The sequence below is a fragment of the Trachemys scripta genome, chromosome 20 (assembly GCF_013100865.1).
Source record: "Trachemys scripta elegans isolate TJP31775 chromosome 20, CAS_Tse_1.0, whole genome shotgun sequence".
Classification (NCBI taxonomy): Eukaryota; Metazoa; Chordata; order Testudines; family Emydidae; genus Trachemys; species Trachemys scripta.
In genome coordinates, this window is record NC_048317.1 from 11284804 (window position 1) to 11354987 (window position 70184).

At 51.2% G+C, this 70184-nt stretch overlaps 2 protein-coding genes across 5 annotated transcripts in view; both read left to right on the plus strand.

The window, feature by feature from the left end:
• FAM76A (family with sequence similarity 76 member A) overlaps positions 1 to 8420 on the plus strand; it is a 19405-nt gene extending 10985 nt beyond the window's left edge. For 2 of the 4 annotated variants that reach the window (XM_034754038.1, XM_034754040.1), the window contains 3 exons: positions 2686 to 2884; positions 3945 to 4046; positions 6698 to 8420. In XM_034754038.1, the coding sequence (XP_034609929.1) occupies positions 2686 to 2884; positions 3945 to 4046; positions 6698 to 6784 (388 nt within the window). In that variant the 3' untranslated portion in view covers positions 6785 to 8420. The remainder of the gene's footprint in view (positions 1 to 2685; positions 2885 to 3944; positions 4047 to 6697) is intronic. The other 2 variants (XM_034754039.1, XM_034754041.1) reach the window with 1 other exon arrangement.
• Positions 8421 to 26459: 18039 nt separating this feature from the next.
• SESN2 (sestrin 2) lies at positions 26460 to 51100 on the plus strand. Its single transcript, XM_034754049.1, has 10 exons — positions 26460 to 26898; positions 39139 to 39204; positions 42047 to 42244; positions 43172 to 43354; positions 43833 to 44045; positions 45224 to 45374; positions 45868 to 45986; positions 46347 to 46537; positions 46987 to 47131; positions 47973 to 51100. The coding sequence occupies exons 1-10, from the start codon at positions 26806 to 26808 to the stop codon at positions 48057 to 48059; spliced, it is 1446 nt and encodes a 481-aa protein (XP_034609940.1). The 5' UTR covers positions 26460 to 26805; the 3' UTR covers positions 48060 to 51100.
• The last annotated feature ends 19084 nt before the right edge of the window (positions 51101 to 70184 follow it).

Here is a 70184-nt window from a genome sequence, read left to right on the forward strand (position 1 = left end):
GCCACACTTTAGGAAAGATGGGGACAAACTGGAGAGAGTCCAGAGGAGAGAAACAAAAATGATAAGAGGTTTGGAAAACCTGATCTGTGAGAAAAGGTTAAAAATATTGGGCATGTTTAGTCTTGAGAAAAGAAGACTAAAGGGGGATCTGATAACAATCTTCAAATATGTTAAGGGCTGTTATAAAAATTGTTCTCCAGGTCCACTGAAGGTAGGACAAAAAGTAATGGGCTTAATCCCCAGCAAGGGAGATTAAAGTGAGATATTAGGAAAAACTTTGTAATTATAAGGATAGTTAAGCACTGGACTAGGCTTCTAAAGGAGGTTGTGGAATCCCTGTCATTGGAAGTTTTAGAGACCAGGTTGGATCTTTCGGGATGGTTTGTTTCCTTGCTCCTGCCTCAGAACAGGGGGCTGCACTTGATGACCTCTCAAGGTCCCTTCCAGTCCTGCTTTTCTATGATTCCATGAGCCCCTCGTGGCCAAGGAATGGAATAGGATAGGCAAGGACTTACTTGTAAACAGACAATTCAGGAAAGAAACTTGGCTCTCCCTCCACAGAGAGTATCTTAGTTTTTGCTCTCTCTCTCCCCCAGCACGTCTATGTGGTGTGTGGAAGCCTGAAGCTCTTGTTCAGAGAGTGGAGATGCTCAGAGTGACATTCCTGCATTGTGTATAAAGGTGCTGGAGGCTGCTTTGCTTCCCTCACTCCAATCTGGTCCCTGCATGTCGCATTGCAGAGAAGTAGCCCGTTACAATGTTATGGGGTGCAGGCTCTCGTTGGGGGTGGCTGCCTACGATGGTCGATAGGCGAGCCGTTTTAAGAACAGGTAGTCTCCTCTACTGCATGTGCAAGAGCCGTGTCTACGCTCAGAAATTACGTTGTGCTGGAACACGTATTAACTAACACAATGTTAAAGGCTCAGTATAGACAAAGACTGGCTATGTATAACATTAGGGGTTCCACCACAGGGTTAACCCCAGCCAGCTGACATGCAGTTAAATACATCTCCTTGTCTATACCAAGCATTCAACATCATGTTAGTTAACATGTTCTATGACAATAAGACTCTCTAATGCAGATAAACCCCCACAGACCTGCAGTATTCAGCTTCCCTTTCCTCCCTGGCCAGGACTTCTTTCCCATCCCAGCAAGGCTGTCCTGTTACTCTTATGACCTGCACAACTCCATTCATTGAATTTCTCCCCTTGGATTCCCAATAGGGATCCTTCTTCACCACACCACATAAGGGAGGAAAAGCCTTGCTCCATCACATCCCAGAGACCCTGTCCCATCATTCAAACTATGTCCAATTAGATTCTGTCTTTTCATAGTACTGCAGAAACTCCCTGGGGAGGCAGGCAGCAGATATTCTTATTCCCATTTTACAGATGGGGAAACCGAGGCACAGGTGGCGTAACTTGTCTCAGGCCACAGACTGAGTCAGTAACAGTTACATTTATAGTCTAGTGATCCTTGGCCTTCAGTGTACCAGGCCACTCTGCATTTGCCTTAGACTCTGTCAATACTTGGGCCGAATGCACAGTCCAAATATATAGTCCAGGTGAGACACTTGCATTATTTATTATTAATTTTCAAATAATGTATACAGTAACAATAGCCTGTAATATTGGGAAACACTATTCCTTAGCACCAAAGGGTAACTATTAGACATATTGTAAAGACAGACTAAACAGTACAGAAGGTGGTGGCTAGGTAGATACTTGTGGCAGGAACCATCTCTTTGTTCTGTGTTTGTACAGCGCCTAGCACAATGGGGGGTCTGGTCCACGACTGGGGCTCCCAGGCATTATTGCAATACACACAATAATAAACTTAGCTGCACAGAACATTGGTAGTTCATAGAGAGACTTCCTGCTTTATCAGAGATGGGGAGTGTGTGCCTCTCACCCAAACAAGCTGTCAGTCAGCCAGCTAGATTCATAATGTCTGAGGGTGTGTGAGTGGTATCCCAGAAGGATGTGTATATCTTCCCTTCACTCCTTCTCTCTTCCTGAATAGTCCTTTGATGTGGTAATGAAGCTTTTCCCCAAATCATTGTGCCATGGCTGGAATCAAAATACAAAAAGCCCAGTGCATCTCTTCCTGTTTCCCCCTGAGATAACTTTGGCTGTAACCTCTCTGTGCCCTTTCTATTGTTTGTTTACGTTAGGGGGTTAATTTGTTTTTTTTCTTGTTCCATTGTTTACCAGGGCCCTGATTTGCATTTAGTGAAAGGTTTTCTCCCACTGCCGTGGATTCCCTGTGACCTAAAGAAGGGTTCCTAGGTGATTGCAGCATAAAGTTTCATTAACTCATTGATTGCTTTTCCACACCTCTTGGTTTGAAAATGGATCATTTCCATGCAAGTAAAGGTAGTCTCAGACAGTGGCTAGTGGTTGAAAACATCCCTAACAGTCCCCCGTCCTTTCTTACTGAATACTTAATATTAAACTTGTCAAGATACAAATTGTATTGCATATCAGGACATCAGCCATCATGCCATGCGACTATCTCTGAATTCCCATGGTGTCTGGTTACAAGGTCGTAGGTACCTTATGCATCCTTCGAATGGATGAGGTTATTCAGATGTCACTATCTGCGATGTCATCTGTGAAAGGGCTTCCATGTACTGGTGAGTAGAAGGGTGTGTGATGAGATTCTTTCCCTTCTCTCTCTTGCAGCTTTTCTCCAGACCTTGCCCTGGACTCCCCTGGCACGGACCATTTCGTTATTATCGCCCAGCTGAAGGAAGAAGTGGCCACTCTGAAAAAGATGCTGCACCAGAAAGATCAGATGATCTTGGAGAAAGAGAAGAAGGTACAGCCCTGGACCGCTTCCACACAAAAACTGCAGAGGGAATTATGGACAACTTACTTAAAGGTCTTTACCTTGCACATGTGTACAGTGTCTGTCTTGTTAGCCTTGTGAAAACCAGCTAACTCTTAAGTGGGTGTTGTCTGCAAGCTGGTTTATTTCCAGGGTTAAAGAGCCAGGCACTGTGGCAGGAAGGAAGGTGGCTTTCTGGCTGTTTGGAGTTGGGTGGGCCAGGATTGCAGCGAGTATCAAATTCTGACCATCCACTGCCACGTAATGAACATTACCCCTTTTTCCTTTGCCTTGTGCTCCCAGTGTGCCCAGCCTTATGTGCTGCCAGAGCCTGACCACTGCTGCAGTCCAAGAAATGGCAGTAGGCAGGTAGGTTGCATGTGGGGTTGAGTCCAAGAAAGCCCATAGCTGCTCTGTTTGCATAGGGAGAGCAGGCAAGGCTCAGACAAGCCTTACTCCCCACTTGTGGTACCCTCTGCGTTGGCAGTCCTGAGTCCTAGGCAGCTCTCCTGATGCACCTCAGCTCTGGCTGCTTTCACAGCATGGTGTGAGAATCATCTTTCTGACTCAAAGTATTCCTAATAACAGTCATACCTTACTTAGCACGCGACACATGGTAATTAATCCACTCCCACAAACCCCGTGCTCAGGTGGGTAAGTAGCATTATCTCCATTTGACAGAGAGAGAAACTGAGGCACAGAATGGTTAGTGGCCTGTTGGTGCTCAGCAGGGCAAAAATGAATAAGAGCTATCAGAGGGGTCAGCCCCTCTGAAAACCAGGCCGCAGATTAATTGCCCAGAGTCACAGATTGCACTGGGGTTACTAAGGATGCACCCATGCTGGGACCCTGCCTGGGTCCCACCTTTGGTGTCAGCCTCAGCTCTTGGTGCAAATCCTCTGGCCTGTAGTTGGGCAGTAAATGTTCTGAACCCTCCTTGGCCTACAGGAGCTCAGTGTTAACCCACATGGTGTCTCTCTGAACATGTTCCTTTCTCCAAGGTGGCTTCTACAGAGACATTTTCCAGGGCAGGGCATCTGTTCAGGTTGAAGGAATCTGGAGACGTCCCTTTTCTCCTCACTCATCCAAAAGCTGTTTGCTTGTTTCTCCTTAGATCACAGAGCTAAAGGCCGACCTGCAGTACCAGGAATCCCAGATGAGGGCAAAAATGAACCAAATGGAGAAGACACACAAGGAAGTCATGGAGCAGTTACAGGTGATGACATTTCTATACTAATTTGCTGAGTTGTGATCTTTGCTGGAGCGACTGAGAACACTACCTAGATCAGACACTTCTCAGCCTTCCACCCACACAACTCTGCTAATGCCTTTCAATCCTGACCTGAAATACTGCCTGTTAGAATAGGACTCCCCCCCTCCCCCCAGTGCTCTGCAGAGCACCTGAATCCTTAAAGTCCCCCTTGCTATTCTCGTCCTGGGCTCAGTTTTTTTGTATTGTATAGTTGTATCCTCTGCAAACTGGATGGGAACCATGAAACCCATTTTACTGATTACCAAAGTCAAGCTTGAATCTAGGTGTCAAGACTGTAAGGCCTATTTGTCCACCCATTGCACCACCGAGCTCCTGATTTGATTTATTAGCTCAGTAGCCAAGGAGAACAAAGCCTAACAAACAAAGAGTAGTGCTTTTTGTTGGACTAAATAGATATCATTGTAAAGAAGTCCGTGAGCTTATAGGAAATGTCCATTTTTTTTTTATAATTTTTTTTTTGGTCAGGCCATGAAAACAGTGTATATCAGCGGGGTAGATTCTAGTCTGCAGTAGATCAACAGGGAATTGGTTAAAAGAAAGAAATCGTATATGGGGTGCAAAGTTCATCTCCTTAATTACTGTGTCTGGAGTTTACAATCAGCTAAAGCTCTAGCAATGAAGGAAAAAAAAACAAAGGTGCGGATAAGACACAGCAGAAAATGTTCTTTCCCCATCACCACACACCCAAGTTAATTATTAGGGTAGGACAGGTTTTTGTAGATTACAGTTGCTGTCAGAAATCTATCCGTGCTTGTGAGTTCCTGTCCACTATGCAACTTCTTAATTTGTCTAAGACTATCCCAGGCTTTGAGCAGTCATGTTATGGATAGGTTGAGACACCTTCTTTTAGAACTGAAAAATTAGGAGACTGGATGGCTTGTGGGGCTGGTAATGGGAGTTAGAGCCCGCGACCTCTTACGTTGTCTGCTTGAATCTTCCGAAGTGACCCAAATTGTTCCCCTTTGCAGGCTGTTAGGTGGCCTGTGTAGAGTGAGTTGATATTCTCATTCCAGTTCCTTGTAGACAAATGTTCATGTTGGAAGTCTCAGCAGAGAAGCCAAGGACACCGAGCTTCCTTTTATCTCTTGAGACGGTCCCTCCAGATCAGGGCAGAAGCACATCTGTTGGGCACCGTGTGGGGAAACTGGCACTGCCTCAGCTTGTACTGTATGTGTTCTGTGTCTGAAGAGAGGACTTCAGTCTCCAAAGCTGTCAAAAGAATCCAATAACTGAACTGGCTTGTCCGCCTACACCTGTCATTCCTGGGTGGAGAGGTGTGTGTTATACTTAGCTCTAAATGAGACAGCCCAGAACTTTTGTCTTTCCAGTGTCTGAGTGTAAAACTTCAGCTAACATTGGCAGAGGTTTTGGAAACAATTTTTCTCCAATGATTCCAAAATAAACATTCAGATGGTGGCAGTGTATAGCAGGCATCTGGAAGCGTTCACTCTTTTAAGATTTTTTTTATATGTTTTAACGTCTTGTTTTTTGTGGGGGAGCTCAGGTTTGTGTGGGTCCCACTGTTCTTAAAAGCTGAAGGAGGCAGAGGAAATTCCTTTCCACTCTAGCCCTGCATACCTGTAGCCTCCATTCTCTTGTTTGTGATGCATCTGCCCAGGGCAGCTGGAGACTTGGCTCTCACAAGTTCTCAACTGTAGGCAAGGGTCATTCTAGCACCCTGCATGCCCACTCAATGCAGTTTGCAAACTGAACCAGAACAGCCATATCTGGCTTTGCATGCAGAAACCTATCATTAGCTTGTGCTGTATCAACAAGATAAGCAGAAGGCCAGAGAGTTTGGAGAGCGGTGGGTCAGAGGCGGCGTAGTAATACAATGGAGCCTTTCCCTTCTAGTTGCCTGGTTTGAATCCAGTCTAAGTTAGTCGTGACTGAAAGTTGTTACCCACTGGCTGTTTGGTGATTGATGAGAAATCATCTGTCTCGTCTCTTGTTCACTGAGACCTGGATTCGTGTCACAGAAATCACCAATGCAGTAATGCTTCCTGGTAACATTGGCAGCCTTGCTAAAAAGGCCGAGAACGAAACCAGCCAGGAATACCAATCGAGCCACTCACCCCTAGAGTTGGTCAGAGTTGAAGAGGATTGGGGGTTGAGTGTGGGGGGAACTTGCACTGCCACTACCCATCCTGCACCTTGTTCTGTGGACTTTGGTCTCCAGTGCTGTTAATTCAGCACTTCTCACAAATAAAAAATGAAAGGGGATGGGGGAAGGAAAGGGAAGTTTCTCAGGCAACTTCCCGTGGAATTGAAAGGTCCCTCTCTATCTTGTCTAATGAAAAATCACCGTAATCTGTTGTGCTTTGTGATGGAAGCTGATTGCCTGCAGCACTCGGGAAGGAATTCCCCCCTCCTCCCGTTTCGTTTGGTCAGGTACATTGGCATTTGCCTGCCTCTGCAGCGTCAGGGGTTGCCAGCTGGTGGAAACGGAATCCTGGACTTGCTGGTTTGATCCAGTACAGCAACTTCTACATCCCTTTTGGTCTGCATCCAGGAAGCCAGCTGTGCCTGTCCAGGTAGTTCTTGGGTAACAATGATCCATGCCATTAAAATACCCATTTTCACTGTGTTTCCAGGCCAAGAACAGAGAACTCCTGAAGCAAGCAGCTGCCCTATCCAAGGGCAAAAAGCCTGAGAAGTCAGGAGCAATAACCTCCCCTTAAAACAAACTGGGAGCTTCCCCAGCATTAACCCAGGAGGCCTGTCTGTTCGGCTGGAATCCAAACCTCAGTCTTGTTACTTTCCTATCGCTATGGACTCGATGGAACGCCTGGTGTCTGTTGCCTTTCGACAGCATGTTTGAGTGTGTCTGGTTTCAATATCTGTTGAATACTGTTATATAGCACAGTGATCCACGGGGAGCGGTGTACCCGCACATCTTGCTGTCCCCCAGGCCCTGGAACTAATGGTCTCCAGAAGACACCTGTTTGGAAAACAGGTATTACCACTGCCACGTCATACTTTAGAAAACAGGGATCCTGTTACGTTGGAGACCCGTCTCTGCAGTTTAAAATCTGCTGCGCTGAGGCACAATCCGTTGTTGGCTGTTTTTCAGGCTTGCCAAGAGCTTTGGGGGCACGGTGAGAGCTTTATTTTCAAGTGTTTTGTTCCTCCTTTCAAGGGAAGCTCTGAAATTGCCTTCCCCAGAGAGCGAGCAGGGGGCAGCACGCTGATCTGCCTGGAGCAGTTAAGCTATCTTTCAAAAACTGTTCCAAAATCCGGGCTAGAGATTTTTTTGAAATATTGGCTTGGCAAACCTAACTGCCTGTTTTGATCACTTTTGGTTTGAGAGTCTTACCGAATAATTGCGCCTAACCGTATGGTGGCCCTGTGGGGCTCTGGTTAGTGGCTTGGGCTAATCGAACTTCTCTGGCACTGTAGTAAAGGCAGAAGGAGAGCTTGAGGCTGTCTTAGACATGCTCTCCCCTCCCCAGTCCCGGATCCAGTTGATCCTTTTACATCGTCTCCTCTCCACCCCACTTCACTGACGTCACATGCAGGATGAGGCTGATTTCAAGAAGTGAGTTTAGTCAGGTCAGTAATGACACAAAGGAGGAAGTGCTTCTTGGGTGCTGGGCAGAGAAGCCCCCAACCTCCATTCCCAACAAAAGCCGGCAGGATAAAGAGCTGAGAAGGTTCTCTGCTTTTCTGAAACAGTCTGACTTCAGAAGCAAAGAGACCATGAACGGCTCCAGAAAGGTCAGCTGGAATGTGTACTCCCAACCCACCCTCATTAGAGGAGAGCTGAGCTCTGCAGCTGTCTGAGCCCTTCCCTCAGGGCATCTCTTAGAGGGGGATAAAAAGCACTCTGCCATTAGGGGGAAATGTGCAGATGGGCTCTCAAGTCCGCAGGTTCCAGGCCAGGTTACTCCATGGAATCCCGGTGGCCAGCCCTGTTCACACAAGGTGGAGAGAGCACTCAGGGGTTGGAGACCCTACCTCAGGGGAGTAGGGGAAGGAAACGACCTTAATGTAGACAGGCACCAAATGGAAAGAGATGAGACACTGACCCTTTGAGACAGGGCTAGCTGCTCCAACTGGGTTTTTATGAATCTTTTTAAGTAGAGAGTTGCAATTTTTTTTTATTAAGATGAATTTATTCAATGGCACTTTTCAGACGTTGTTAGCTTTGAGCGTGGAAGAGCACATTGAAGCATCAGATACTGTCGCGTGGTTTTGGGTTTGGTTTTTAAAAAGACTTCAGGATGCTAAGAAATCATTGCACTCTGCCAGAGTGTGACAGCCGGAAAAAAAAAAAAAAAACCATCTAATTTTATACTTCACATATTTTTAGAAAAAGTCTGAAATGTATCAATAGGATTTTTTTTTTTAAATGAGGGCTTTGCTTCTTAGCTTCCCTCAGGACACAGAAATAATAATAGAAGGAGAAGGGCCTTGTGTATATACAATGTTGGGTTTTTTTAATTGTGACACATTGATCATGCAACTGAGTAGCTGATGTTTTGTAGTAATAACGTCGTTTCTTTGTATGTTTGTAATAATGGAGATTTTAAAGGGATGCTTTGATTTGTACAAAACTCCGACAAACGTTAAAAGTGTTTTAAACAAAATCCTCTTGATCTGTGTGATATTTTCTGTTTGCCTTTTTTGGGCTGAATCCCTAAAAGGCATCTGACCGGGCACTGATTTGTCTGCTGAATCCTGGCTGTGCACTTGAAGCACAATGGTCTGGTGGTGCTAGTCGTGGGTGTGGTGTGTGTGGAGAATTGAGCAGCATTTTCTTTATTTCGGCTTTCTTGTATTTTTGCTTCTATCTTTTAAGTTCTCATAGTCAAGACTGTTGCAAGAATCCTTGTCACTTAACCAGTTACATCCACACGCTTCAAATTTACCCCGGATGTGCCAGACAAGAAGATCCTCGTTCATTTTGCTTCTCCAACCAGAATTGCTTCATGAACCAAAACTAAACAGAGAACAGCACTCGATAGGAAAAAAAGACTAAAGGGTAGATTTTTCAAGGCACAATGGCAGATGCTTAACGACCATTTGTGCCTCTCCCCTAGACCATCTGTTAGTAGGGCTGGTCGAAAAAATAGGTTTTTAGTCAGGGGAAATTCCAATTCCACAACATTTAATCTGACAACTGAACATTTTCAATTTGGAAATGCTGTCATAGTGCATCATGGGAGTTGTTGTGTGGGCGTCCCATGCGTGTATTCTCCTCTATAGACTGGACATCCATGATGGGTGATAGCCTACTCTTAGAGAGGGAAGGCAGTGCACATGGGAGGTGTAGTCCGGCCACAGAGTCTAGCCTGTGGAGAATGGGGACATGAAGCAATCAAACTACTGTTTGCCTTAAGCCATCCCGACAACATTTCCAAATCAAATATTTTAGGGTTTGGATTTTGTTTTTTCAAAGAAAAATCCTTTTTTTCTCTCTCTCTCTCTCTGCAGAAAGCAGGAATGTTCAGTGTAATGTTTCATTGAAGCTAAAATCCAATTTTCTGTCAAAACAGTTTTAATGAAAACTTTTGACCAGCCCTGGCTTTTAGGAGGTAAGTGCAAAAGAGTCTGATGAAAAAAGAGATATTGACCATATGAATTTAAATATATTTAAAAATAAATTGGAGGTGGCTTGGTCCAAAGCACCACAGCCTGGTCTAGTGTTGTTGTTCAGAAGCAGTTGCCATCACAGCTTCTGAACCCCAGAATGGGCAACAATGATTACATCCTAAAGCCCTTGGCCGTGGTCCACCAACCTTAGTGAAAGGAAAACGTGTGTGTTTTCTGTATGGCAGCTGTCCGGTCTCAAAGCCCTTTTCAAACATTAGTGTGACTTGCTGGTGGGGGAGGGGGAGAAACTGGACACATGCTCTGTTTTCCCCTCTTATATGTTTATAGAAGCCCTGAAGGGGTTGGGTTTCTTCTTTAAACTTTGTGTGTTTTTCAACTGAAAAAATATCAAGATTGTTGTATCTTGTTTTGCTGGCGCTCCAGTGCTCTAAACTGGCTGAAGCTCCCTTTAAATCTGGAGAGAGATGGTAGTTTATGCTCAGGGACTAATTGTTGGGTGGTTCCCTATTAAGGATGACACAAGCAAAAGAAAACCACAATACAGCAATAACACTTACCATTTATATGGTGCTTTCTGAGTTCTGTGTAAACATTATTTTATCCCTGTCTGCACCCAAGTTATCCCCACTTTACAGCAGCTAGGAAAATCGGTAGGTGAATTCATTTGCTCAAAGCTACATGGAAAGTCAGTGGCAGAGTTGGAAATAGAAGGCAGGACTCCTGAGTTCCGATCCATTGCTCTGATCCCTAGACAAGCAGTACTCCCTTTCAAAATGGCCATCCTGCCTTTCAGCCTATAAAGACATAGGGCTTGTAAACACTAGTACTTACGTTGGTTTAACTTATGTTGCTCAGGGGTGTAAAAAAGCCACCCCACTGAGCGACGTAAGTCACACCGACCTACACGCTGGTGTGTACAGCACTATTGCAGAGGTGGATTTAATATGCTGACAGGAGAACTCTCTTCTGTTGGCATAGAGCATCAGCACTAGCAACGCTGCAGCGGCATCTGGGCCGCTGCTCCCTGTAGTGACTTTGGTGTCGACTATCCCACAGAGTGGGAATTTCTTGGGACTTATCCGCCAAAGTCTTTGGCGCTTCTGAAATTTCCACCCACAGATTGAATAAGAATTTAATAGCTCCTGGCTACTAGCCCATACTTCCGTCTCCAAAACTATGTAATCACTAGTCAAACAGATTTAGGGTTCATAATTACACCTTATAGCACGAGTTGGTTTTATTTCAAAGTTTTATGAAAAGATTCTTTAATTTTTTTTTTTGGTAGAAAATTACAAGCATTTGCAAACAATTGTCCCTTCCTCCCCTAAAAACAAAATTAAAAAACTCACAACCAGAGTTACCCTCTCCAGAAACAAATAAGGAAAGAGAGAAGAGCGGATTCTGTAATAACCGAGCAAGAGAGAGGGCGCTGCTATCACCATTAATGGGTGTATTGCATTGCTCTGTATATGATGCAAAGTCCTTCAATCAAAAGTCCCACTGCAATTGTATATAGATGTGTAAGGGAGGTAGTCAAGTATCAGAGGGGTAGCCGTGTTAGCCTGGATCTGTAAAAAGCGACAGAGAGTCCTGTGGCACCTTACAGACTAACAGACGTATTGGAGCATAAGCTTTCGTGGGTGAATACCCACTTCATCAGATGCAAGGGAGGTAGTATAGCTTAGTGGATAGAGCACTGGACTAGGACTCTGGAGACATTGGTTCTACTCCTGGCTCCGCTATTACCCTTCTGCATGACAAGTCACTCTGCCTACCCACCAGTGCCTCAGTTTTCCCATCTGTAAGACAGGGATAATGATATTTTCCTCTTTTGTATAGCACTTTGAGATCATCTGGTGAACTATGCTAGATTATTATTTATTTACATTTAAATACAAAATGTCCTGGCCATAGCTCCGGGCAACCTGGCAATTAGGTGGAACCGCAGCCTGCGCACGTGAATAACCACCTAGCAGCATAACAGCCTTTGCTCACAGTAAAAGTAAATTAGCTCCATCAGCTGGTAATTTCAAGCAGAAAACAAAACCCCTCCCATTCCTGGAGCACTGCCTAAAAGCCCAAGCAAACAGATGGATTTTGCAACTTGCCCTGAAGGTCAATGGGTTTGGGCTACTTTGCCTTTTTAACCTAGGATCTCAGAATATTTTACAAGCTTCAGTTAATTACGCTTTATAACTCATCCAGGAGGTAGGTAAGCATTATCTTCATTTTGCAGGTTGGGAAAGGGAAGGACAGAGAGGTGAAGAGATTTGCCTAAGGCTCGCAGAATGAAACTTTAGAGTCCTGGTTCCCAATCCCATCTACTCACCAGATGTCTTGATGTCCATTCCTGCCTTTTGAGCTGTAAGTCACTTTCTAATAGTATGCCATCAGTCAATAATGAGACCTACCGCTATGTGGGTGTCTTACCCTTCCAGTGACATGAAGGAACCTTCCTTGCTGACCCCCAGCTATTTCTTAGCCAAGACGCCTTTTCTCAAAGGAAATCTCTTCAGAAGGTCCATGCAAAAGGTGCACGGTCTGCAGCATCAGGAATACCTTCCATTGTGTTTGCCAACATAAGGACCAGCAGTTACACCTCAAGAGCACACGGTCAGCCTTTCTCTAGCTGCTGCTTAAAGCTCCAACACAAGCCTTATCTTAGGGATTTTTCATCAGTGTAAACCCCCTCTTACATCTGTAGACTGTCTGCACTAGGGGTTCCTGCTAGTGCAGCTACATTAGTGTAGTTACACCCGTGTGAAATCCCTAATATTGCTAAGCCCGAGGGTCTGATTTTCAAATGGGCCGAGCATCTGCAGCTCCATTGGACTCCAGTTTGAAATGTAAGCGCCTGGCATGTCTGAAAAACAGGGTAATTGGTATTAACTCGTGCCTAAGCGTGTTGTGCAGCCTCGGGTACATTTTGTGCTTCTGTAAATCTGCCTCGTTTCATGTGCCTCTTTTAAGGCTCCATCAACACTCCACATGTTCTCCAACCCTCAGATCATTTTTCTGGCTCTTCACTGCACCCGTGTCAATCCGTTTTAAACTGTGGTCACCAGAACTCTGTGCGGTATTCCAGTACGAGTCGCACCAGTGCCATAGACGGTAAAATCCCAATGCTGGACTGACTCACTAGTCCCCTGTTTATACAGCCAAGGGTTGCATTAGCCCTGTTTGCTTTGAGGCATGACTGATTGCTGAGGAAGAGGGGAGACATCACCCTGAGAGCGAGTGTCTCCCCACCACGGCATCTGTTGATGTTGAGGATGCTGGAACGTCTTCTTCCCCACTCTATGAATGTGCTGGACAAAGAGAACTACAAGTCCCAGAAGGCACCTGCACTGTAACTCCAGGGACTCCTTTTACCTGTGCAGCTGCAGTTTTGGCTCCGATCAGCTTACCAGATGGACAGGGGGAGCGATAAGATTGCATCAGCCGGAGATGCTGTCGCAGCCTGCCCAGGCACAGCTTGACTCGGGTCTGTCTGTCTGTTTGCTTTGCAGAGCGCACGACACACCTCTTGCAGAGCTGAGGAAGGACTGTGTCTCCTTGGCCGTGGCCTCCTCACCCGCTGGCTGATGTGCTGAGCAAAGGGCGGCCGGACAGGCTTGGTCTGTTATAAGGAAGTGGGACCGAGAGCTGCAGATTTGGAAACTCCTTGCGGGGGTGGAGGAAAGGCCACTGGAGAACTAGCACGGGCTGACTCTAGGGGTGTCAAGCACCCAAGTGGCAGAGGAGCTACTTTGTATCTTCCCCGTGCCTTGGTCTCTTTAAGATCCCGTTTGCTTCCCCGTGGTGATGGTCGTGTGCCACCATGGCAGACGCTGATGTGCTGCCTGCTAGAGATGCTGTGGAAGGTGCCGCCGCTGAGCCCAATGCCCCCCCTTAGGAAAGCAGGAAGTGGTGGCACCAAAGGATTTGTGGATATTGGAAGATGGGTGGGGCTGTGCAGCAGAGGAGAGGGGACCAGACAAGAAGCAGTGGATGCCCCGGGGGGGGGAGGCGCTGCTGAACTGCATTCAAAGTACCTGCCCTCTCCAGAATGGGCCAGTGAAGGGGGAGCTGGAAGCACCATCGGGTCTCCACCAGGTGTTGGTGCTGCTCCTTCAGGCTCTCTAAGAGCTGCGTGTTTAGCGAGGTCACCGAGAAAGGCTCCCAGATGCTGCAGACTGCCCAAGTAAGGGGCCAGGCAGGCAGGGTCCAGTGGAGCTGCAGTACTGGATTGGAGACCATCTTCTACGCCATGGGAAAGAATGCCAAACCGGCAGCCAAGTCAGGGTTATACACACCACCCACAAAGGGGACCAGGGTTAAGCGGCCCATGTGCAAAGATTCCCATTCCTAGTGGACATGCCCATGTCCCACTGCCAAGCCCACCCCCATGGTTGGCCCCGTCCTGTCAGCCTCAGCAAGGAGGCCAGCGACTGTGTCGATATGGAGAATAAACCACCCTGCCACCCCTCATCCAGAGGAAGCCAGCGTCTTGGGATTGCCCTTGTTGTCATTGTTCGTCCCTTTCTGTGAGTGCCCGTCTGGTGCTGTGCAGCAGAGGGCAAAGCAGACGGGCAGCCAGGTGAAAGGCAGGGGGGCGGCACACAGCATGCATGTAAAGGGCTCAGGGCAGTAGCAGGACAGGGACTCGTGAGATCTTGCATCTTAATCCCAGCTCGAGCAGCGACTTGCAGCCGTTTGCCTTAGTGTCTCCCTCTGTAGCATGGGGTAATGATGCCAGAGAGAGGGGGTTGGGTGGGGATGAATGAGTCAATGCTTTAGTGATCGAAGGGGCCCAGTATTGCTGCCCTGTGGGTCTCCATCCTGAGCACCAGAACGTGCAGCCCACATATTAGAGGCTGTGGGTCTCTGTTACTGGCTGGCAAGGGAGGTTGGCTCGGGCCTTTGCCAAGCTTGTCAGCATTGCTGTAAAGCAAAGAGCAAACGGAGTGAGTCAGGCAAAGCTGCTGACAGCCCAAAGCAGCTGGTAAATGGGAGGAAGCAACACAAACAGCCCGGGAAAAGTGCTGAGATTGCAGGTGACTGATTTTATGCCTCTAATTGGCTGTGGATGGATCACCAGAGGCTAAGGAGCGGTGGGGGTGTCTGGTGCCACTCCTTACTGCTGAGTTTATTGCTCACATGTGCTACAGACCGGCCTTGCTCAATCTGTCCTGCCTCTCTGCTAATCGGGAGGAGGGGCGGTTTGTGTTTTGGCTCTTGTGTAATAAGCTCTTCTCTGTAGGCAATTGCATGCATGCAGCCTGTCTTTTCAGGACTATTGTAGGCTCTGAGCAGCTGCCTCAAACAAGGCCGGGTGTAGATATTTTTGTCTCAAATATCTTGTGTTGTCTGCAAGCGTCTCTGCTGAATTAAATCACCAGTGTTGACCTTTGCTTCCTGTCCTAAACAGTTGCATAATGTTTTTGTACGCTGTTAAACAGCTGGTGTGTTCTGCCCCGGAGGTGGTTGCACTTCACTGCTGGGTGAAGTGAATTCTGGAACTCTAGAATGTTTTCAGTATTCATCAGGATAAAAGAGGCTTTGTAAATGGGATATGTTATTAAGTGATGGGTCCATTGAACTAGGGAATCAGGCACAAAGACACTTGGCTTATTTTCCTGGGCTGACCACTGACCTATTCTGTCTTTATGGGCAAGTCACATCCCCTTTCTGTGCCTCAGTTTCCCTTCCCATCCTTTTCCTGTCTTGTCTAATTAGATTGTAAGCTCTTCAGGGGAGAGACTTGGTATAGCACAGAGGAGGCCAGATCTTGGCAGATGCTTGCACTATTCTAACAATGAATGACAGTTTCACTTCCGTGGGGTTGAGTTTTGTAAACGCTTATGTATCAAGCAAACAAATCAGTTTCACGCTGGAATGGGGATGCATTTTCTGGATTTCAGGGCGCATGGGAATGGGCTGTGTGCTGCCACATGTCAATGCGTATTATTTCCAGGGCTGTCAATTAATCGCAGTTAACTCACGCGATTAACTCAAAAAAATTAATCGCGATTAATCTCACTTACAACAATAGAATACCAGTTGAAATGTATTAAATCTTTTTGGATGTTTTTCTACATTTTCAATATTGATTTCAATTATAACACAGAATACAAAGTGCACAGTGCTCACTCTTTATTATTTTTTATTACAAATATATGCACTGTAAAAATTATAAACAAAAGAAATAGTATTTTTCAGTTCACCTCATAAAAGTACTGAAGTGCAATCTCCATCGTGAAAGTGCAACTTACAAATGTAGATTTTTATTTTTTTTTTGGTCAGGTAACTGCACTCAAAAACAAAATAGTGTAAAACAGGGAGTCGGCAACCTTTCAGAAGTGGTGTGCCGAGTCTTCATTTATTCACTCTAATTTAAGGTTTCACGTGCCAGTAATACATTTTAATGTTTTTAGAAGGTCTCTTTCTACAAGTCTATAATATATAACTATACTATTGTTGTATGTAAAGTAAATAAGGTTTTTAAAATGTTTAAGAAGCTTCATTTAAAATTAGATAAAAACGCAGAGCCCCCCAGACCGGTGCCCAGGACCCGGGCAGTGTGAGTGCCACCGAAAATCAGCTCGCGTGCCGCCTTTGGCACACGTGCCATAGATTGCCTACCCCTGGTGTAAAACTTTAGAGTCTACAAGTCCACTCAGTCCTACATCTTATTCCGCCAATCACTAAGACAAACAAGTTTGTTTACATTGACGGGAGATACTGCCACCTGCTGCTTATTTACAATGTCACCTGAAAGTGAGAACAGGCGTTCACATGGCGCTTTTGTAGCCAGCGTTGCAAGGTATTTACATGCCAGATATGCTAAACATTCGTATGCCCCTTCATGCTTCAGCCAGCATTTCAGAGGACATGCTTCCATGCTGATGATGCTCATTTAAAAAAAAATGCATCAATTACATTTGTGACTATACTCCTTGGGGGGGAGAACTGTATGTCTCCTGCTCTTTTTTTACCCACATTCTGCATATATTTCATGTTATAGCAGTCTCGGATGATGACCCAACACATGTCCATTTTCAGAACACTTTCACAGCAGATTTGACAAAATGCAAAGAAGGTACTGATGTGAGATTTCTAAAATTAGCTACAGCACTCGATCCAAGGTTTAAGAATCTCAAGTGCCTTCCAAAATCTGAGAGGGACGAGATGTGGAGCCTGCTTTCAGAAGTTTTAAAAGAGCAACACTCTGATGCAGAAACTACAGAATCCAAACCACCAAAAAAGAAAATCAACCTTCTGCTGGTGGCATCTGACTCAGATAATGAAAATGAACATGCGTTGGTCTGCACTGCTTTGGATCATTATCAGGCAAAACCCGTCATCAGCATGGACGCATGTCCTCTGGAATGGTGGTTGAAGCATGAAGGGACATCTGAATCTTTAGCGCATCTGGCATGTAAATATCTTGCAACGCCAGCTACAACAGTGCCATGCGAACGCCTGTTCTCACTTTCAAGTGACATTCTAAACAAGAAGCAGGCAGCATTATCTCCTGCAAATTGTAACCAACCTTGTTTGTCTGATTGGCTGACCAAGAAGTAGGACTGAGTGGACTTGTAGGCTCTAAAGTTTGACATTGTTTTATTTTTGAATGCAGTTTTTTTGTACATAATTCTACATTTGTAAGTTCAACTTTCATGATAAAGAGATCGCACTACAGTACTTGTATGAAGTGAATTGAAAAACAATTTTTTTTTGTTTTTTTACAGTGCAACTATTTGTAACCAAAAATATAAAGTGAGCACTGTACACTTCGTATTCTGTGTTGTAACTGAAATTAATATAGTTGCAAATGTAGTAAACATCCAAAAATATTTAAAATAAACGATATTCAATTGTTTTTTAACGGTGCGATTAATTTTTTTAATCGCTTGACAGCCCTAATTATTTCACACTGTCACTCAGTAAGGCATAGCCTGAGCCAGTAACTGAGCCAATCCCCTGAAATCAACCACTAGGCCCCTGTGTCCCCAGGCACATCGGAGCTGCAGCACAGACCATCCTCCCCATGTGATATTTGCCTGCCTGGGCGCTGCACCCGCAGTGAGAACACTTATGTCCTCCCCTCGCCACCTTGACGAGAGAGCTGGGCCCACTCTGTCCCTCTGCAGCCAAGAAATCCCTTCACCCACCATGGAAGTGCAGCCAGCTCTGGGGTGAAAAGCCACAGCCAGAGCACAGAAAAATGGCAGAGTAAAATTCTGGCCAAAACTCCCTGAGGAAACCTCCCTGTTCTGATCAGAAACCTCACAGGATCTATATTGTCCAGATGGGTGGGGGGTGGGACTAGGGTGACTAGACAGCAAGTGTTAAAAATTGGAGCAGGGGTGGGGGGTAAATGGCGCCTATGTAAGAAAAAGCCCCAAATCTCGGGACTGTCCCTATAAAATCGGGACATCTGGTCACCCTAGGTGGGACTTGGGTTTAAAGGCAGCACCTGGAAAATCCCACTCGCGCAGCGAACTCCGCATGACTCCACTTATCAGCCTTTACCAGATGAAAGGCTGAGTCGACCCCGGTGGCATTGTTTGAACCCGTGGTTCGAGCGAATCTAGATCGCCCATACCTGATGCTCAGGGAATAGCCGCCCTGCTGGCCTGTTAGCTGATGACCCCCGGGCTCCGTAAAGCAGTGCAAAACGTACCACCCATCAAAAATTCTCTTCCCCTGAAAGGGTGGCTTAGCAAACGGTCGTTAATTATTACTCCTATTGTATTACACTTCCCACATGTCTACGCTCCGTGCCTGGACTCCCTCAGCAACTGGGAGCACAGGAGAGCCAATGACAGAGCTGGCAAGAGTCTGTTGGATCCTTCAGTGTATCCATACAAACCTCTCTCTCTCTCTCTCTCTCTGTCAGACACCAAGCGATGGTCAATGTTGAGCTATGTAGTGAGACATGGTCTCAGGGTGGGATGGAACCGCACAGGGGTGCTCTGAAAGGCAGGTGCAAAGGCTGGTCCCAGGCTGTCTGCCAAGGAGAGCAGGACACAGCGCATCACTGAGTCCGGTTCTGAGTGCGAGGCACCACCACGCTTTGACCCACTGATAGGAGGTAAAACGGCTGTCTGCCACAATCAATCAACCAAAGCAGGGAGGTTGAGAGGCCTCTTGTAGGGATCTCAGGCTGCCTCTTCTGCCTCCTGGCTGGATTTTTGTGCCTGTCTCAACAGAAGCCCTAGTGGGGGAATGAAACAAGAACCTGTGTCATCATCTTCTGGAAAGCATTTGCAGGCAATCTTGCCTGGCCGCCTACAAACCAAGATCTGCTCTCCTGCATGCGCTGTGCGATTCCTCAGCCAAGCCTGCAGGCTGCAGCCCTGTATCAGGTGGTGGCTTGGGATGGAATGAACCTGCGGGATCTGCCCTGCTTCTCCTGCTGAATTTGCTACTGGCGTGGGGGCAGGGAGTCGGACTGATCAGGACCAGCTTGTCATTTCTCCATCTGCATGCCCCTTCCCAAGAGAAGGAGCTGGACAGCAATGCACCTCCCCAGTGGTCAGGAGGAGCCCATGCAGGAGGTGATGATGCTGAATTATAATTTGTATGGTGGTAGTACCTGGAGGTCCCAGCCCCAGTGCGCTAGGTGCTGTACGCACACATAACAAAAATGGTCCCTGCCCCCAAACTGCTTACAGTCTAACAGGTGGCTGCAATAAACAAGCAGGGACAGTAGAAGGTAACAGTGGGAGGGTTATGTTCAGCTGGAGGGCTGCAGCTAAGAGTGCACATGCAGATTGGAAGCAGCTTCTGGGACTTGCCTGTGTACTGGGTCCTAAAGCCAATAAGAGATGGATAAAGAAGGGGGTAGGAATAGACAAGGAGCCAGAGATCAATATTATAGGGGCCACAGAGATGCCTGAGCGATGGGAAGGAAAGAAACCTTTTCAAACAAGATGCAGTGTTCTAGGCAGCTGCAGTTGCAGAGGAGAAGGCTCTCGAACCCAGGTGATCAGCGTATGAAACGTTGGAGGTGTGTGAGAAACACGGGGAGGAGAGCAGGCAGGCTTCAGGCCCACAGAGGGAGCACAGAGTAAAGGGAGACCAAGATCCTGATTCGGATCCTTCCGTTCTGTTTACACTGGGCTAACTCCATTGATTTCAGTGGAGTTACCCCTGGTTTACACCGGCGTAAGTGAGAGCAGAGTTAGGCTCAAGGCCGACTGGTTAAATTAGAGCAAATCCATGGTTTGTGGCCTTGGATAACAGCAGCCCTTGCATTTGCAGGTAGGCATGGCAACATATCTCCTCTTGATCTTCAGGTGGCATGCAGGTCTGTGCGTTTCCAGGCACAGGTGAAAGCCAGCAGCAATTGGCCTATCTCCTTCCACCTCTGCACTTAGAGTACTGCGAGGGGTGGGGTGGCTTAGCAGCCTAAGCCTCAGGCTTGAAATACCCAGACTCCTTGGAGCCAGAGGTTCAAATCTCAAGTGGGTCAAATCAGCCTGATCATGCTTGTATGGCAGGTGTGGGTGGATGGGTATTTGCAGTGAATTGTCAAAATGCAATGTCTTGTCTGCTCTGTGAGGATGTTAATGATCCTGGCTCTCTTTCCATAGGAGGAGGGGGGTTTCCCACGTGCCAGAACATCCCCTCATGTTGCTGTTGGCTAGCATAGCTTTACTAGCATGTGATTTGTGTGCTTTGGGACCCTGTCTGAGGAAATAGCACATCATGACAACATGCTGCCCTCCTATAGCACCTTCCACCAGAGGCTCTGTGCTTTGCAAGCATTCATGAATGAGGCTTCACAGCCCACCCTGCTCTGTGCGGCAAAGGGTTACCACCCCCATTTCATAGATGGGGAAGCTGAGTCACAGAAAGGCAAGTGACTTGTGCAAGGCCATACAGCAAGTCAGTAGCAGAGTCAGGAATGGAACCCAAGCGTCCTGTCCTCTAGTCACTAGACCACACGTAGGATCATGGAAGAGTAGGGTTAGAAGAGACCTCAGGAGGTCATCTAGTCTAATCCCCTGCTCAAAGCAGGACCAACACCAACTAAATCATCCCAGCCAGGCCTTTGTCAAGCCGGGCCTTAAAAACCTGTAAGGATGGAGATTCCACCACCTCCCTAGGTAACCCATTCCAGCACTTCACCACCCTCCTAGTGAAATAGTGTTTCCAAATATCCAAGTTAGATCTCCCCCACTGCAACTTGAGACCCTTGCTTCTTGTTCTGTCATCTGCCACCACTGAGAACAGCCAAGCTCCATCCTTTTTGGAACCCCCCTTCAGGTAGTTGAAGGCTGTTATCAAATCCCCCCTCACTCTTCTCTTCTGCAGACTAAATAACCCCAATTCCCTCAGCCTCTCCCCGTAAGTCATGTGCCCCAGCCCCCTAATCATTTTCATTGCCCTCCGCTGGACTCTCTCCAATTTGTCCACATCCCTTCTGTAGTGGGGGGACCAAAACTGGACACAGTACTCCAGGTGTGGCCTCACCAGTGCCGAATAGAGGGGAATAATCACTTCCCTCGATCTGCTGGCAATGCTACTACTAATACAGCCCAATGTGCTGTTGACCTTCTTGGCAACAAGGGCACACTGTTGACTCATATCCAGCTTCTCGTCCACTGTAATCCCCAGGTCCTTTTCTGCAGAACTGCCACTTAGCCAGTCAGTCCCCAGCCTGTAGCAGTGCATGGGATTCTTCCTTCCTAAGTGCAGGACTCTGCACTTGTCCTTGTTGAACCTCATCAGATTTCTTTTGGCCCAATCCTCCAATTTGTCTAGGTCACTCTGGACCCTATCTCTACCCTCCAGCATATCTACCTCTCCCCCGAGTTTAGTGTCATCTGCGAACTTGCTGAGGGTGCAATCCATCCCATCACCCAGATCATTAATAAATATGTTGAACAAACCGATCCCTGAGGCACTCCGCTTGATACCAGCTGCCATCTAGACATCGAGCCGTTGATCACTACCAGTTGAGCCCAACCATCTAGCCAGCTTTCTATCCACCTTATAGTCCATTCATCCAATCTTAACTTGCTGCCAAAAATACTGTGGCAGACCGTATCCAAAGCTTTGCTAAAGTCAAGATATATCACATCCACTGCTTTCCCCATATCCACAGAGCCAGTTATCTCATCATAGAAGGCAATCAGGTTGGTCAGGCATGACTTGCCCTTGGTGAATCCATGTTGACTGTTCCTGATCACCTTCCTCTCCTCCAAGTGCTTCAAAATGGATTCCTTGAGGACCTGCTCCATGATTTTGCCGGGGACTGAAGTGAGGCTGACCGGTCCTGTAGATCCCCGGGTTCTCTTTCTTCCCTTTTTAAAATATGGGCACTATATTTGCCTTTTTCCAACATCCTCTCTCTTGGGCTTGTTGGTAGCTGGGCTGGGAAGTTACTGAGGGTGGGTATATTGGGAGGAGAGGGTTAGGGGGTGTGCTCTGTTTGCTAGGGGAGATGATGTGTCACAGGGACACGGTCGCAGACAAGCGTGTTAGTGGGCTGCTTGGGGGAGAGAGAGGGCTTTGAGAGCCAGCCAATCAAAGGGGAGACCAGCCCTTTTCCCCCCTTGGTAACAGCTTCTGGGGCCCAGGAGGGAGTGCTGGGATAATAATGGAGATGCATGCTCTCATTAACCAGGCTAAAAGGAGAAGCAGCTCGGGGAGCAGGCTGCATCCCGACCTGCTGCTGCTCGGGGCTTTGTCCAAGTCACCGGGTATACAAGAGTCCCTAGCGCTCAGTCCCGGTGCTAATTGCCTCAGCGTCCCCCAAAGCCCAGCTGCTGCTCAAGGCATCTGTCACTCCTGGGCTCCTGACAAACAGCCGAGCTGGTCACACAAGCCATGCAAGGCTCCTCCTCTCTGACCCCGCGCTGGGGTTAATGAACCTGGGAGAAGCGGCTCCATCCCTTTGCGTTTGCAGCACATACATACAGCCTTGTAGCGTGGTGGAGGGGGTGAATCGCTATGAGCCAGTGGTCAGGCTTCAAGGGGAAAGAACTGTTTTAGAGCTGGTGGTGCCCTCTCCTCTCACCCACCGATGCTGTCCAGGCTTAGCAGGGGCTGGTTAAGAAACAGTCCAGGAGAGCTGCCGGGGTACAGGATCTGTAGAGCATAGTGTGTTGAGATGGTTCTGATCTCCCTTGCGCCAACGTCACTCTGTTGACTCCTGACCTACCCTGGTATGAGGGAAGCTGATTTCCTGCCTTGCCACCTCATATTGCCATTCAGCCTGTGAAAAGTGAGTGTGCAACAGCACCATTGGTGTGAATGAGTGGTGAACTTTACACCCTCTCTGTCTAGGTGTAAATTACGAGGCAGGATGTGAAGCAGGGGAGAAACAGTTTCTGCATGTGTAATTTGCTCACGGATCGATACTTTGCCTCTGCTGGGTGCATTGCTGCCTGGAGAAATGGGGGCTGCACTGCGGAGTTTGCCTTTGAATTCCAGGCTCGAATCAAATTTTGCCAAGGACTGAGAGATAAGTCCAAGATGACAGATCTGAAGGCCTGGTTCTGGTTTGGAACCATTATAGGGACAGGCCCAGCCTTCCCCAGAGTTCAGGAGGATCTGGGTCTGGGTCTTGGACTTGTCTTCATCTCAAGTCACATGCAATTAAAAAGAGCAAGTTAAAAAGGCCCCACTGTTTGGCCTCTCCAGAGTTTTAAACCCTAGAGTAACATGGGAGGAGTTGGACCGGATGGATTTACAAGAGAGAGAAGAATCCGGCCTCCCTGACTCAAGTGGTCAAGGATGCTAAACCTTGCTACAATGATTTCAGCTGCAGCGTGCACAGGTCTGAAGGGAATGGAGGGCAAACTGGGGTCTCTTTGCACAAAAAGCTGGTTAAAAGGCACAGAACACTGTCAAGCCAGAGTTTTGCAGTAAAGCTGCAATTGCAAAACGCTGCTAAAAATAACACTAGTTGCGTGTGGGGCTTTATCAGCCAGAGGGAAAAAATCAGTTTGACTGTATAAGCTGCAACTGCAGGCTTCCTCTTTTCCCTTTGTTGTGCTCCTTGCAGGGACTGGCTGAGCGGCCTGCCGTCTCAGCCAACCACGCTCTGCCGTCCCTTCTTGAGCTGCCTATCCATTGGCTGTGCTTGGAAGTACCACTCAGCCAAGGTGCAAAGACATTTTCACCTAACTGGCATGCGTTCTGGATTGGAGCAGGAGGAGGCTGTTGCCAGGCAAATACAGACCTGTTTGTGCAGCTTCTTCTGTTTTCGGACTTTCCCATGTGTGGCTCTTGACGCCGAGGCAGATTGTTCTCGGCACTGTTGTCTGGGGCTCTTTCTTTTGCAGAAATTTGGTGATTGTTATTCAAATCAACGGGGGTGGAAATCAATAGGGGCTGCGCCAGAGTAGCGGAGAGCAGAATTTGGGACTGCGCTTTCCGATGGATTGTTCGATGAAATGATGGACCAAGTTCATCTCCGGCGTAGCTCCATTAATAACGCTGCCAGTTGTTTGGCCTTGTGTGTTGCTTATCAAAATCTGTGCCCTAATGTAGGGATGATAAGCCATGTCTAAGACAGATATAAAGGACCAGGAATGGGGTGATCTCCACCCAGTCTCTAGTGGATACATCAAAAAACCATACAACTCAATATGAATGGGACATAGGATAGCAGGGGAAGCTATAGAAAAGGGCTATGTGGCGACGGGAACCCAGGACTCTGACTTGCAACTCCCCTTTTTATTCCAATCCTGGTTCCCCTCCTCCTCTCTGCTACTACCCCATAATCCTTATTTGTTGTCCCCTCCACACTGTGCCATTACCTCCGTGAACAGCATCAATTGTGCTGACGAAGCAGCACTGTTCTGTCAGTGTAGCTGCTCCTACCCTGGGCATTTTGTCAGCACAAGTGTGTCGCTAGGAGGTGTGGGTTTTTTCACACCCCTGACTGACAAAGCTATGCCCTAGAAGTGTTAAGCGTAGATGAGGCCTTAGCCTACGCTGGTGTAAACTGATGTGAGAGGAGAATCAGGCCCGGTATGTGTGAATGTTAATCTCCTTGTGGGCCTTGAGTTCCTTTTCATATATAACGGGCCTGATTCGCCATTGCCCTACACCTGGTGTTGCCATATACACGTGTGCAAAAGTGAGTGGAAACGCAATGGTTCTAATTTTGTAGCATTTTACATCCACTTTGCAGCACAAGGGCAATGGCGAATGGGCGCAGGACATCTATGTGCTGATTTCTTCTCTGCACATTCAGAAATCCCTTAGGCCGGAGGAGTTTGTGATCCAGGGTCAGCCCTCTGAATCTGCAGGGAACAAATGTTCTTTAAAGAGAGCTAATCTTTGAACCCCCGTCATCACCTCTCTTTAGCCCTGTGTTGTTTTTCTCCGGATTGGTGGTTTTGCACCATCCAAGAAAAATGTACCATTGAAAAAAATTTGTTGATCAAGCTATTTTGTGTCCCCACCTAAAGGCCAGTCAGGCCTTCAGACTAGGAACCTGGCTTGTTTGTGACTTCCACAAAATTGCTGACCCTAAATGTGGCTGAATTACACCCGTGCATTGGAGAGAGGAGTTGGGCCCTTAATGTTTGTTTAAAGTTGTTTCCTTTATTTATTTAGAGTTTGTTTTGATTTTCGTCTCTGTGGTTGGCAGGTTTATTTGGCTAAGGCTCAGATTTCGTGTATTAGCCTTTAACATGTGGATTCAGATTGTGTTTTGCCAGAAACTGGGAATGGGCGACAGGGGCTGGATCACTTGATGATTCCCTGTTCTGTTCATTCCCTCTGGGGCACCTGCATGGGCGGCGGGTAGGGGAGACTGTGCCTCCCCAAACAGCCAGGCATGGCCCCGCCCACACTTCACCCCCAGGGCGCCACTTTGGTGGTGCCACTGGCCTTCCCGAGGCTAGGGGGCTGCAGCGCTCACCCTCCTGGCCCTCCAGGGCTGCAGGCACTAGCCAACCTGGGGCAGGGGCCGGTGGCTGCGGTAGAGGGGCTCTGGGTTCCAGGGGGTGTAGAAGGGGCGGGACCTTGGGTGGAAGAGGCAGGGCTGAGGGCTAGCTTCCCCCAGCCAGCAGTTCATGCGCCACCCATGGGCACCTGGCATTGGCCCCTGTTGGAGGACAGGATACTGGGCTAGATGAACCTCTGGTCTGACCCAGTAGGGCCGTTCGTATGTGTTATCTTTAGATAGCTCCATCAATCTTAGAGGGGGGATGGGGTGGATGCTCAAAACGCGGGGATGGTTACAAGGGGTCACAGATCAGGCCAAAAAAAATCTTTAAAAATCAATTCAGGTCACATCAAGCAATTTTACCAACACTGATGCTCCTCGGTTATGACACCCCTCCCACACACACTTTTTTTCAAACCACTTTAAGCTCTGTACATAGGCAGGTGGCTAGATTTTGATCTCAGAAACACAGATGCACCTTGTGAGAGGGACCTTTTATAAATACTTTCAGTGGTAAGGGCTTTTTCCCCTTCCTTGTTCCTCTCTAATCTCTCATCCACTCCCCCTTCCATCCCAGGAGGATCAAGATTTATCTCAGTATATTTCTCCAAAAGAAAACTAAGAAATCCCGTGATGAAGGCGGTACAATCCCACGCGTGTCTTTGTTGCATTCAAATGGCAGCGTTCAGCCCTCACTAACCGCAACACTTGCACCCACTTCTCAGCCACGGAGGTCTGCTCTGCCCCAAAGCAGTAAACAGCGGTTGAAACTAGCATTCCCAAAATCCCACGCGGCTCTGTCCTTTCCTATTGGAGGAGAAGTTTAGGGGGCTGAGTCATGGCTCCTCCTCCTGTAAAGCGATTGGGCCCGTGGGCCGCCGTTCCGCCCGCCTATAGCTTTATGAGAGAGCAGCTGGGGGGGGCGCGCCCGAGCCGCGGGTCAGTACTACGTGCGCTCCCGCGGGTTCTGCTGGGCTGGTCCGGTGGGTTGCTGAGCCCCGGGGCGCTCTAGAACGCTGATGCGCCCGGACGTTCCAGAATCCTGCAGCGTTCGGACGTTCGACCGTAGAACCCCGGGACACCGACCCGCTGCTGCTGCCGCCGCCGTGAAACTGACGCCTCCGCGGGCTGCCCGATCCGCTATGCACCTTCACCCTCCGGACAGATAACCAGAGCCGCGGAGCGAGCCCCGAGCGCAGCGCGTCTCCCCCCACCCCGCCGAGTGCCGCCAGCCCGGACAGCACCATGATTGTTGCAGGCTCCGATTGCTGCTGCGGCGGCACGGGCATCAAGGGCTATTTACCCTGCGAGCAATGTGGTGATTTGAGGACTAAAGAGGTAATGGAAGGGGGAATACCCCGTCTTTTCTTGCTTTTTTTTTTTTTTTTCCGGGAGCGGGGGAGGGCCTTCGCGATCACTTTCCAGTGTCCTTCTCTCTTCTGCTGCCCTGAGCTGTAACTTGGAGCTGTTTACTTTTCCAGTCTTCATGATTTGGGGAGGGGGGCGCTCCAGATCCAGCCTGGTTGCGTAAGGGATTCGGTAACGATTCTGACATGGTTTTACCCCAGTTGCATCAGCTAGTGGACTGGGGATGCAAGAGGGGCGTGAGGTTGCCATACCAGTGACGAATATGAGCGCGCTACCTGCCGTGATGAATCCTAGATCCGATGGGCAAACAGCTTTGCAGTGTCTTGCCTGTGTAGCGAGCTGAGGTCTGTCTCTCTCTCTCGACATCTCTCGTTCTTTGGAGGCAAATCAAAGTTTCCATTTGACTTGCTGTTTGGCGAAGAGGGCGCAAGTACAGACATGCCCCAAAGGGGCTAACCGAGAAGTCTCACGTTAGGAGGGTCGGGGAATGGGTGGTTAGCCAATGTGGCAACAGATCAGGGGGATTGAGACCACTTTTAAGAATCGCTCTTCCTGACTTCTGAGAGTAGAAGCAGAATTAAAAAGCAACTAACTATACCTTCCCTTCCCAAAGAAGTTTTCCTGACCCCAGTTCCATGTTTTATTATTTTATTTGTATTCTTTTGAATGTCCTGGCTTTAATACACCTGGGTCACTTTGAAAAGCCTGGCAGGGCTCATTAAGGTTTTCTTTAGCCTCCAGCCTTAACTCCAGTTTAAGAAAAGGATCTCCCTCCCTCCCTCCCTCCCCCATCATTTTCCCCTCCTTCAAAGATGTGAAGGAGATGAGTAATCTCCCCTGGGTTATAGAAACCTCCTTTGACTCTAAATGGTTAAATTCTAAATCGGGATTCTCAACCTCCTTGGGTTCCAAATGGCCCTTTCATAATATTTACCCCCTTGGCTCTTGGGCAGGGAATTTTATGATCTTAAGGCACAGCTGCCATCTTCAGTGCCCATGTTCAGTGGGCCCAAGTGCATGCAGGCAGAGCCCTTCACATGCACTTCGCTCCCTTTTGCTAAGGCGGTGGGGACCGCCTGTTTGGAAGTGCTCCCAAGAAGTTAAAATGTGGCTTGTGCCTTGCGAGGTGCTGAGGACCATACAGTAACTAAAAGCTTTCTTGAGGAGGGGGCAGGGTTGGGTTTGAGGGCCCTGAGAAACTTCGGGTGGATGAAAAGGGGGGGACCAGCTCTCTGTTGTCTGAGGAGAGAAGTACATTAAAATAATCTTTTGTTACATGGGGAAGAGGCAGGTGCAGATAAGAAGGGCAAACAGAATAGAACCGGTTGATGGGCCCTGTGCAGTTTCTCGACTTGGTTTCCATGCATTCTTATCTGTTTGTTTGGCCCCATCTGGGCACCTTGGGGGCTCAGTAGTTTGAGACCAGCTCTGCGTGCAGAGCCTAATAGCCTAAAAAGATGACTGAAGCTGGGAGGGGAAACTGAGGCATAGAAAGGGGTAGCAGTTTAACCAAAGCTGCCCAGCAGGTTGGTGCCAGAGTAGGGAATAGATGGCACAATATCCAAGTTTCCAAAGTGCCGTCCAGTGATTCTTGGCACATGGCTTTTATCATTCTTGTCTCACTAGTAAGGTCCAGTAGTTACACAGAGACCTTGGTTATTTTCAGGCACTGTGCTTGTTTTTGAAGAGGGCAGAACTGAATCCTCTTGTGAACAGAACTTCATTGTGCAGAAAACGTTTGTGTCTCATGTAGACCTGGATGGGGGTGGGCAAGAATACAAACTTTCTCTTCCCTGACCTCTGCTAGGGAGTATTCAAAATAGATTGGAGGCGCTTGGAATTTGGTGCTAGTCCACAAATGGGTTTGGGACTTGGGAGTGGCATAGAGGAGCAATCACTGTGTCAGAGCCTGAAGTGCTCTGTATTTGGTGCTTCTAAGATTTTATTATTAATCCTGTTAATTGTGCAGTGCCTAAGGATCAGCCATTGTGCTAGGCGCTGTACAAAGTTGCAGACAGTCCTTCTCCGGAAGCATTTCCAGTGTAAATATACTAGACAGACCCAGGGTGGGGGAAGAGGTAGACACACAAGCAGAGCGAACAATGTCATGGCAGCAAATTGTATGTTAATTCCATGAGTTTTGTTTTTTAAGCTAGGTTAGGTAGGAGGGGGATGAGCTAAGTGGGAAGAAAAGTGAAGAGAGAGGGGACATTAATGGAAAAGGGGATGGGGTCAGGGGTTGCAAAGGGCTTTAGAAACACCAGAGAGACAAGCGGCAAAGAGTCCTGTGGCACCCTATAGACTAACAGACGTATTGGAGCATGAGCTTTATGAGAGAGACAAGGTGGGTGAGATAATATCTTTTACTGGACCAACTTCTGTTGGTGAGAGAGACAAGCTTTCAAGCTTATACAGAGCTCTTCTTCAGGTCTGGTCAGTATCACAGCTAAATGCAAGATGGCACAGATTGTTTAGCAGAAGTAGTTTGCACATATTGTAAGGGACCATTCAATTTAGAGCGGTCCATTAACACCTCTGCAGTCATAGGAAAAAAGAGTGGGGTTAGAGGGTTACAGATTGTTGTAATAAGCCATAAATCCAGAGTTTACCATGAATGGTTCCTTGGAATGTGTGTTAACTACTTACACTAAACAATCTGTTCCATCTCGCATTTAGCTGTGACACTTGGAATACCTTTCCCAGACCTGAAGAAGAGCTGTATGGTTTGAAAGCTCTCGCCAACAGAAGTTGGTCCTATAAAAGAGATTCTCTCACCCAGCTGGTCTCGCTAATATCTTGGAACCCACAAGGCTACAACTACACTACAGAGGGGTTCTCAAACTGGGTGTCATGACCCCTCAGGGGGTCACAGAGGGTATTACGTGGGGGGTCGTGAGCTGTCATTCTCCACCCCCAAGCCCAACTTCACGTCCAGCATTTATAATGGTGTTCAATATAAAAAATTTGTTTTTTTAATTTATAAGGGGGGGGTCGCACTCATAGGCTTGCTGTGTGAAAGTGGTCACCAATATAGAGGTTTGAGAACCACTGATTCGTCTCACACACATCCCTGCAAGGTATTACCCTTTTCTGCGGATGAGGATGGTGGGGGGAATCAGAGGAACTGGGGCTATCCTGATTTCCCCCAAGACTGCAGAGCAAGCTGGTGACAGAGGCAGGAATGGAACCCAGGAGTCTGTATGTTCAGGCATGTGGTTTAATTACTAGAGGATGCTTCGTCTTAACAATACTAATGCAACTCTGAATCTGCCAGTCCCATGGGTGGCCCATCACATCCCTTCTCCTCTAGAGTCTAGCATCTTCCTTGCCTGAAGGCCAGTGCGCCAACACTAGAGCCGTTCAAAACTGTGGAAATTCCAAAGCTTCAGCAAAAACCTTGCCACGTTTTCTCAGTCTTTCAACCAAATACATGACATGACGGGCTGAAATCTTTCGAATTTCAGAATGTTGACCATTTAAATGGGGGGGAAAATATTATTTTATAAAAAATAAGGACACTTTCCTCTGGATATTTTTGCATTTCCCCCACCCCACCCCAATCAGCTCTACTCCAGACATAGAGGAATTGGGGCTCCCACTCAGAAGCTGTGGTGTTTTGTCCCCAAATTAATGCACTGTAGCTTTTAAGTAATAAGTAGAGTGTTTGATCCTAGAAAGGGAATGCAGCTGGAAACCACTGGGCAGCAATGAAGAACCTACATCAAAAAAATATCCCACATGATGTGAGGACGCAAGATAGGAAAAGCTGTCTAGGAATGTTTAAATAATGAATACGTAGCAAATGAATGAGACGCAGTGAAACTGTTAGTGTAACGCTGATCTCTGCAGGCGGGGATCAGAACTGCTTAGCTGTCTGTCTTAGGCCATGCACTGCTCACCCAAAAGAGATGCCCTTTCATCTCAACTGTTAAGCGTAGGAGGGGTTGAGTTCTGTGCTTCCTCAAATACGGTGAAGCCATCCTGAAATTCTTTAGTCCCAATACAATGATCTGCACTTTTAGAGAACCTTTCATTTTGAGAAGTGCATTGAGATTCATGGACAGGAACTAGGCTGACCAAACATGCTGGCGTAGTGGGTACAGGATCTGTAGGGTTTCACTTCACCCACCATGGAGATGCAGCCAGCTCTGGGTTGCACACTGATGTTGGGTAGTGGTTCAGGCCTACAACTGAAGAATACTGTAACCAGTTGAAATGGCAAGTGGGGCATTTTTAGGGAGGCGGAGTGCAATAACCAGAGCTGGGATACAGCAAGGACACTTCCTCACCCCTTCACAAAAAGGGTCAAGAGATTGTCTAATGTTCCATCCAATTCATCACTATGTCTGAGGCTAGGTCTATCACTGACCTCGGTATAACTTGCATTGCTCAGGGGTGTGAATAAGCTCCCCCCTGAGAGACATAAGTTACACCCACCTAAGCACCGGTTTGGATGGGAGAGCTCACCCACTAACATAGCTTGTGGAGGTGGATTTATTATGCCAACGGGGGAGCTCCTTCCTGTCAGCAGAGTGTCTTCACCACATGTGCTACAGCAGCTGCATGGATGTAGCATTTCTAGTGTAGATTAGCCCTGACTTTCCTATCGCTGCTCCCTCCTCTCCAGTTTCCATTCATTTGCCTGTATAGATGGTAGTTGGCTTTGAAACGTGTTGGGATCCTTTTTTGTATAAACAGACCATCGATAATAAACTGGTTTTCTGGTACAGGCAGTAATTCTGTTTGCTTAATCTTTTGGTGTCCTTCTCAGGCACGCTCCTTGCCAGGACCTCGCTAAGCTTTGGCAGGGCTGACACCCCACAGTTCACCAGGTGGCACCAGAGTTTCCATGCCCAGTCAGACCATTAGCGCTTGTTTGCTGGGTGTCCTGTCTGCCGGAGCAGCCGACGCCAGATCTTTCAGTGGAGGATGGAACTCATCTGTGCCCCCAAGTCGTTAAAGCACAGGCCTCTGGAAATCAGGAGACCTGGCATAAGCTGTTGTGGCCTCAGGCGAATCAGGAAGGTGGCACCATGCCTCAGCTTCCCTTTTTGTTGAACGGGGTAATGCATTAGAGGGTGGTGGAGCATTAACTGGCCAAAGGGAACCATAATGCACCAAATTAATAAACACAAGATCCACAGTGAAACGAACAAATCTCCATGCTCAGCATGTCTGAACAATGACTACAATGCAACATCACAGGTGACTAATAAAGGGGGGAGGGTAGAAGAGAATTGTGCTGACATCACTGGTGGAGAGTAGCTAAAATAAGTACAGCTGATTACCCATTGGTTCTTCAAGGTATTTTGTTTCATGCTATCAGAATGTTCTCCTTTTGAAGAGCCATCTGGCACCTCTGACTGGGTGTCAGCACCTCCTGGGGTGAAACATGCAGGGTGAATTGCATCACAGGAAACCTGCTCGTTTGTTTGTAACACACAGCAGCCAGGTGCAGAGGCAGCCTTGTAAATAGGGAAGGAAGAAGGGACAGGCAGCCCAGAGGGGAACTGCTGTTGAAGGGAGTATCAGGACTGAATTGGGGGTCTGCAAAGGGGGGTGTGGCGGAGGAGATGGCGAATTGGGTAGTCTGGCTGGCTGGGCCGCAGGAGGGAGTTGGGAATATAGTAAAGGTGATTTTGGAAGATGGGGTCTTAAGCAGCAAAGGAAACATTAGCTGCCTAGGACAGGTTGGTCATCAACGGGTGATGCCAAAGTGTATTTAGTGGGATGCTTCTTGGAGGTGGGGTCACTGGAGCAGATCTACTGTATATAAAGGCTTTTGACCTACAGCTGAGGAATACATCCAGAGTGGATTGCTTCTGGGCAGGGGAAAGGGGGTGCACAGAGCGTCTCTGCTGGGCTCTTGGGTGACTACAGTGGGGATTAATACTTCCTCAGGGTGTCCTTTGCTCTTTCCCCTTCTCTTTTTGCCTGAGTGAGTTGGTTTTGGGGATCGTGCTGGGAAGGGCAGGGGCTTGCTGTGTGTTTCTGTTTTTGCTGGGATTTTCCATGGGAACCTCAGGGATCAGGTGCCCAACTCCCCTGGAATTCAGTGGGATTTGGAGGCCTGACTAACTCCCTTTGGTTGCCTCTGACTAGCCCAGTTGTCCTTTGGACCATAGAGACACTGATCACCCCTCTTCCCCCATTGCCCTTCTTAACTTGTCTGTCTCCAGCTGCTGATGTGCAGCTAGTGGTGCTCCGGGCCTTCAGAAAACTGCCAACATTCCTTCCTGCGAGGAGAGTGAGACATGCCAGCCCGACCATGTAACTTCCTGTTTGTCAAGGAAGTGCTGTAATTTGATTGGCACTCTTGCTTTGCTGCAAACATGAGCTCCTGCCAGACTCCTCCTTGGGCATGTGGCAACCCATACCCTGGAATGGACTGGTGTAAAACTGGCCTCCTTGGATTCTTGAAGAACCAGGATTGGCAGAGATCACTAGGTGGCATCTGTTTCCCTTTTTGCCAGAAGCTGGGAATGGGCGACAGGGGATGGATCACTCGATGATTCCCTGATCTGTTCATTCTCCCTGGGGCACCTGGCATTGGCCACTGTCAGAAGGCAGGATACTGGTCTAGATGGATCTTTGATCTGACCCAGTAGGGCCGTTCTTATGTTCTAATCTCCCAGAACTATTCAGTCATACTGGCCACGTTGGATCAGAACTATGCTAACTACAACCACCTTGCACCTGCGTGTTGCTACCAGGCTTGGTTTCCATGACCAAAGTGGACAGGGGTTTTTTTTGCTCTTTAAAAGAGCTAGTCTGTCGGACACTTGTCCATGAGAAATATCTAATGCACCTGTCACTGCGGTACATAGCTATTGATCAACAAAAGATCAGAAGAGGTATTGAGGGGTTGTAGATAACTGAGAAATTGATATTATAGGTTCCTCCTGAGATCAGATGATTGGAGAGGAGATATGGGTAGAGTACTTCAGCCAGCTACAGTTTATAAGCATAATCTGTTTGAGGATGTGGGGCAGATCGGAACTAAGACCTTAGTTTCAGTGAAGCACTTGAGCGTGCATTTAACTTTAAATCCCGAAGCAGTCCATGGAAATCAACAGGTCTATAACCTGTTCAAAGTTCTGCATGGGATTATGTACTTTGCTGAATTCAGGCAAAGGGAAAGAAGGGATAACTTAAGGACTTGTTTGCACTGGGACTTTTGCACCGGTATAACTGCCCAGGTTGGGCTAGACTGGTGTGACTTATACTGGGGTGGCTTATGCTGTTACAGCGACACCAGTGCAGAAATTCCCAGTATCAGCCCCTCCCTTGGAGGAAATGATGTAAGAAAAGTAAAGGAGTTCTGAAAGGTCTGAAGAATGGTGAGTGAGCTTACAGGTGAGCTGGAGGAACGGAGTGTAATGAACTTCAGCAGAAATTGGGTGACTACATGGAAAGAAATGTAAATTGACAGGAATACATGGTTGAATGATAAACATGAAGGGCTGGATAATAATCACACACAGCTCTTCAGTAGTGCTTTGCATCAGTCAATCTTGAAGTGCTTTACAAAGGTCAGTGTCCTCATCCCCATTTTAAAGATGGGGAAACTGAGGCACAATAGTGAAGTGACTTGCCCGAGGGCACCCAGCAGGACTGTGGCAGAGCCCTCTTGGGACACGCAGTCTGCCTCCCAAACAGGCTCAAGCCCTTCATGAGAATCTGTGCTTCCTCTAGAAATAAACACAAAGCTGGCCAAGCAGTGCTTGGGAGCAACCCTTGCTCTTCGGTGGAGGGCAGGAGAGACTCTTGCTGATTGGCATTTGCAGTAGTGGGGTTTATTGCCCAGGGCGTGTTTACACCCTTGCTTCGTTCTGCTCGCTTTGTCTAAAGGTGCCTGACTGCGGTGGTGTGTGACTAATGGTTTTTTTCTGTGTGCAGTTTGCCGTAGAAATATCAGAGTTGGCCAGTGTTGCTGCAGAGGTGGGTGCGTGCATGTGTGTGTGTGTTAGCAGAGGAGTTTTGTGAACTGTCCCCTTTAGAAAACAGGCAGGGATGTTGAATCTTTACCAGATAGCCTTTTTCCCAAATGTTCCCTGGGCATTGGAGTTACCCAGTGGTGGGGGTTCCCACTTACCTATGCCCTCTCCTCGCATTTTAATCATTTCTGAATAAAATCTTATCTTCTGCTCCCACGGCACAAGGGACTGAAAGCTGGAGAACTCCATGAGTTCTCTGGTCCCATAGAACCTCGAGGGTAGACGAGAGGTGAATTTCCAATGTGAGGAAAAATTAGCAGGATTTATTTTTCTCTTGCAGTGTGTCCACTATAAAGGAAAAAAGCAAACAAGTCCAGTTCCCCTCTCTTCCACCTTCCCCTACACTTCCGCGGGGAGTCTTTTTAAAGCTGGCTCTAGCTATCCCAAGTGCCTGTGTGACGTGGCCCTTTACCCCTCCAGCCCATACCCTTGGCTAATGCAGGTTCTCCAGTCTTGGGTTTTAATCCTAGAGTCTGCTAGGCAAGATTGCCGCTCGCAGCAGATAACATCACCATGAACTTTAGGAACCCAGGTAGGCTGGGGTGACAGCCTGGTGTGATTGGCTGACTTGAACGTCTGGTGAAAACCAGCAACCTGGTTCAATTAGGGGTCACAATGTGGGCTAGTTCCCTCTTGACCCGGCCTGTCTGCTTCCTCCTCTAGATGCTCTATGCCTGCTCTTGTCATTGGACTTCGCTGAGAAACTGCCCTGAGTCCCTCTGAGCTGTTACTTGTGAGGGAGGGCAAAGGTTAGCCTGCAAAAGCACCTGGCATGTGTCTCTCGGCCAGGGCTTGGCTTGGGTCCATCCTGTGCAGTGTCCGCTAGCAGTCTGCCTATGTCTGGAGGTGGAAGCTCATGAACCCTTTGATTCTGTCGCATCCCCCTTCTAGCTAGGCCTGGTGTGTCACTCTCAAATGGTCTTAACAAGTAGGAAATGTCATGTGCGTGGCCCACGTGCATTTGAACTGTTTGGAGGGTGGGGGGGGCCATGTTCCGTGTGTTGATAGGACCTGATTGGGGGTTAGATTCGTGGCCCTTAGGGTCCCTTCTAATTCTATGATCCTTTGTGCCTGTTCTCCACTGAGCGCGTTGTCTGCCGATCACGCTCTGCTGTACGGATTGTTCAGTGCAGGAGCAGGTTACCTAGGGAGGTTGTGGAATCCCTGTCCTTCAGGACAGGTTGGACAAGCACCTGATCGATCCTTGGCCCTGCATCAGCGCGGAGGGGGGGGGGGGGGGGATAGACTCCTCTAGCCCAACATTTCTGATGTGTTTGTTTTTATGTCCTGGCCTTAAAGCAGTTTTACCTTTTGGAGGCTGAAGATAGAGATTTGAAGCTGTGGTTCCAAAGGCAACATGGAGCGGTAGGAATTTGGGGTGACTTTACCATGCAGTGGATCAGTTCCTTGCTAAGTGCTATGCCGACTCCTGGTACAAGGCGGTTCCCTCCTCAGGGAACTCAGTCAAAGTTTGGGTTTAAAGAAAAATATTTCTCTGTTGGTTAAGGCTCTGGGAATCCAGAGTTTGTGGACAGTCTCTTCACTGATCAGTTCCTCACCTGTAAAATATTCCCCATCTCATGCAGATAATAATACCCCCTTTCCTCCATCCTCTTAGACTGTGAGCACTTTGAGGTAGGGGCTACCCCTCACCTGGTCTGGAGCTCTGATTTCGGCTGGTACCTCCAGGCGCTATTGTGATCCAAGCAATGCGTTTCCCCCTAGGTTTTGAAAATTGGTACACGAATAAGATGCTCTTGTGTGAAAGCGAAATGAGCAAGTCTAGTGAACTGGGTGAAATACAAAAGAGAGAAGCATGGGAACAAAAGTACGGTAGCGCAGAGAGTTAGTCAGCATGTTACGAGCGAGGCAGCTTTAAATGAGCCCTTCTCCTCAACATCTCTAGGTCTTTGCTTCTCCCTCGCCCTTTCCCAGTGCCCTTGCTCTCCTCCAGCTTCAGAAAACTGCCTTTTACATTTTAAATCCCCTCCCAACCGCAGCTGGCCTGCTGTCACCGTGGGTTCAACCCAGGGGCACAAGTGGCTGCAACCCGGTGGAGCTTTACCCCAAATGGAGAAGTTTGTGGCTTAATTCTGGAGCGAGTGCACCAAGCCTTTGGAACGGCTCTGTGCAACAAGGTGGGGACAGTCCCCCTATGTGCCCGGGATGTGTTCCCCTTGGTAGAGCGCCTTGAGCCGCAGTTTCAGATCTCGGGGTCTTTGCCCTCCAAAAGAAACAATTGGGTACAGTGCAGTTGACTGTGTGAGGGAAGAGACCTGAACCTGAGTTTCTGTCCGCTTGAAATCGGGGCTTAAAGATCTTTGCAAAAGTTGAAGGGCTTTGCCCAAGAGTTTTTGCTCAAGGCTTGTTTGTTCTCCCTTTCTTCCCCGTGCTCTGTGTGGCATACTGTCCTCCACCCCAGAAGTGGCTGCATTTGAGAGGTGATGTCTGTGTACAGTTTGGGACCTTGTGGAGTGAGTGTCACTTCAGTAGCCACTAGGCGCTGAATGGCCCATCCTGATCCTGCTCTCAAACACCTACCCCTCCCACACACACCCCTGGAGGGCAAAGGCAGCAATCCCCGGAGCATTTACCTGGAGGGATCCCCTCCTGAAAAGCAGCTTTAGGGACTGAGGAGAAGCATTTGTTTGGAATATACCAGTGCCCTCTGCAGCTATGCATCCCACCCTCCCCCTTGCTCCTCCCCCTGCGAAAGCATTCACACCCGTGGTTCTTGAATACCTAAAGCATCCCCCAAAACAACAAGGAGTCTGGCGGCACCTTAAAGACTAACAGATTTATTTGGCCATAAGCACCATTCAAAGCTAGCTGCCTGGGGATTGTCTGTGAGGGCCCTATGGCCTCAGAGTATGGCTCCAGGGTGACCTTCAGGGCATTAGGGTGGGGAATTTGGGTTTCTGCATTGCCTGGCTTGCAGTTGTTTGCTGTCTCACTCTAACTGTTCTTCGGTTATGTTTGGGGGGATTCATTTTCTGGTGTGTTCCTTGTTACATCGAGGGCTTCTAGCACATTTGGATGGGGAATCTATATTCGTGTGCATTCGGTGCTCACACCCAAACCTTCCTCCAAACAACTTAAACCACCCTCACTCTCGCTGAGTGAGATATGCTTCCCTCAGCCCCAGCCCACATAATTCACAAGCAACAGACGTGTGTTCTCCCCGCTCGTCGGCAAAGATTGATGGCGGGATCTGGGCCTGGCGAGTTTCGCCATCAATGGCAGGTGCCAAACCTGAGTGATGTTGTGACCCCGCGTGCCAGGTGGCAGTGCCACCCGCTGCCAGCCCAGACATGAGCAGTTCTGTGGGTGCGTTTGAACCCATGTTAAAGCTGTCTATGCTATCATGTCTCAGTGCCTTGATTTCCCTCCCCCCACCCTCCGCAGGGTAACGTAAGACCCAACACCACATAAATAATTAAAACCACTGGACATCTCAAGTGAGCAAAGGGCATCTTGTAATGTCATTCTGCTCTTTTCATTTGCGTACTCATGGGTTCCATAACATGGCCCTAAACCTCCAGCCCCCAGTTGAACTGGCCCTTCCACCTTTACATTCCCTTTTGTGTATCCGAAAATTGGGGGAGGGGGGTTTAAACCCGGCTTAAAAAAACAACAACCCTCCAGTTCACTAGAAAGTGAAATGCAATATAAGCTGTCTTGATGTCAGACTAGCTGTGTGAAGCAAAGCTTTCTATGTAACAGAGCCATGCTATTTCATCAGGCAGCACAAGTGCCCGTTAGACGCCCCAGCCCTGCTAGGGGATATCCCTTGAAGCAATTCTGTCACATTTAAAAGGTTATCTTCCGCCTCCTGGCCAGAGGCATCATGTGGGCGGGTGGCTGGTAAGTTGCAGCACCTCTGCTGGGGCAGCTGGCTCATATGGAGGTGTGCCTGATGCAAACCCACTTGAGGAATTGCTGCAGGCTTGTTTGGAGGAGGGTGCGCAGACAGAGCAGCTCCGGATACCTGGCTACTTTGGGGACTTGTCTGATGAGGTAACTGCATGAGTCACCCCTTCCTGTCCCACTGCCTTCACCTGGAGGGAGGCGTGACACCAGCTCTGATTTGTCCCTCCTCTGGAGAGAAGGCAAGCAGCTCTCACCCTGGCAGGATTGGGACGGCCCCGATTTCTTTCAGCGCCACACTGGGCAATGTCTTAAAGTCGATTCCTTTTTTTCTTTCCTTTCCTAGGACAGAGGAATAAAAATCCCCCGGCAGCTGGGAAGAGGCCCGAGTTCCTTCATCCCCGTGGAGGAGGTAGGATATGGGGGCAAATTGATTTCTCTCTGAGGCTCCTGGGGGCAGATGTGTTCCCGACTCTCTGGGGCTGGGGCCGCGGCGGGAGGCTGGGGTTCTGATTTCCAGCCCCTGTTTGCCAGGGTGGGAGAGCTATGGTGGTAGCGAACTGTCTGACTACTTAGTGTGTGGGGGAGGATCTCTGTTTGATCCACCTCGGCACCCCAACCAGCTGAGCAGCATGGAAGAGGGATGGGAAGGAGTGTGTCCTTGTGGATCAGTGCCACTGGGAATACCCGACTGCCCCATAGATTGGAATGGGAGCCGTTGCGGGGAGGTGGTATGAGATTCCCCTTCGTTCGCTTTCTGCCCACCCGTCCCACCATGGCCTGTCGTGCTCACGAGCGAGCTGCTCCAGCACGTGGGATGGCGAGAGTCGGGTACAGGTGGTGAGGAAGCAACAAGGCACAGCCCTGGTGCATGGCACAAGAGAGCCCCTTGTGACAGCAAACCCCGGGCAGGCCGGGAGGAAGAGGTTCTTGCTTGCCACCTGCCTGGGGATAGAGGTCTGGCTGTGTGCTTGGAGCGGAAGAGTGCTGGCCTCTGGCTCTCAACAGGCTGCACGGGGCTTCTCCAAAAAGATGGAGACCTGCCTAGGCTCCTGTGCCAGGGAAGAAAGATTTCTTCTCTCCCCCGCCCCCCATGTGAGGAGGCCACAGGAGGGGGGATCTTGGTCAGAAACGTCCAGGGGAAACGCCACAGTCTAGTGGCTGGGCAGGGGTCTGAGTTGTGACCCGGATTTCTCTCGTGGCCTCCCCCGGCATTCACCGCTCCTCTGAGCCTTGTGTAGAAACAGGGCAGTGTCCCTTGATCCCCAGATGGCAGGCGCAGCGAGGCGTCGCTTCAGTCAGGTGACTCTGCCCAGTTGGGGGGTGGGGGGCTTGTCGATATCCTCTTGGCCAGGAGTTCTCAACCTCTTTCTTTCTGAGGCCTCCCCCAATATGTTCTAAAAACTCCACGGCCCAGCTGTGCCCCAACATCTGGTTTTCTGCATTTAAAAGCCAGGGCTGGTGTTAGGGGGTAGCAAGCAGAGCAGTTGCCCAGGGCCCCATTCCACAGGGCCCCCCACAAAGCTACATTGCTCAGGCTTCAGGTGGGGAGGCTCAGGGCCCTGGGCTTCAGCCCCATGTGGTGGGGCTTTGGCTTTCTGCCCTAAGCCCCAGCGAGTCTAATGCTGGCCCTGCTTGGAGGCCCCCCTGAAACCTGCTCAAGACCCCCTAGGGGCCCCCGGTTGAGAACTACTGCTGTAGGCAAAGGGGCTGCCTGGCCCCTGGGTGCGCTCGCGGGCCCTTCGGAAGAGCGGGGCGCTTGCTTCCCTTGGCTCCGTGCAGCAAGACAGGGGCTTTCCATATCACTCTGCTGTCGTCATCGCTTGATTTGTCCAGCGACCTTCACCGCACTGCTCACAAACAATGAGCTAATTGCAGCCCATCCCATTGCATCATCCGCCTTTCTGGCCCGGGGCGGGGGCCCAAGGACGGTGATTAAACAACTCCTAATCGCCCTGCTATGAGACTGAGAATTGCTCTGGTTCTGATGCCCTCTGGGCAGGTAGCCACCTCCTCCTGATTCAACACTGGCACCTCCCAGCAGACCTGTCGAGCCCTGGCTGGCCAGCAGCCGTATCGCTGTGTTCCTTCCCGGGCTGGCTGCACGGACAGTTTCTTCTACCACTGACGTCAGGGTGCGGAGCTGGGCACCCGCCACTCCTTATCAGGGCTCTCTTGTTGTTGTAACCCATTGTAACCCGGCGGGCCGTGTGCTGGGGGGTGTGGCGGGGGAGGAGACGGCATGCGGAGGGTAGCTCGAACAAACAGATCTGTTGCATCAGCTGGCGGGGCGCCAGGCCGGCTGCAGGAAACAGATCGAGCCCTTCTCGAGCTGGGTTTCTATTGGTTCCTCCCCAAAGCCCTGGGGAGCCCGGAGAGGTGGGGCAATCGCGCTGTTAACGATCGAGCGCAGCCAGTGCTGACAGCCCTAGGAAGATGAGACGGGCTCTGCAGGGCGTTCGCTGCGCCAGGGACTGCAGAGAGGCGAGCTGGGCAACAGGCTTGCTCCAGGGCGCACAGCACGGGTGCCTGAGCTCGGCAGTTCCCGGGGCCTGGCTCTGCCCTCGGTCTCTGCTGCCTTTGGCTATAATTAGTCCATGTTTGTATTGAACCTAGAAACCACAGCCCTGGACCAGGCCCTCGTTACGCTAGGTGCGGTATAAACATACCAAGAGAGTCCGTGCCCCAGGGAGCTTGCAATAAAAGGGTATTAGTTCCTCCCGGCTTTATAGGGTCTTTTCCCAGCATTGCCACGGCTGACTCGGCAGGACTCTAGGCACTTAGCTTACCCTCTTGTCTAATATGGGGGTGACTGGTCCTGACTTCCTGGGGGGCTTTGTGGCCTGATGACTGTAACGTGCCTCTAGGCCTGTAGATAAAAGGAGCTGCCTATGTAATCCCTAGCACTCTCCAAGAGCTAAGTGGTATTACTGTGTGCAGAGCATTGTTCTCCATGCTTGTTACTGAAGAGCCCCAAAACAAAGCCATTGTTCCCTGTAGCCCAGACCTCCCGAACTCCTGCCCCTGCCGGCAGTGGGGTGGCTGGAGGGTTAGGGGGCAATCGGTGTGTTGAAATGACCCTGATGCAAGCGGTGACCTCGGGGGACGGGCCTGGATGGTTAGCTGGGAAGCTTGTGCTGTTAGCACTTGGGTCGGGGCAGTTGCCTGCCTGACCCCCATTGTGTCCCACGATAAATGGGGAAGGGAGCCTCCTGGGGCAGCTGCATTCTCAGCGTCTCTCTCTCTCCCCGCAGATCCTGCAGGAGGGCACGGAGAGGGCCCAGCGGCAGCTCTTCATTGAGGCCTTCGTCTCTGCCGGGAGGGTGGATAACATCACCATGGTGATGGGGCTGCACCCGGAGTACCTGGCCAGCTTCTGGAAGACACAGTACCTGCTGCTGCGCCTAGATGGGCCCTTGCCTTACCACAAGCGCCACTACATCGCCATCATGGTAAGCGCCTCTGGTGGGAGGCAGGCGCTCGGGTCCTGTGGGCCAGGGTGCCGTGGGGGAGGGTTGGGAACGGGTGAGTATCTGAATGCCTGTAGGAGAACAGTTCATAGCGCTTTAGGGCGTGGAATTGGGAGTAGCGGGGTAGAACTGAGCAGCGGTAAATCTGGGGCTGCATATCAGGAACAACTTGCTAAGAGTGAGCTCGATCAGGCCCCGGCTGGGGTCTCCTGGGCTGGGGAAAGAGACCGGGGAAGCATCAGAACTGCCCTGGCTTAAGTCCATGTAAAGACTCCACTGGCCAAAGCACTCGTGCATCGTTCCCAAATCCCTGAAAGCTGAGCCCGGCCTCAGGAAAACAAATTCCATTTTCCCTGCAGCCCCGTCCTGTTGCTAAAGGCCTCTCCATGGTAACGGAGACACCTACCCACCCCAGCCCTTGGCTAGCCCTTGAGGAACAGCCCTTGCTCAGGACAACACTGGTGGGGATCTTCCTAATCTGATCTGCCCTGCTTTGAGCACTCCCATCGTTAACGGTGTTGGCGTGCAAAGTAGTGTGGGCATCCGAGTTGGCTCCCAGTGAAAAGAACGGGGCAGTACGTGCCTCAGCACTGTCCTTTTCAGGCTCTCGGCAGATGCCCCCAGATCAGTTACGCTTGGATCACGTTTGGAAGGTTTTCTAAAGCAAAGCAGCTAGAGACCAACTTTTCCTCTCATTAGAAAGACAGCTGAGAAGCTGGAGAACTGAGGTGTGTCTGTGTCCCCCAATCTATCCCACATCCCAGGCTTGGGGGCACGCGGCCCTGGAGACTGTGCAGAAGGGAAATGCCCTGGGTGACCTGGGTCGGGGGAGAACTGGCTAGGTAATGTGCTCTCTCCCATCTCAAAGGTCCTTACCATAGTCGCTGTCTCCTCTGCCCTCACCCCCAGGCAGCGGCCAGGCACCAGTGTTCCTACCTGGTTGGCTTCCACGTGGCGGAGTTCCTGAAGGTGGGCGGGAACCCGGGCTGGCTACAAGGCCTGCACTGTGCCCCCCAGAAACTGAGGAACCTCAACGAAATCAACAAGATCTTGGCTCACCGGCCCTGGCTCGTCACCAAGGAGCACATAGAGGTGAGTGCGAGGGGAGCTGTGCTGTATGCCCAGCAATAAGCAACCTGAGGGGCTGCTTGTCCCTCGTCTGTGGCCCAGCAGTGAAGGGGGGAAAGGGGAGCTTGGTGTCGTGCTCGTACCTGGGATGCACCGCCCTGAACTGAAGGATGCAGAGCAGTGGGGGAGGGGAGCCTATGGCTCTGGGCTCTCCTTCAGCTGAGCGAGCAGCTGCGTTTCCTGGCTTGTGGGGAGGACTGAGGGGGGACACCACCCTTCTGAAGGCCCTTCCTGTTGCCCTCCTTCCTCCTCCCCTTTGTGATTCTGCGACCAGAGGTGCTGACACAGGCATGGGGCACAAGGGGGCTGAAGATCTGCAGTGGTCTCTGCCCTGCTCCCCTCTACCTGCCCCACACTGGGTCTGTTGGGGGAGGGGGATATACTTGCCGCATGCGTCCCCTCTGGGGAAGAGCTGACCAGGGAATGTGCGCGCGCGTTTCAGGCCCTCCTGAAGACGGGCGAGAACAGCTGGTCCCTGGCAGAGCTCATCCAGGCCCTGGTGCTCCTCACGCACTACCACTCGCTCGCCTCCTTCGTGTTCGGCTGCGGCATCAACCTGGAGACCGACCAGGACGGGGGACATGCCTTCCAGCCGCCTTCGCCACGCAGCTGCGACAGCAGCCCAGCCTCCGAGGACGGAGTGAGCGGCTCCAGCGTAAGTCGGGGGCCCTCGAGCTTCCCTCCTGTCCATGCGTAGCTGGTGTCCGGTAGAGCCACCCACCCAGCCGTGGAAGAGCTGGGATGGAGGTTGCTGAACGCTAGGGGTTAGGGAAGGGGGTCTGTCTTCTCTCCTCCCACCCCTCCCCGATCTCAGCACGCCGGCCTGGAGCTTGACGTCCTGGGAATTGCTCTGGGTTCTTCCATTCGGTAACACGCTGTTCATTGCCTCCAGGCCCCTGAAACAGTGGGACTGGTCCAGGCTGTTATGACATGAAAAATCGGGAAGGGTTTCCTGGTGGTCCCGTCATGGGATGGATGGGTTAGGAGCTCGGCCAGTCAGCTCCCAGGCTTTCCATGTGCTGGTCACGGCAGTTAGTTCCGGAGCCTGGTGCGAAGGACTACCGGGGAGGGGGTTAAATCTGCAGCCCTGCAAACCCTTCCCCAACCAAACCCCAGGAGAGCAGGTGTACCCCCATTCCTGCTGAGATTGCAGCAGGCTAACGCCCAAACTGCCTCTGACCCAGCTGCAGTGCCTGCTCTGCGGATGTGGCTTCTTTATGGCCTCTCTTACAGCCCCAAGGAGCATCCAAGGGCTGCCATCCACCCTGCCTTCCTCACAGACCCCAGTGTAGGGGTGGTTTGGGAGTGGGGCTTAGTGAGAAGATGGAGAAGTGGCTGGAACCTTTTGCATTGCAGCTATTCAGGGTGGTTCAGCAACCCATAGGCAGCATGGGGAGGCAAACCATACATTAGAGCAGCCCTGAGGCTGCTCTAAGTGACACTGGCGGCTGCACCAGGCCCTGGAGTCAAATCTGGGAGGTGTAAAGGTGACTTGCCCCTTCCCTTGGGCTGAGCCTTCTCTGCAGTGTCTCCTTAAGGGTGTAGCACAGAATCTAGCCCACAGTAGATAGAGGCACAGGGCCCCGGGTCGTACCTGAATAGTGTTGGGCACAGTGCCAGCTTGGCATCACACCGTAGGGATGAACGAAGCCCCAGAGAACGTCCCATTGCCAGCAGCCAATTGCTCTGGATAACAGGCATGTGGTCCCTCCAAGGACTCCTCTCTAAACCTCGATAAAGGGGGTGTTTTGTGCTTGGAATGAAGTTGGCTGCATCCCTCTCCCAACCGCTGTTGGTGCTGACCCTGCCCGCTCGCTCTCTCCCCGTGCCCAGGGCAAAGATGCCATGCAGGAGGTGGAGGTGCTGATGGCGAGGATGAAGCTGCTTCAGGAGTGCCAGCTGGAGGAGGAGGGGGTCACACAGGAAGAGATGGAAACCCGCTTCGAGCTGGAGAAGACAGAGAGCTTGCTTGTGGCCCCTTCGGGTGAGGAGGGAGGACGGGGCGGGCGAGAGGCAGAGGCACATGTCCCAGCCAGGTCCAAAGGCGCTCGGTGGCTCTTCTGCATGGGCCATAGCCTGTCACTGTCTTAGCTTGGGGGGTGGGAAGGACAAGGTCTCTCTGCCATGGTGCTGCTGCATGATGCTCAGATGCTGTCAGGAGAGGGGGGAGGAATCGTCCCTGGGGGGACTGTCAGCAGCTCCCTCCACACTGGCTCTGCTCCCTGAGCGGGGAAGGGCTGTCACGGATTCCTGCTGTCGGATGTAATTATCTCACGGGTAATCGGTGAACAGTGCGGTGTGTGTTAATTGCACCTCCCATTAGAGCAGATCACAGCAGCAGGTTTGCTCTGCAGAGGACTGCCGGTGACTCAGCTGAGGAGTAACGTGGGAGGTGGCTCTGGGGTTTCTTGGGTGGCTCTTTGCCGTGGGGCAGCAATAGGCACTAACGTCCCTGTGGGCTTTTGTGTCCCATCCAGTCGACATTGCTGAGCACGCTCTGCCTCCCAACGTCCTGTGCTTCGTGGAGGATCCGGAGTTTGGATACAAGGATTTCACGAGGAAAGGAGAGCAGGCCCCACCCACCTTCCGAGCTCAGGTACCTCTTGCGGGCCGCGCTCCCCTGATACAGCCGCCCGGCGGCCGCGGGGAGGGGAGAGATGTGGAGCCAGGGCAGGGCATGGAGCAGCAGGACAGTCTGAGGGGCCTCTGATTCCGTTGAGGACTGTGGGGCCATACTTGGGGCTGGCAACGGTCTGTGGGCCTGGCCCTGGGTTAGCCATCGCCAGCCGGTCCCTTTCCGGGGAGCTGTGTCCTATGCCCCAAGCTCATGTTTTCTCTGGAGGCCTGACCCCAAGCCCACGGAGAGACTCCCACTCCTGTGGATGGGGTACTGGGCCAGGCCCTTTGCTCCCGTCGGGGTCTTGGAGCCTCTGTCCCAGCATCCTTCTCCTGGCAGGATTACACCTGGGAAGACCACGGCTACTCGCTGATTAACCGCCTGTACCCTGACATGGGGCAGCTGCTGGACGAGAAGTTCCAGGTCGTCTATAACCTGACCTACAACACCATTGCCATGCACAGCGGGGTGGACACCACCATGCTCCGCAGGGCCATCTGGAATTACATTCACTGCGTCTTCGGCATCAGGTAGGGAACTGGGGAGCCGCTGAGTCCATGGTGCCCTCAGACACACCCACTTCTCCTCTCCCTTCTTTCCTTGGTTGCCCCAGGCCTGTTGTCTAGATACTCCAGCTGAGCTGTTACCGGAGGGTCCCTGGGAACAGGCTTTGGGGCCTGGTTCGAATCCAGCCAATGGGCAGCCGTGACCAAAGCCCTGCCCATCTGCAGTAAGCTGGTGGTCTTGGTCCAGTTACTCTGGGCACAGTTGTGTGTGGATGGCCTGCTGGGGTCATCTCGCTCCTAGGCCCTGTCCCTGCAGTCGGGACGCAGACCCGTTGTGATGGGGAGGGGAGTTCAGGCACCAGGGCTGCCGGAAGGGGAGGGGAGGGAAGGAAGGAAGGGAGGAGGAGCTGGGCTGAGACCCTGTGGCCCTGGTCTCCTCTCAGGGTAATGTGGATTCTCCCCTCCCCTCCTAGATACGACGACTATGACTACGGGGAGGTGAACCAGCTCCTGGAGCGCAGCTTGAAAGTCTACATCAAAACCGTGGCCTGCTACCCGGAGAAAGCCACCAGGCGGATGTACACCCACTTCTGGCGACACTTCAAGCACTCCGAGAAGGTGCGTCCCCTCACCGCCCCGGCGTGGGGGCAACCCTGACGCCAGGAGCAGGGCTAGGCACTGAGGTGGTCTCCTCGCTTAATGAGGGGAGCGACTGAGCAAAGCGGAGCAGCTTGTCACGGCCACACTGGTCCCAGGCAGGGCCAGCGCTCAGCAATTGCTAGGGCCCCAAGCAGCTCAGTGGGGGCCCCCTGTTAATTATTAGTCGGGGGGGGACCCTGAAACTATTCCTGCTTGGAGCCCCCAGTGGGCTAGCACTGGCCCAGGCCCCTGTGCTCATCCTACCCTCTGTGGCACTGGCATGGGGGGTGTCCCTGCTGGAAGATCTCCCCAGATCCTGGCAGTGATCCCTCTGTCCAGTCAGTGCCCAGCCTGACCCAGTCAGGGCCGGCTCCAAGGTTTTGGCCGCCCCAAGCAGCCAAACAAAAACAAAACAAAAAAAGGCGCGATCGTGATCTGCGGCGGCAATTCGGCGGGAGGTCCTTCGCTCCGAGCAGGAGTGAGGGACGTGCCACCAAACAGCTGGACGTGCCGCCCCTCTCCAAAGTGGCCGCCCCAAGCACCTGCTTGGTAAGCTGGTGCCTGGAGCAGGCCTTGGACCCAGTGGCTGCTGCCTGTGGCTTTTGGGGAAGGTGTGCGGGGAGAACCCAGAATGCACCAGGACCATTGTGCAGCCCTACACGGGGGGGGAGAGGGGATCCTCCATCCGTTTGCTGTCCTGGGCTCTCCCCGGGCCCTGACGGATCCCGACTTCCCCTCCCGTCTCCTGGCAGGAAGGGGAGGTGGCAGGCCGCAGTGTCGCTGCATGTTTCCCCCTGAGCACCGTCTCCTTCCGTTCCAGGTGCACGTGAACCTGCTCCTGCTGGAGGCCCGGATGCAGGCGGCCCTGCTGTATGCGCTGAGAGCCATCACCCGCTACATGACCTGACAGGGCTGCGCTCCCCACGCCGTGCCAGGGACGCACCGCGCTGCGGGGGAGCCTGACTTCACCGACGTGGGTTTGGGATCCGTCGGGAAATACTCTGGGCCCCCTGGAGCGATGGGCCCGGGGGCTCCTCCCCCCCACTCTCCCCGGGGCTGTTAGACACCGAACTGCTCAGCCCCTTCCCCATGTAACGAAGAACCGCCTCCACCATGCCCAGTGTTCCCGTGGATACTGCCCGGCAGGAGCCGTCCTGGGGCCTGTCAGCCGGGCCGCCGGCCGGGGCCGGACTCCACAGCAAGACTCTTGCGCTGCCGTGAAGCGGACGTGCCTTTATAGTGTTAGCGTGTAACGAAATCAGACTGAGCTCCCTCCCTCCCTTGCTGGCTGCTGCCCCCTCTGTGCCGCGCACGCCCGTCCTGAGGCTGGTGACTAGTGCAATGGACAGCAGAGAACTGAGCTGCCAGGCCTGGGGCTGCTGAGGGGAAGGGAAGGGCCTCGCCTCGTACCAAAGGGCGCTCTGCCGGCGGGCTTACCCGGCTCCCACGAACGTGCGTCTCTCTTCTCCCTGCCCCCATGGCCCGGCGTGGCCTCTCCGCGTGTGTTGCTGTAAGGCTGAGAGCCGTCCCGCCGGGCACTGGCCATCTCCCACGGGGCCCGGTGGCCAAGGGCACAAATTCCCCCAGCCCCATGCTGCTGCCACGGCCACCACACTACGTTTCTTCTTGGCCAAGTGCCTCCTGCTCTCCAGAGCTCTGCTGCACTGAACGCCTTTGGGCTGGGGATGGAGGGAGATCGGGGCACGGGTGGGATGCCCCTGTCTGTGGGGCTGTTCTGCACAGTCCCCGCCTCAAAGGGCGGGCAGGCACTTGTCCGGGTAGGGTAACCTGAAGCCCACGGCCTCTTGCGCAGTGCTCAGCCCTGCAGACACGCCCCGTCGGGCTGTGCGCTGGGTGTGAGCGTCTCTGCCCGGGCAGTAGAGTTTGGGCCGGAAGCGCCTGCTGTCAGGGCCTGGGGGAGAGCCCCTGTGGACGTGATCCCCTGCACTGCTGACAGGGGTCTCCAGTTCAGGGCTTGGAAGTGCCCAGTAGAAGCAGGTCTTGTCTGGGGGTGGCAGGCTGCAGCAACCTGGGCGCGTTTGTCTTGCACATATCCTGTGCCCTCATGGTTCATGGCGTGTGCAACTCTGGCTCCCCTTCTTCTGCTCAGCGCGGTGGGGGGGGGGAGTCTGTGCCATGTGTGCAGAGAGCTAAAGGGTGAAACCTCCCCAGAATGTGTGTCCCTCCCGCTCCTGGCACCAGGCTGCCCTAGCCATGCACAGAGGTTCGAAACTGTGAAGCAAACTTGGAGGCTGCTCTCTTCATCTCTTGCTACTTGTACCTGGCTTCGTCCTGAAACCAGCCTCATCCACTCACCCCACCCACCTCCGTCTCCTCTCTCAAGTGTCCCGTGTTTCAGCCCCCGTGTTACCTACGTCCCTCCCATGTCAAGCACCCCATCCTCTGTGCTGCTGAAAAGTCTTGTCTCCGAAATAGCCCTTGCTCTGAGGTCCTAGGTTGCAGGCGGTGTGTGCTGGAGGTGGGGAGCATACACTGTGTGATGCTTTCTGAACGAGGCCTTTTTCTTTGTGCCTGTGGTTTTGGGTCCGTTTTACGCAGTGTCCCATGTCTGTTCTTGGTAGGTCGAGAGACCCTGAGGGTAAATTCACCCTCAGCGAGGCCTATGTCCCACTTACCGCCCTCTGTTCTGAAGCGGGACATAGGTGGTGCATCAGCCTAATGCTAGAACCTCTGCACGTGGGTGAGTTTCCCTCCTCTTGCCAAAGACAGAGGGACCATTTTCCTCTTGAGTCCACCCAGGAGGGCTGTGAGCAGCTCCACTGTGGACTCCACATCAGAACCAGCCATTCATTGCAGGAGTCAAACTGGGTGGGGATTTTCAGGGTCTTTCTTAATTGTTGTCAATATTTCAATTAGCTAGAAACACAAACGAAATCAGCCTGACTTGCCGGCTGCTGCAAGAGAGACTGCAAAGAGGGCAAATGCTTCTGGGGTGATGTCCACTTAGAACCAGGCATAGAGCAATTGAAACTTACGACTCACTTTTTCTGCCCGGGGGCAGATCTTCTCTGGTCACGTTCCTTTTTTTTGGAAAGCATTACACAGTGCAGGATATCGCGTGTGTTGTACATGCTGCCTTGTAAAGCAAGGACTATGTACACGCACCCTTGGGGTACAATGCACGTGTGTAATACGTATGTGTATAATATATACACTCCATTGTAAAGCAAGGTTTGTGTACAAACAGCCCTATGTTTGTGTATCTTTTATTTTATTTTTTTTACACACACACACACGCCCCTTGGTCTGGCAATGCAGAGTGTTGTGGGTGTCTCCTTTTCTCTGGCTAGAGGCAATCCCTTTTCACAAGCATGGGACCTCTCTTCCCCCACTGTAGCACTGCACATTCTGGTAGCTGATGCGCTGTGAACTCAAGACGGTTAGCACTGTTTGAGATGGGCTGCCCCTGCTCCTTCAAGCCGGCTTCTCTTTCCCACGCCCGTGTGCGAGGTGACGTGTGCTTGCCCTGCTGGAAGGCTTGCACAGGGTAAGCTCTGGACAGCAGTATCCGTTTGGGGTTGTGAAGTTGGCCAGACCCCGTATGCCAGTAGGGAGGGATGGGAGACTGCAGTGTGTGAGACTTTGGAGGGGCAAGGAGAGGGGTGAACCAGATGTCTGTAGCTTTATCCAGATGTGCCACAGCATTTCACACTCGTGCAGGTCACTGTGAAATGCCCACTGTCTGAGCTTTGCCGGTCGGCAGCCGTTCCCTCCTTCCCACTCTTGCTTTCCCTGGAGTGACTAGTGTGTGGAGCTGACAGCCCCGCCTGTCACTGTGGTGAAGGACCGGTCGCAGAGCCGTCATTCTGTGTAAGTTATTGTTTTTGGATGGGTTTCCTCCCAAGTGGGGGTGAAAATGCTGATTGTTGTGACTTTGTTGCCAATTCTGTTTTGATGAGAAATAAAGTTGACTTTTTTTTTCCCAAATGCCTGTTAATTTCCTTCCCCGGGCGCTCTGCTTCGAATCACACGCCTGCGTCTGAAACTAGCTAGAGCAATGGGTCTGCTCTGCCTTCCTGGAGAGTGAAACTCCCCCCAGGGCAGAGAGCCCCCACTAGGCCTCGGCTCCACGTGACCCTTGTTCAGTGCACGCTGGAAAATCTGGCCGCTTGTGTAGGTACCTAAAACAGGAGCTGAGCTCTCGGGTCCGTCGCATCCCAAGTGCAGGGGATGTGTGTCAGCCGCGTGCCAGCCCTCTGCAGATGGCTGCATGTCCGCCATCACGAACTTCGGCTGAGCAAAGCAAAAGCCGTTCCATGATTAGTAGCGCTGTGGCAGCTGAAAGCAGGATCGGGGCCTATTGTACTGAGGCACAGCCCCTGCCCTAAAGAGCCCACCGCCTAACAAGACAGGAGCGTTCCTGGGAATTTTAAGTGCGTTTGTTTCACTCCGGTTCCTACTGCCTTTTGAATTTTGTCTCCATCGCTGGCCTGAGTGGTCAGTCACAGCAGCTTTCAAAGTCCTGGGCTTAACCCATTTGCAGGAGCCAAATTTGAAATGTACCTGTGCCTGTGCACTCATCTGGGGCAGGAGGGACCGGGTGGCACTGCCATACATCTGATCAAAAGTGAATAAGCCCACGCCTCAAGCCGTCTGAGTCAAGTGGGATCTGCCCAAGGCCCCACAGAGCGAAAGAGACCAGCTGTTAAGAATGTGGTCTTCGTACAGGGTAAGGATGCGACGTTCATCAAGGAGGTACGGCGATGGGGCAGAAAATGGGATTTCTCCTCGTGGTTGCAAGATTCACAAGCCCCCAAAAGCCAACTTGCCTCGTAACCGGTCAGGCCGTGCTCCCAGCACTGCGTGGGGTTGGGAGGGGCTCCGGCTAGAGCAGCATCCCCTTCTCGGAGCGTCCCTCCTGGTGAGGGCGAGATCTGTGCTGACCCCCTTCAACCCACTGCATAAGGAAGCAGGTATCTGTGGAGGGTGGCAAAGGCTTGGCACTAGGGAATGGGCTGAAAGAACCAAGCTGCTGCGTCTTGCCTGCCGCTGAGGGAGGCGCTGGATTCCTGCAGCTCCTGGACTGAGGGGCCGTTTGCTGACCGGGACTTTGCCAGCATCTTTAGGATAACAGCTTTTATCGGCAGTGAGCAGCGTGCCCGCAAGCGGCTGTGTGCAAGGGCCCAGCTGCCAGCCGCTGATAAGAGCAGGGCTGAATGCTAGGCCTGACCCCATCGCCCCCTGCAAGCTGTTGTGTGACTCCAGCCCCTCTGAGGGTGGGGGGCCTTCAGGACCCGTGCAGCACCCTCTTCCCCTCCACAAAGGCCGAGGCGAAACGCCGCCACTAATGAACGGGGCACAGCAGCGCCAGGCGGGATGGGACGTGAAGAAGCTAATTTGGAACTGCAAGAGGAAGTTAAGGAGGCGGAATATGCAGCCCTAACTGCCTTGGGACCTGCCTTTCTCCCTGTGTCAGTGAGGGGGTTTGCTGGAGCCTCTCCGAGGTGCAGATATTCCCCCCCACCCACGCTTGGAGTCTCTTGACTTTCCAGGTATGCTGCAAAGCCAGTTGGTCTGAGCTGCCAGGGGGTAGGGGTGTGGGGAGGGGTCCTAAGCTGCTGTATTATGTGACTGAGGATCAGCTGGGTGGGGGAGACAGTCTGGCAGTGCTGGGGTCTCAGATGGTTTTGTGTCTGGGATCCATGTTGGTGCTGTGGTTTTTAAATGCACGGTCAGGGCCCCAGAGCTTGGGACGGTGCCTGTCATCAGGGAGGTTTATTAAATATCATTGGCCTCCCGGTAACAGTTAGAGGCCCTAGCTGTGAGCGGGACCCAGGGTGCCCGGTGCTGGATGCGCACAGAATACTCAGCGGCTGCCCCAACGTGATCCCAATCTAAACAGCCAAAGGGTGGGTGGGGAAATGGAGGCAGGTGAAGTGACTTGCCTATGGTCATACAATCCATCACTGGCAGAGCTGGGAACAAATCCAGGTCTCCGGAGTCCCAGGGTGGTTCTCTGCCTTCTCGACCACGCTGCCTGTGTCAATAAATACTTCAGCCTAATGACCTGGCTTAATTGCAAAACCAGGTAAAACCTGGCTCCTGGGGACAAGCGTCACCCCCAGCTTCGAGCTACGAGAACTGAGCAGGACTGGGGTTTTGGTCAGGGATTTCTGACAAGTTGAGACCAAAACTTTCCATGGGGAAGGGTTTGTCTGGACAAAACTTGTGTTGGGAAGGGTTCTCAGGTCCAGGATGGAGTTTCTGGTAGAGGGGAGAGAGCAGGACCTCAGAGCAGCTACTCTACCCTAACCACGGGGCTCCTGGGTGCTCTGGGCCTGTTCTCTCTCCACACACCGTCGAAGGGTCTCGGTTTCCTCCCCATGGAGAATGGGAACGTTGTGGGGGATGGGAAAGCTGGTTCCTGCCCCACTCCTGAGCTCTGAGACTCAGGACTTTGCTACGGCATCTCCTCCACCTTGCTGGGACTCCCCCTCCCCCTGCATTGTCCCCTCTGAGACCCCGGCCCTGTCAGGGCGAGGGACCCTTCATCCGCTGCTCAACTCAGGGGTGAGGGTCGCTGGGGCCGACCAGGGCAGCAGCATTGCAGGGTGGTGGGGCTAACCACGGAGCTGTGACCTCAGCGTAGGCTCTGCTGAGCCGGACCCATGGGTGGGGCCGTGCTGAACTAGCTGAAGCGCCTGGGGACAGGCTCTGAGCCAGTTCCCCTAGCTGGCCGGCCAGCTGGGTGGGGACGCGACTGCTTGTTTATTCCAGGCGAGAGCTCAAGGCCACCTGGGCTGCCTCTTCTCCCTGCCTCTCCCCCTCCTGGCATGATAACCGCTCCCGGCGAAGGACAGTTTGCACAGAGTTATCTGCAGTGGCTTCTCCTCCATCTTTGCACGGAGTGCCTGGCCGGGGCACTGCCCGGCATGGTCTAGGCCTCGGCTCCCATCTGGTGCTTTGGTTTAACAGCTTTTCCCTCCAGGTGAGAGCCAAGGTTGGCTTAAAGTGGGGGTGGGGCACAGGAGGGTGTCTCTCAACCGCCCCTTTCCTGTCAGTGTGGCCTGAGCACAGGTGGGTGAGTTTGACTTCGGATCCCAGCTCCGCCACTGCTGATGCGCTTGGCCCGGATCCACAGAGGTATTGCAGCACCTAAATCCTACTGGTTTCAATGGGAGTTAGGTGCCTGGAAGCCTTGGGGGATCTGAGACTTGGCTCCCATGTGCCCTCTGATGATGGGTGCCTCCATCTGTCTGTCTGTCCAACTAGAGCAGTGGTTCTCAACCTGCGACCCGGGGGGTCACTTGCAGCCCAATCCGCACACAGCTGTGGCCCATGTGACATCCTCAGGGCCATCCAGGGAGTGTGTATATTGTGTGGTTGTGTCCCCCATAGAGAGCTGCTCATGCGACCCACCCATAGTAAATGGGTTGCGAACCATTGAACTAGAAGCTCTTTGGGGGCTGGTGTTCGGAGAGGCCGGGCACCCCCAGTGGCAGCTGGAGTCAGGGGCAGATGCCCAGTGCCATTGAAAATCAGGCCCCAGGTGTGTCAGGAGGGGCACCCTAAACTGGAGGCTCCTCTTCCATGCCTGCACCTGCCCCAGTGCCCTCCTGAAATGGGCTAAGTGTATTGACCTCCCTCCCCGGGGTTTTAACCAAGCTCATGGGCGAGCGTCAGCGCTCTGGGGCCTGGGTGCTGCTCTACAGAAGGGCAGAGCGTGGGTACCGGCCAGCTGGCTTAGCAAGCCTGAGGCCTGCTCCACCCAGCTCGACTTCAGCCAGGGGCGGAGCGGGAGTCCTGCAGCGGGGCTAGAAACCGGCACGGAGCATCGTGCTGGCCTTGCTCCTCAGCCCGAGACGGCAGCAGTTCCTTGGCTTCAGCCCGTGAACCTGCACCTGGCTGGAGTCGCACCAACTTCAGTGGGGTCTGGCCAGGGCTGGCTTCAGGCCGACGTGCCAGAAGTCAGGGTCCCGGTGGGTCCTGGGGTCTCTACAGGGGTTGGCGAAAAAGGAAGGCGCCTTTTGCAGGTGAATCACGTGGCACCAACTACACCGGGCAGGCTGCTGATCTCTCTCCATCCACGTTCTCCGACCAGGCCCAGCGCCGTGGCATCTGGCCAGCTGAGATCGCAATTCTTCCCATGCTGCAGTAGCTGCTGCCTTTGCAGGCCTGGCTCCTCGGAGGCCGAGGCGAAAGTGCCACTGCCGCTTTATCTGCAGAGATAAGTTTAATCGTTCCGGGGGCTGCGGGCTAAACCAACTGCCCGCTCGGCAGCAGAGGAGGGAGGCAGGGTCTTGGATTTACTGATTCTCTGCTTAGGAACGGTGCAGCTGGGCAGCCCCAAGGTCGACTTGGACGGATGCTTGTCGCACTGGGGGATAAAGGAGCAGCCCCAGAGCCCAGGGTAAAGCAGGAAAGACAATCGTAAGTGGGAGAGAGAGCCCAGGAGAAGTGTTAGTAACAGGAACCGATTAGCCCAGGGCCAAAGAGCACAGAGGCAGTTGGCGTCCATTCGAAGGGCTTTGGGGGCTCTCCCCTCCTGGCTGACAGGGTAATCCCCCCAGCCTGCCTCCATCACCCGGCACCAATTAAAGATTGATCTGGAGATCCTGTACTCAGTGATTTGCTTGGCCCTACCCAGTACAGGGGAGAGGGAGAGGGCAAGGAAAGGTCCTGCCCTGCTTGTGAAAGGCAGGCGAAACGCAGGCCTCCCTCCGCCTCCCTGCATCCTAGGCCCAGCGTCCTGCAGGAGGTCCAACGAGATACTCTAGATCTCTCTGATCTTCTAGATCAGACGAGACAGAAGATCAGAGAGATCTAGACTAGATAGAAGGTCCCTCCTGGCCTTGGAATCTATGAGTCCGCCGCTGGGACGGAGCAGGGGCACCCTAGGGTGATTTTCACCCCTCTGGGCTTATTCTCCTCCCCAGGGGGTACTCCGAGCTGAGTGTCAAGCCATGGAGCTGCCACGCAGGTCCCATAGCCTGATGGCTCAAGCTCTTCGCTGCACTGCAGGAGAGCTGGGTTCGAATCTTGAAAGTGCCTTCGCTCCCTAGATCAGCAGGGGATGGGGAGGGGGCATGTTCAGCCCTTACTGGGGGCGGAGAGCCACGCTGCTGGGGTCTCGGAAGGGTCGGAAGAATGGTCAGAGAGCAAGGCTAGGGTCAGCCAAGCCATGTCGTCCTGCTACAGTCCCCCCCCGGACCATTCCCATACTGCAGAACCCAGCACCTCGGCTGCTGTTTGCTCATTCCCCTCCAGGGCTGGGGCAGCGGAGGGGCCACGGATTGAGCTGGCAGGGGAAATCCAATCCCTGCTTTACCCTAAAGTGAAAACAGAGTCTCTGGTCATCTTGTGAAGCTGATTTGTAGGTTGCCTTCCGAGCTCATGATTGTACAGTAGGCCTGGGACGTCCCAGTCCAGCTGGAGAAGCTGCAGATCCGTGTTCTGGCAGAACTGGCAGGGGTCCCCCCCCCATCTTTTTGCTGGGGGCTCTGGGCTCCGCTCATGAGCACCACTGAAAACTTTGCCCACGCAGGACGGCAAACGCCACAGTTGCTGGTAGTTCCCATCGGCCCTCCAGGGAATTGGTGCTACCTGGAAGCAGCTCGGGAGATGCTGCTTCCCAGCAAGGGGCTGATGCGTTGTCCAGGGCCAGGGCTCTAAGCTAACCCTTTGAGCCAGCCGTGTAGCTTTCAAGGGCACCGTCTGCAAGGCCCTGGGCACCCCAGCGACTTCTCCTCACTAGACAATGAGGTCATGTTAGAACACGACCTTGAGGAGTCATGTTAACAGTGCGGACAGGGACAAGTCAGGTTTAACATCATGCCATCTGCTCAGGGGTTCCCCCCTGGTTCTGGTAGGGTTCCCCCATGACCAGCTGCTATAACATTAAACACACAACTTGCCCCTATCTACACTGGCTGCTTCCTTACTTCCAAGCAGACAAACCAGGCTGGGGGCAGATGCTTCTCAGGCTGCAGGGGGGGAACGTGAGCACGGCTGGCTCGGGGGGTGGGAGGGTAGCATGGGCCATTGGAGACCCGGATTCACGTCCCTGCTCTGCCAAAGGCTCCCTGTGTGACCTGGAGTGACTCACTGAGGCCCAGGTACACCAAGGCATTGAGGTTCCTAACATCTGTTGAAATCCACAGGAATCAGGACCCTAAATCCCTTTGCAGATCTGAGCCTTAAGCTCTCTGGGCCCCCGTTCCCGATCTGCAAAACGGGGCTAGCAGCACTGCCCTCCCTGCCGGGATCCAGACATGCTCAGAGACTAGGGTACCGGGGCCAGGCTATCACAGACAGAGAGAAACCTAGTTACCACCCGACTGCCACCTGAGTGGTTAAAACCCAGCCCCTCTCAGTGCAGATGGGCCCTGCTGTGGGGCTGGACTGAACCTCTGAGCTGTGAGAGCCCAGCTCTGTCTCAGCCCCAGTGCAGGGGGTGCTCTATGCTAGGGGTGCAACTGGGCTGCACCCAGGCTGCGAAAGGCCCGGGTAAAGCCAAATCTAGGTGAGCCAGGCAACCCTGACAGCACCTTCCTGGGGAAAGCCAGAGACAGCCACGTGGTGCAGGGCAATGCAGCTGTCCTGCCTTGTTCCCCTCACTATTATTATTATTATTATTATTACAATTAATGAAATACCTGTATTTATTACTACATGTCTCTGTTTGGTGCCCATCCCCACAGCGTCTGGGCGACATCCTAGACTTTTGAGACCACTCACGCCACACGGTGTTACCAGCCACCAAGGAAGCCTGGGGCTGGGCGGGGGCCCTGCTGTCTTCCTGTTCTCAAGTGTTTCCTCACCTGGGGAGAATCTGGCCAGACTTGAAGTACTAGCTCTGATTGCAGCTGGCTTAGAGCAGGGACCCCGCCTGGCATGGGAGGAGCTGCAGCACGACCCCCACCCGCCTGCCCCCGGGGCTAGACGCAGCCGGAGACTGGGTTTTTGCGCTTGTTTCCGCTGCAGGAAGTTTTGCAGGCTGTTTCTGCAGCAGCAGGGCCTTTGGGACGCTCGGCAGCAGATAAGAAATTGCATGGCTCGGCTAACTGGAGAATCCAAGGTGCCGCTGTGCTGAAGCCGGGAGAGGGGCCAGCGGCGCTTGCCAAGGCCAAAGTCTAGAGCGCGGCGATTATACCTCCGTTGAGCAAGGCCCTGCCTGGCGCTAGCACCCGCCATTCGGCTGCCTGTAGAGCGGGGACCCGGGGCTGGTGGGTTTGTCTTGCACCGGAAACGAGGGGGGTCTATGGCCGCGCAGGGCCCCGTGTACTCCGAGGCAAAGGAGACCAGCCCAGGCCTGGGGCAGGCGAGCTGAAGGTCACACTCCGGTGACTGGCCAGTGCTGTCGTTTCCATCTGCAGGGGTGGAACCGCTCACGTGTGCCCCCTTCCTGGTGCCCAGCGCTGGTGGAGCTGCACCCTGGGGTCATGACCCCTACCTGGGTTTTGGGGGTTGCTATTGCCCTGTCCTTGTCATATTGCTAAATAGAAACCGGGGTCCTAGCTGGCCGGGGGTGGATCCCAGCGGGTAGCAACACGGGAAAGGTAGAGAAACCCTGGTCTGATGCACCGGCGTCAGAACTTACTGCTTCTGGTGGCCTTTGCCTGTCTCTGCTCAGACGACACCTCAGCAGCTGGGAGAGACGCAGCCCTCGGTGGACTGAGGACAGGGTGCTGGCTGGTGAGTCTTGCCCACGTGCTCAGGGTTTAGTTGATCGCCATATTTGGGGTCAGGAAGGAATTTTCCTCCAGGGCAGATTGGCAGAGGCCCTGAGGGGTTTTTGCCTTCCTCTGCAGCGTGGGGCAGGGGTCACTCGCTGGAGGATTCTCTGCACCTTGACATCTTTAAACCACAAGTTGAGGACTTCAATAGCTCAGACATAGGTCAGGGGTTTGTTACAGGAGTGGGTGGGTGAGATTCTGTGGCCTGCGTTGTGCAGGAGGTCAGACCAGATGATCATAATGGTCCCTTCTGACCTTAAAGTCTATGCGTCTATGACAGGGCGCTGCATGGGATCACCTGACTCAGCAGGAAATAATTATTTATTTACGGGACAGGACCAGGCCGTGATGGGCTGAAGGCCACGTCCTTGTGAGTGCTCCGAGAGCCCTGGGTGAAAGGTGGCCGAACAGAAATCGAAAGCGTTCCTTTTCCTCTTTGTCACTAGGTACTGCGGGACGAGGGCTCCGATGGGTCGGCGGGCCGGCTGGTAACACTCTCCTCCAACGTCTCGAAACCACACGCGTGACTTTTGAAGCCAATGGGGTCATTTTTGATTGACGCCGTTTGAACACTTGGTGTTGGCAATGCTGCGGATATTAACTCTCCACCCCAAGGCTTTCTCTAAGTGGAAGGTGGTGAGACGTGGGGGCAGATTCCTCACTGCCCTTAACTCTCTGGTGTTACTTACCCCATGTGCAGAATGTGGGGGAGACGCAGGGGACAAGGAGCTAGGGAGAGGCCGCTCAGGGCCAGGGGGTCATGTTCAGTCCTGGGGTAAGCAGCTGCAGCTTCTTAACATACACATGTGCCCCCCTCCCCACCCGCGAATTGGAATTCGGCCTGTGGGCCCAGCCCCTCAATGGTATTTAGGTGTCTTTGAGGATCTCGGCCTTGGTCTATACATTCCCACAGTGACTGAACAAGCATAAATGGGTTCTTCTCTCCTATCGCCCTGCCTGCAGAACGTGGTCTCCTAGCAATCATCTCTGCCTTGCCTCCAGGCTCCTGGGCTAACCCCCCTCCCCCCCCCGCCCGTTCATTACACCACAACGAGGTGTTCCCCAGGAGGACGTGTGGTGCTGCTGTGTGGCTATGACGTCCCACCCCAGAGGTGGCTGCATTTCCGAGCTGGATGAAAGGATTCCTGGATATAGCCTGTCAAGTGGACTGGGAACCTTCACGATGCAAAAGCTGTGGCCGGCTGAGGGTATGACCTGGGGGCTCAGCGTTGCTTCCCACGCTTCACCTTTTGGAGGTGCGGCAAGCTCTCTCCCCGGCACCATCCCTGCACTGCCAGCCGATTAAGAATGGGGCAGGGCCTTTGCCACTCGCAGGGTGGAGGGGCCCATGGTGCCAGAATGTCCCACAGGTAGAGGAAGCACCAGGGTTCTCACTGTCCTCTGTCCAAGTGTCCAAAGCGCTCCAGAGTGCTCTCCCCACTCCGGACCCACCCTGTGGGGGACTGGACTCCTTCAGCAGCCGCCAGTGCCCAGCGAACTGTCACGTTCAGGCTAGGAGGCATCCAGAGCGCAGCCCACGGAAGAGCAGAGATCGTACTAGGCTGAGTCACAGCCCCCAAGGATTTCCCAACCTGTTTTGCTAACTCGGCTCAGCCAAACATACCTTAATAGCTGCTTGGAGCAGGAGGGCTAGACAGAGACCTTTGCTTGTGCCCCAGCAGGGAGAGAGAACGCCCAGCGATAAATCACTTCATTGCTCCGATTGTACTTGATAGCACTGAGCCAGCGAGCAGATAACAGAACACCCAGACCTACACTTACAAATATAAATGGGAGCGGTGAGGGCAGACTGTTTAAGATGATCTGAGTTTGAATGGGTTAGGTGACGCTTACTCTACAATGGGCATGATAAGGGATGCTTTCGACTGTCCATAGCCTCTCTTTCTTCATCACTCTGATGAGCCGTCACCTACAAAGCACTGGGTTTGTGCCTGATTTTATTAATAATGATCATCTCCCTAATAGGTCATTCTTACCTAGCAGGTCGCATCTGTAAATTGCAGGAACTTCATCAAGAGAGTAAATAGCATCCCCCCTGGCAACCCTGACAGCACCTTCCTGGGGAAAGCCAGAGACAGCCACGTGGTGCAACCCCCCCCCCCCCCCTGCTTTACAAATGGCCCGGAGACGGGAAATGATTTGTCCAAGTCTGTTTTTCTTCTTTATGACGTATAAAAATTCCCCATCCCTCCCCCCCACAATCCCCTGTACGTTATGGGGGTACAGTTCTGGAACCTAAAGGGTTTTTTTTTCTCTTGCTTGTTAATTACCTTAGAAATATTAATATTGTCAGACCTCATCTCCCCTGGATTCATGGGAGGGCTTTTTGGTCTGCCTTGGAGAAATGTATTGTAACCTCTCCCACCTCAGTTAAAGGGGGTGGGGATTTTGAGTCTTTAACCAGGACGTCCTGTTGCCTAAGGCGCTAACAGAAAGGGGTACCGAGGGTTTCAAAAGCGACTACGTGAGGTTGGGGGCGCTTCCACTTTTGGAGGCCCAATGTGGGATGCCTTAAAGGGGTTGTCAGAAGCGGCTGAGCACCTGCCCTCTGACAATCAGGCTCTTTTTAAAGGCGCTTCGGTGGGGCCCCGGACTCACTAGCACTTTTGAAAGTCTTGGCCAAAGGGTTGTAAACAGGCTGATTACAATTTCCTTCCAGTCCCAGCTGTTGGTCTCTTATCGCTTGTGACGTCATCCCCTCCTACCGAAATCCACCCCAACAAGCGGCGCTTGCCACCGTCACATTGATCAGCGGTGTGTTCCATGGCTGTCCCCTGTCTGGCTTTAGACTATTAACGCTTTGGAGCAGGGTCTGCTACTGGCCTGTCTGTTTAGCAACCAGCCCAACCGGGTTCCAAGGCTGGCTGGTTCCTAGCCACTACAGTAAGACGTGGGCTGTAGTCCACGAAAGCTTATGCTCTAATAAATTTGTTAGTCTCTAAGGTGCCACAAGTACTCCTGTTCTTCTTTTTACAATCATTTAACTAGTTTCCCAGGCCCCACAGAGGCGTCCAGCGTTTTAGTGGTGCTTTTGGTCCCTGCCGTCTCTAGCATTGGTTCAAGTCAGTCTTGGCCCTTTCCTGGTTTCCACCAGTGGCAAATAGACCAGAGCTTTACAAAAACAAACCTTTGCGAACAGACCACAACACCCAATGAAACCTGGGAGCCGCTGCCACCCAGTGGACAATAGAGATGACACACTGGCAGGCTGGAAAGCCTAGAACCCACAACAGCTGACGCCCTGGGAGCTTTAATCCTCCAGCATGTGTGTGTAATATGTTAGCTATTGTGTCCAAGTGCGCAGGGGGACGCTCCCGCCTCGTACACAAGATGGATCTTCAGAGGCCCTGGGGAGCAAAACAAATGAGTACATAACATCCTCTTCGAGTCAGGCCGTCTTTCGACATCTTTGTTCTCCTGCAGGATTATAGCGATTAAATAGTTTGCATGGTTTGTTTCGGTGCATGGTAATCTCCTTCAGTCAGCATGGAAACTAGGTGTCAGACAGGCAGGCCTCGATGACTTAGAAGATCAGGAGTAGGTCACGTGCCCCTCCCCTTTACCTGGTGCCCCCCCTTTATGTCCCTCCCCCATGTCGCCTATGGTAGGATCTATAGCCAGGACCTTTGGCCCGCGGCCCCCCAGGGTTTGTTTACCTGCCGCGTCCGCAGGTTCAGCCAGTCGTGGCTCCCACTGGCTGCGGTTCCCTGCTCCAGGCCAATGGGGGCTGCAGGAAGTAGCGCGGGCTGAGGGAGGTGCTGGCCGCGGCTTCCCGCAGTCCCTATTGGCCTGAAGCGGTGAACCGCAGCCAGTGGGAGCCGTGATTGGCCGAACCTGCGGACGCGGCAGGTAAACAAACGGTAAGCACCCTGGCGGGCCGCGGGCCAAAGGTGGCTGATCCCTGATCTATAGTTTTTCTCCGTTCGCGTGGTTTAAAATACGTGGATTGAAAGTGCCCACTCTGGGGTTCTGCAGAGTATGTGAACTGAGACCGGCATTCTCCGTCTCGGTGCTAGTGAACAGGTGTCCAATCTGGCCACGGTAAAAAATCTGGCATTCAAAGATGGTCAGAGTAGATGCCCAATGTGACCAACTGGGAAATAGCCCTGTTATTGTTTAAAGAATGTGGGCGGGCCTCTGTGCGTTTGGCCAGGCAGGATGGAGTTAAATCAAAGGAGGCTGTAAATGCGGAAACCTGCAGGCCAGGAGCGATGGCGAAGATAAGACAGCCTCCAGACAGGCTCCCCTGAGTTCGGCCTCCCAAGGCCAGGCCTCAATCAAAGGAGACCTAAAGGCCTTGAAAAAGGGAGAGGAGGAGTGTGATAGGGAGGGAGGAGGAGAAGCTACCAAGGGTGTGTCAGAGAAAAGCTGAGGGTCTGACTGCTACCCAGAGGAACAGGGAGACACAGAGACTTGTAAACAGGCCAGAGATGGACTCAGCTGGGCTGAGGGGAACTTGCAAAGGTTATTGCCTTAGTTGGCACTTTGCTCTCATGCATTGTCCCTTTGAGAAATGAACAAACGGGCTGTTTTGGAGACACCGGCTCTGGGTCGCCGCAAATGGAAGCAGTCCCAGGCTCTCGAAGGGAAACTCCTAGTGGAGCCCAAACTAGACTGACTGTGTCATCAATACAATGGGAGCCAGAGATCCAGGCTGACAGTGGTTCTACCCAAAGTGAGGGAGGAAACAGGCCTGTCATATAAGGGGTGCACTCGGGAGGGACTGAAAGGGGCCCCAAGCACAGTTTGCCCAGTAACTGACACTTTATAAATTAAAACAAAACAAAACTTGAATCCATCATAATTTATACTATCTATGCCCCTTCTTGACAAAGCAGACAGGCCATGGGCTGAAAGGGCCTCTCTCATGCATAGGAGGTGTGTCTCTAGGTGAAGTCTGAGGCTCTTGGTACGTAGAGGGAGCTTGCATTGTGGATAGAAAACTTCATTCTTGTGGTGTATTGAAAACTTTAAAAATTGCAAATGGTCACTTCAAAGCCTAAGGGATTTTTTACTCATCCTGCTTACAGGGTAGTGGACTCTATAGGGAAGCATGTGATCAGAGTCAATTTTCAGCTAGCCAGCCTAGAGTAAAGTGGGACGAGTTGTGTCTCTCTATTTTTGGGGAGCAGCCTGTTTTGTCTCTCTCTGATTTGGGGTTCTTGTGTGTTATTGTTCAGAATGCTAAGATATAAAGCAGTGTTACATTGCAACCTTTCAGCAAGAGTATTTTTGTTTTTATTTAACTTCTCTGTACGTATACCATGAACATACCAATGCGGCACTTTGCTATTTTGTTTTGTTTGCCTGCCTAGCTACCACATCGCTATGGGCCAGAATAATGGTTTGATGGCACATCTTGCTGCAACGTTGCTGCTGAGGAACTGGTTTTGGCCCCTGAAAAGTTTAATGAAATTAAATAATGAATCCAGTGACAGGATTCACTGAGCAGCTGAACCCTTTAGTTCCCTTGGAGAAAAACACCACCAACAGGCTAACGTGAATAATGCTGCTAGAACCTTGCTGTGTTTCAGAGACTGATTTCAAATAACTGAACTCTGGTTCTGCAGGAGGCATCTCGGATGGAGATCAAACTCCGTGTCCTTTTTGTGTCTTGTCTTGTGACTGCAGTAATTCACAGTTGGATCATTTGTCCTGAACTGAATAAAGGGGACCCGGTCAGCTGAAAGGACCGTTATCAGCTTGAAATAGTTGACGGGGACAAATTTATAACCCTTCAGGTTTCTGATTGAGCCTCCTTTAAGTAGCATGTATGGAAATATACATTGTCAGTTTATTTTGTTCCCCTGCTGATATTTACAAAGGTCTTTCCAGCAGGGGAGAGTGGATGGTCCCAAGATCAAAGCCATGCTTGGACCCCGGCCAGTCCCCCTTCTCTCAGTGCCTGTGCCTGCCCCTGCCTGTCAGTTGCATCTTTACTGCTGCTCTTGCTGGCAAGTTCCCTCTTGCAAGGCCTGGGGGAAAGCATGCATGTGAACTTCCGCCAGCAATGCTGAGTGGTGTCCTCATGCTAATCAAATCGGCACTCCTATGGACACCAACAAAGCAATGGAATTGACTGACCACCGGCTGCTGTAAAAGAGAAAGAAATCTCTCTTTTCTCTCTCTTTTCAATTGCAGTGAATTATTTGTAACCATTTCAGGGACAATTTGTCAGGGGGAAATAAAGGGTTATTTCCCCAAGCATCTCTTTAAAAAAATCAGATGATAAAAGCAGATGTCCTCAGTTCTGTTACTAATGAAACCTGAGATTTTTTTTTAAATCAGAAAGAGCTTTGAAGATGTCATTTTATTTTTTACCGGTATTGCTGGCTGCTTACCAGTACTGCCTGCATTTCACTGAACTTGGACCATAAACATAGTCTAGACTTTCCGGCTCTTGCATACTAGGTTAATGCAATAGCATTCAGGCCAGGGATGACATTTAAAAAAAAAAATGTTTTCAGTGGCATTTAACAAAACGAACCACAGAAACATTTCTATTGATCTCAAACTTTGCAAAATCTCAGCATGAGAAATTATAAATACCTAGATTTTTGCCCTCAATTCACTGCAGATTTAAAATAAATACATTGATAAAAGTTAAGCACCTTGTGTAACGGAGTTGGGGGAGGCAAGACCCTGCACCCCTGGCTTCCTGCGATTCACTATGACCCTCAGCCAGCTAGTAAAACAGAAGGTTTATTTAGACGATAGGAACACAGTCCAAGACAGGTCTTGCAGGTACAGACAACAGGACCCCCTCAGTCAGGTCCATCTTGGGGAGCTAGGGGAGGCCAGGAGATCTGTCAGGCCAGGAGATCTGTCTGGCCTCCCCTCCATTTTCCCCGCCAGCTCCAAACTGCAACTCTCCAGCCCCTCCTCTGCCTTTGTTCCTTTCCCCGGGCCAAGAGGTCACCTGATCTCTTTGTTCTTCAACACCTTCAGTTGGCACCTTTGTAGAGGAGGGGCCCAGGCCATTAGTTGCCAGGAGACAGAGTGTCGGCCATTCTCTGTGCAGACCGTATCACAGGGGCCCTCTTGGGCTCTGCAACAATCACACACCCTGTTCCCCCCACCTAGATACCTAAGAACTGCATAGGGGAAACTGAGGCACCCACACCGTATTCAGAGAAAACATTAAGAACATTCCCACTTTGTCACACCTTGATGTTGCCTGACTATATCATACTCTGTTGGCTCCTGTGTCTTCTGCTGATGTTAAATGATATAGTGGAACACAACAGATGGCCGCTGGGAGTTCTTCAGCATGCTTTGCTTCCCTTTGTCTTCCAGTTTTGTGCTGGATAGCACTGGAGCATCAAACAACTTGGAACTGAGCAAGTACCACTGCAGTCTTCTAACTGACTGCTCAGATCATTTTGTTTAGCTTAGTTCCTCTCTTTCTTCAAACGTCCATAATTATACATTAATAAACGCCTCGTCCCAAGATCTGCAATTAGTATAAACGTGTATAAGTTAGTAACAGTTTTCATTGTCTCTCTCACACCACAATGAGAGCTAATGACCTCCCTGCTCTGGGGCTGTTCGTTATATGATTTAAATGAAGGGTGAAAATTAGTTACACTTGTCCTTCCTTCCTTTAAAAAGAAAATGTTAATGGTGTTAAATTCTAGTGTGTCTCAGAGTGTCAGTAATGCCAGTAGGAATGGTACTAATAGATTAAATTTGTAAATAGCTGCTTTAACGCTGAAAGATCCCAAAGCCCTTTACAAATGTGTATATTACAAACCATCACGAGAAAGTGTTTCATCCATTACTGAGATGCGTCTACCTCTGTTGTGGAGCCTCTGGAGTTGTTTTAACAGTACACAACAACACTATGCAAGAATTTAGGACTAGTTCCGCTGAAGCATATGGCGTCAAGATGAAACTGCAGAAGGAATTTTTAGTAGACAGTGGAATTGAGCTGAGGTAAATTCTTCCAGTTCTTGATTGTGCAGCATTACAAAGGTGAGTGGAACATCCCTAGGTGCCGCACTGATGCTTGTTTTGCGTCAGTGTCATTAAGCAACCAATGGCTAGAAGCGAGACAAATTCACACTAAAAATAAGGGGCAATTTTTTAACGGTGAAGGTGATTGGAACAACTTACCAAGGGTTGTGGTGCAGTCTCCATCTCGGGAAATGTTTAAATCAAGATGGGATGTTTTTTTTCTAGTTCAAATAGGAATCAAGTCAGAGAAGGCCCAGGGCTGTGTTACGCAGGAGGCCAGACTACATGATCACAATGATGCCTTCTGGCTTTATAATCTCTGAATGACAGATGAAGTTTTCATCTGCTTCTCCCCAGAGGAACTGGCTAGGAAGGGCCCTTATCCTGGGTATATACCAACAATTCGCAAGCAATCCAAAGTGTATTTCCCAACACAGCTGGAGGCGTGTACCAAAAATAGGAGCACATCTTGTGTGTGATTGCCTAATGATTTCAGGAATGGAATGTATTGTTCTGTTGGGCCCCAGAATATACTTTCAGCCTCCTTTGTGCCTCATACAAGAAAGAAGCCTGTTTTCTTATGTAATTAGCGTGATCCTCATCCTTTGAGAGCTGGATCGGTGACTCAGCACCACAGCTGTGTCACTAAATAGTTCTGTTGTGCGTGTCAGCACAATAAACACACACGTGCCATTGCGGTTTACTACACAATGCACCTTAAGGATGTTGCGACATTAACAACTCCTCTGCAAAGTCGCCAGACACTTCATGTGGAGATACTGCACCTGGGCTATGAAATTGGGCTCTTTTGAAAATCCCCACCTACGCCACTAGGCCCTAGAAATTCTTTGGGATCAGGTCCTGCACAGACGAAAGCAGGTGCTTAACTTCCCTCACGGCGAGTGTTGTATTGGAGTCGGTGGGTTTACTCGCAGAGCGTATGGTTAAGCATGCGTTTAAGTCTTTGCGGGATGGGGGCCTTAGACAGGCAGAAGGTGCTCTGTTCGTGGGAAATCGGCAATAACACAGCGGCCTTACATTTGAGGACGGCTATAATGAATGGTTCTGCTATGTATAATGAGTGGTTCTGCTTGCATAATTAGTGGAGTTGGCATAACCGAGGACAAAAATGTATACACTGCCAGTCCCATATGTGCTCTGTCCATATGCAACAAAGGAGTCCATAGGAAACATCAGAAAAACATTGCTTAGAAGCCCTGGTGATGGGGTGTACAAACCCCGCATGAGCCAGGAAAGGGTTAATCGGCTGCTGGGTGCCCAACCAGCCCTGCCCCATGACACTTGAAGTTGGTGTCTGGCACCAAGGCCAGAGCTAAAGGAGAGCCCAGGATGGCTGTCTTGGAGAGTAGGAGTACTTATGGCACCTTAGAGACTAATAAATTTATTAGAGCATAAGCTTTCGTGGACTACAGCCCACTTCTTCGGATGCATCCTTAGTCTCTAAGGTGCCACAAGTACTCCTGTTCTTTTTGCGGATACAGACTAACACGGCTGCTACTCTGAAACTTGGAGAGCAGGGTTTGAGCTCGCGGTGGGGTCAGGAAGGCTGGCTAGGGCCAGGAACCAGAGAAAGATGCTGCCTGTCAGGGCCTCCCGGAGGGAGGCTACATGATCTTTCTACCTACTCGGTAATTTTAGTGCAGTCCCTGTAAGAAAATTGAAAATAATAGAGTTGAGAGACTCAGCTGCAAACTCTTCTTGATAAATCCCATATGGTTTTGCTAAGGAAACTCAAGATCAGGTGGGTCATGCAAAATAAACTACCGTCCCAGGAAAAAACTGGCATAGTGGTGTGAAACTAATACCATTAGCACTTAGTGATTGTAACTTCAAAGTGTGGAGATCTTTTTTCTCAGCAATCCTTCTTTTTTCTCACTACCATGTTTTTTAATCCCAAATACTATACACAGGACAATCAGAACGTAGTGGAAAACAGACATAAGTGTTTGTGTGCTATTCCATATCACAAACGAATCCTGCACTTAGGTAGCTGTGGGACTCATGAAAGAAACCAGACACACAGAATGAATATCAGACCCAAACAGGGGTCTGAGTGGAGGGCTCTGATCCTGGAGCTGGTGATGGGCTGAAGTCTAGACTTATAAGGGGGATTTTTCAGAAATGCCTAACTCCCATTGATTTCAATAGGAGTTAGGCACCTAATCAGTTTAGGCACTTTGAAAATCCCACTATTTGGGGTTGATTCAATTCCCACTGAAGCCACTGGGGAACTTTCCATTCACTTTAAGGGGAGTTTGATTGGACCCCATCCCCAGGTTAGCTGTGGTTAAAAATCATTACCGGCTGACTGCCTTTCTTCCATTTAGCTTCTGTCAACTCAAGCCAGCAAGTATCAGGGGGTAGCCGTGTTAGTCTGTATCTACAAAAACAACAAAGAGTCTGGTGAAACAGCAGAACTAAAATTCATTTGCAAATTCAACACCATTAATCTGGGCTTGAATAGGGAGTGGCTGGCTCACTACAGAAGCAGCTTTTCCTCTCCTGGAATTGACACCTCCTCATCTATTATTGGGAGTGGACTACATCCACCCTGATTGAATTGGCCTTGTCAACACTGGTTCTCCACTTGCGAAGTAACTCCCTGCTCTCCATGTGTCAGTATATAATGCCTGCATCTGTAGCTTTCACTCTATGCATCCGAAGAAGTGAGGTTTTTACTCACGAAAGCTTATGCCTAAATAAGCCAGCAAGGTTTATGGTTTCCTGATTCAGCACAGCCACCTGCTGGATGCTGGCGGTATCTCACCTCTACTGCTCACCACCCAGGTTAATCACTTTTGCTTGTCAACTGCTACATTTGCACAGATGAGGAGGGAAAGGCTCTGCCTTCCTCCATGTTTGGTTTTAACTCTCTTGCTGTCATTTATGTCACTGACAGCTCAATGGGGTTTCTTTAACGGTGACATGTTTGGAAATCCTCTGTGTTGCATCCTAGTGATTATGATTTGAGAAGCTAAAACGGTGGCACTTCCTCTGCGGCTGTGGTACAGATAGTGTCAATACAGCTGTTCTTGCATTTCTTAAACTGGGGAGGGGCAGACCTACCATAAATCTCTCTGTGGGTGTACACGCTACTTGGTCTTCAGGAGCTGTCATAGGTTTTTAGGCCATGTTCCCCTGACCTTGTTATGTTATAATGCTCGGCAGTTTAAGCACCCACCGGGAGCCCCGCACGACTCAGTAAAATATGGGTGTTATTGAGCCGTTCAAGTCTAACTAGTCCTTAGAGTTACCAAAGACTGCATCCATGATTTAGCTGACTCAGTGGTTCTCAGACTTTTGTGCCCTACTTTTTGAGGCAGACCCATCCTCTAGTG

What these genes read in the sequence shown, in the direction of transcription:
- SESN2 (XM_034754049.1), top strand. Translation starts at nt 26,806, where the DNA reads ATGATTGTTGCAGGCTCCGATTGCTGCTGCGGCGGCACGGGCATCAAG. An exon ending in CACCCACCTTCCGAGCTCAG is followed by an intron (nt 45,987 to 46,346) that starts GTACCTCTTGCG and finishes TTCTCCTGGCAG; the next exon opens with GATTACACCTGGGAAGACCA. An exon ending in CACTGCGTCTTCGGCATCAG is followed by an intron (nt 46,538 to 46,986) that starts GTAGGGAACTGG and finishes CTCCCCTCCTAG; the next exon opens with ATACGACGACTATGACTACG.